This window comes from Triticum dicoccoides, chromosome 2B (assembly GCF_002162155.2).
Source record: "Triticum dicoccoides isolate Atlit2015 ecotype Zavitan chromosome 2B, WEW_v2.0, whole genome shotgun sequence".
Classification (NCBI taxonomy): domain Eukaryota; kingdom Viridiplantae; phylum Streptophyta; class Magnoliopsida; order Poales; family Poaceae; genus Triticum; species Triticum dicoccoides.
In genome coordinates this window covers 171,552,772-171,609,507 of record NC_041383.1, presented here as the reverse complement: position 1 = coordinate 171,609,507, position 56,736 = coordinate 171,552,772, and the positions used below count along the sequence as shown (strand labels likewise).

The 56,736-nt window shown below is 42.5% G+C and overlaps 1 protein-coding gene across 1 annotated transcript; it reads right to left on the bottom strand.

The window, feature by feature from the left end:
* Positions 1-18,463: 18,463 nt before the first annotated feature.
* On the bottom strand, positions 18,464-23,846 carry LOC119362853 (solute carrier family 25 member 44-like). The gene is made up of 6 exons (XM_037628122.1): positions 23,513-23,846; positions 20,882-21,263; positions 20,061-20,257; positions 19,831-19,972; positions 19,160-19,319; positions 18,464-19,077 (listed from the first exon to the last, which is right to left on the bottom strand). Exons 1-6 carry the CDS (start codon positions 23,599-23,601, stop codon positions 19,049-19,051), a joined length of 999 nt encoding a protein of 332 aa, XP_037484019.1. The 5' UTR covers positions 23,602-23,846; the 3' UTR covers positions 18,464-19,048.
* Positions 23,847-56,736: the final 32,890 nt, after the last annotated feature.

The following is a 56,736-nucleotide window of genomic DNA, read 5'->3' as shown; positions in this document are numbered from 1 at the left end:
CCATTCTTCAGTAGACGTTGGGTATGGGTGTATGTTTCTAGGTTATAATTAGTGTTATGACATTGCTAATTTTTGAACTACCGGCCATATCAATCTCATCGAATAATTTCTTCTTAGTACATAAAATTGACAAGCCATTTAACCTCTCTTGTGGCATTGTAGATCTCAGGTAGTTCTTCAAAAATTTCAACTTTGGAAAACTTATTTCAGTTGATGCCACAGTACAAGCATTGTAAATAAAATCCGATATGCAATAGAAATATTAGGATAATAATTTGCTTCTCCGGCAAACTAAAAAACTCCATACCAGTCATTGGTCCATTAGGCAAAGTCAAGTACATAACACTCAACTTGGAGATTATATCATTTAACTCAATATCAGATGAACCATCCGAAAAGAAAGAATTTGCAAATTTAGTGCAATTGTCTTTCAGTTCAAAACAGAATCATCTGAAGAGAAAGAACTTGCAAATTTAGCACAACTATCTTTTAATTTAGAACGGTCCAATAACTTCAACGATGTTAAGATCATTAAAAATCCAAATGTATGAATGATTTGAGTTCTTCATACCTGCTTTTCAATGAATTATTTGACATATCAAACCATTTCCCAACAATAATTATGTTCAAAATCCTTGTCAGATTCCAAGGTTGCTTCGTCAGAGTCAATTTCATCAAATTGCTTCTTCCTAGGAGCACGACGCTTTACTGGAAATGATGGCTCTACACCCATTTCACTTGAAATTTCTTTAGTAATGATCCTACAGGAAACCAACCCTTCAATTAATTCCTCGTACCTTCCACTTGAGTTAAGGCAGACTCAATGCACATAAATGGTGATTACATCACTCATGTCCTTGGGTTCGGTATTACTATCTTCACCTAACTCAAGCAAAGTTGATCTTAACTTAGGAGATTTAAATTTAATTGGTACGACACTTTTCATCTGACTCTCCCAACGAGCATTACTCTAATGATTTCACAATTAAATCTTCTACATGGCCAACCAAAACTTTCCATCTTTTGATAGAACTAGAAAATAATACATATATTTGTTATACAATTCTAAAAAGGAATCTTTACCTTCAGATTTAATCATATTACATATAGTGAGATTAAGAATATGGCAAGCACATGGCATATATACAAAGCTCTTGGATTTATCTTAAGCAACCGAATTTGCACCCCCATTGTATTTTCCTTTCATATTGGAGCCATTGTCATAATTTTGGTCCCTAATGTCATCAATATCAATATTAAGGCTAAAAGACTTGATAGAATCAACCAATACCTTGAAAAGTTCCAAACCAAATGTGACATCCATTAAGCAAAGAAACTACTCGATTTTTATTTCTCCATGAGACATACGGACACATCCAACCAACAAACACATAGAACTAAATGCAAATATGAGGATAGGCTTCTAAGTTGGATTGTTTCACTTCCATTGTTACTTTGTTAGGTTCTCTCTTTTGTATATTCCTCCCCCTAACCATGTACTTTGTTTTCATTTCCAATAAAATATTGTGGGGTTGTTGCCTCCCAATACATAGTAAAAAGACTATTTGTTCTTTATGACTCACATCCAGGGTGCAATCTAGGATAACAGAGAAATATTTCGCCACTTTGACAATCATGACGATAGAATTTGTAACCATAAGAGAAACCAACTCATTTTGAATTTTACGGCTAAGATAATGACAATGAATCTGAATACGTCTAACATAGCCTTGCATTACCAAGTCAAATTCTACAACCATCTACAAACAAGCTAAGAAATTACCATTGGAGTCATCATAAAGTTGCTCGCTTGATCCTTTAAAAGCCAAATTGCATTTATAAATAAATTTCACAATGCCAACTATTCTAATAATACTTCTCTTATGCATTCATTCTCCTTCGATGATGTAATTTTTTGTCAATTGTTTAATGCTTACCCAGTCTAGTTCTCGATTCATTCCAAGAGTTCATATTGGCAATATGCTTAACACTAACTTCATTTTCTTTTGGTTTCTCATTATTATGTCTCCAATCACTAAATCCATCATGCCCCAAGGAGCTCTTGCACTTGTCAGAATTGAAAAACTTACAAAAAACAGAACACTTTATTTGTGTGTTTTCAATAAACTACTATTTTCTATCAGGCACCTCTCCATTGCTCACTTTTCCAGAGTAATAGTTGTACCAGAAAATATCCTGAATTTCCATCCAAAGTATATTCAGTATTTTCTTCTTCCATTTTAGGCCCCTTCTCTAGTGTTTTATTCTTCCATTTTAGGTAAAGGTAGACGAATAGCAGGACATATTACTGGAGAAAGGCCTAAAATGGAAGAACAAAAATACTGAGTAGCCTTTGGATAGAAATTCAAGACACTTTGTATAGCCATTACTCTATAAAAATGAGCAATGGAGAGGTATGTGATAGAAAACGGTTAGTTTATTCAAAATGCTCAAATAAAGTATTTTGTTTTTTAAGCTTTTCAATTCTGACAAATGGAGTTCATTAATGCATGATGCATTTAGTGATTGAATACATATTAATGAGAGACTGAAAGAACATGAAGCTAGCGTCGAGCATATTACCACCATGAATTCTTGGAATGAACTGAGAACTAGGCCGAGCAAGCATGAAATAAATGACAAACAGTTACAGCAACAGAGAAGAATGAACACATAATGCAGGTTTTATTAAGAATAGTTGTCATTGTTAAATTTCTTTATAAGCATAATGTCGTGGAATTGTCACGGTAGATGTCTTTACTGTCAGGACTTAGTCGTGAGGCCAACACATCTATGTGGTAGCTTGAGAGGGGTTGATCGGGACGAGGGACGCAACACGCAAGACAAGGATTAAGACAGCTTCAGGCCCCGGGAAACATCATCCGGTAATAACCCTACATGTTGTTTGTGGCTAGGTCTCATTATGATCATGAGAGAGTCGTTGTAAGCCGGCTCTCCTCTTTCTGTCTAGCCCTAGATATTGTTTCTTGTTGCTTGTCCCTCTTTGGGGAGCCCTGCCCCTCCTTATATAAGTTAGAGGGGCGGGTTACATGTGGAGTCCAAATAGGATTAGGACTAGCCTATCTTCTACTACAAGCCGGATACAAGTCCGAGTCTTGATTCCTTGTAAGGGAGATATTCCTCACGCCTTTCCTCTTAAGCCGGCCTACCATAACGTAAGCCGGCCTTCTGGGCCTTGAGCCTCCTGGGCCCCCGGGTCTTGTCGCTCCTTTGATCCACTTGCCAGGTCACCCATAAGTCGCCAGGATCGGGCGGGTTACTTAGTGTGTCGTCCAGTCAGGGCGGGTCATTAGTGAGTCGCCAAGTCCGGCCGGGTTATACTTCCGGCCGGATTACACCGCGGGGTATATCCCCGACATTAGCCCCCAAGTTTAGCTTGGATTTATCCATGGTAAACTTATGCTGCAAAATAAACACAAGAACAAATTTGACAGGTTGTGCTCCGGGTTAAGAATTCTTGCAAACCGGCACCTGAACATCCTTAAGTCCTTGTCATTTCCTTCTTCTAGAAAATCCGGGTCAATAGACCAGCTTCACAATCAATTTGGTTGTATAAGAAATATTGTAAACAAATAATCCATTTGAGTCGGTTTCCAAAGCGCCGGCTTAAAAAATATAGGTCTTGAAATACTCCTCTGATTTTCAACCGGCTTAAAGATGTAGATCTTGCCGAGTTATAATTTCCAAATTCTCCGGGTTATAAAAGACTGATGATGCCGAGTCATGACTGTTGTTGACACCGGGTTATGTAATTGATCGTCCTGATTTGCTCAAAGTTAATAATTTGAAGATGCTCCTTCTTTATATGCATAATACCTGTAGCCCCCAAGTCTTAAGAGGAGAACACAGTGATAACTTAAGACTTGCTTCAATATAAGTGTTGCAACCTTTGAAGAAATCCGGGTTATTCATCTCAATCATTAGTCATAAACTGAATATTCCACATATGTAGCCCCCAAGTGTCGGGTTGTCATGCTTGCAGAAACCTGGGACTTGTAATTGCCTTATGCTCATAAAAACTTCAACCAGTGTAGCCCCCAAGGGCCGGCTCATTACAATGGGATGAGTCGGGTCTTCAATAAGTTGATCAAAAAATGACTTTTCATTAGCCCCCAAGTGCCATGGTGCATGCTGGCAGTGACATGGGACTTGTATATTCGATGTAATCTCGATTTAAACAATGTAGCCCCCAAGTGTCGGGTCATAAGCCTGCAGTGACTCGGGACTATTTCCTCCATTGTAAAATAAATCATGCCCATTGATAAAAATAATAGCCGTTGCGCTAAAGCGACTTTGAAAACCTCAATCATAACACTGGTTATTGATAATCACAATAGAAATCCAGCCATGTTGGCTATTCAAGATTTGAATAATATAATCCGGTATGAAAACCTCAATCATTCAATATCACCATGAAAATCCAGCCAGTTTTGGCTATTAAAGATTTGAATACCTCATCAGTTGACAAGTAAATCCAGAGTTTAAATACCCGGCGGCTCTTGGCCGATGACGATTTAATACACCTCCATTGTAAGCCGAAATTTTTATAACCCGACGGCTTATAGCCTTTGAGAAAAATCCAGAACGGATAATCATTTTCAAGCATCAACTTTGATAATGAGCTTGAAGTTAATCATTTATATGTCATATTTCTGCAAATCCTGCAAAGAGTTTAAACAACATATGCCCTGGCGACTTAACGTCAAAAGCCAGGTCGGGTAACTACCCAAATGTAGTCTTATCTTGCACACAATTAGATCACAAGATCCCTATGATCCTTTGAATGATACCGCCGGCTTATGTGACCCGGACAGTGAATTTGATAACTCAACTCTGTAAGAGCCGGCACATATGATATTTGTGACAACTCAAATACTTGCGATTGTATAAAAACTGATAAATTTTTTGAGGCTTCTGATTCGAATACGATCAGTAAACCGTTCCAAAGGGGTTAAGCTAAGATTCGAATACGATCATATAGCCCCCAGTGGCGTTGGCGTTGCCGATCAAAGTGGGTATCGACAGCTATGTTCTCTTTGGTTCGAATACGACCTATGTTTGAACAGGAAGCCCCCAAATGACCTTAAAAGTTGTTTAACGACGTTGATTCGAATACGATCCACGTCGATTCCTAAATGGGTTGAGCTATGATTCGGATACGATCAAGAAGCCCCCAAGTAGGTTCAACAGTTTGCTAATCAAAAGGGTATCGACAGCTATGTTCTCTTTGGTTCGAATACGACCTATGTTTGAACAGGAAACCCCCATATGACCTTAAAAGTTGTTTAACGACGCTGATTCGAATACGATCCACGTCGATTCCTAAAGAGGTTGAGCTATGATTCGGATACGATCAAGAAGCCCCCAAGTAGGTTCAGCAGTTTGCTAATCAAAAGGGTATCGACAGCTATGTTCTCTTTGGTTCGAATACGACCTATGTTTGAACAGGAAGCCCCCAAGTGACCATATAAATTTTGGCATTGCGCCGATCAAGAGGGTACTAATAGCTATGCCCGATGAGCAGGAAGCTCCCAAGTGACCATAATAAGATAAGCCGTAAGGCAGGATACCCATGTTTTGAACCGTGCATCATGGCAGCAAGTTCTCTTTGGTAACCATTAATTTGTCTAAGATCTCGAACTTGCGAGAGATTAATTCTTTTGAATCGGAAATTCTTAAACCGGATATTGAGATCCTCAAAGCTTTGTAAGGGACAAATTTACCTTGAGCCGGATGTTGAGCCGGTTTTGAGAGCTTCAAAGCTTTGCGGGAGAGAGATGTCTCTTGAGCTGTATTTTAAACAGGAATCTTCATTTTGAGCCAGAAATTTTTCTGACGACTTTTAAATATTTGCCAATAAAGCAGTAGCCTCCAGGGCCGGGTGATCTTCCCTTCAATGACCCGGAGCGCTTGAACTCATTGAAACCGGCTAATTTTGCCAAGCCATACCATTGTAGCCCCCGAGTCTCAAGATGACTCGAAGAGTTGGCTTGAGATTCTCCATATTTGGCCATAGCAGAAGGTGTATATCATTGGCGTTGATAACCCGATGTTAATCCACAGAAGGTTGAGGTGACTGCGGCGGGTTATAAATGATCCTGTATGAACTGTGTCAGCAACTCGGCCAATGGTTCCTTCCAACTAGTTGTTTGAAGTTACCCAAATCGCAGTGGCGCCGACTTGTGAGCCTGCCCATCGAGCCATCCAGTGCAGACGGCGGCTGATAATACATGATAATTTGCCTCCAATTTGTTGGAAGAAAACTGGGCTTCCCAAGTAGTGACTTGCTCATACTCAATAAACAACTCATGCAGACAGGTGCGGCCCGATGTGTTGATGTAGACCAAGCCACGAGAGATGGACGGTAAAGACGACCGCAACATCTGAGGCGGCACAGACAGATAAACCGACCGTGGCGTTGTAAGCCGATACGGACGGGCAAGTTGTCCTCCTTGTTGTAAGCCGGCGTGGTCGCGAGAGACGGCCACGGTGTTGTAAACCGGTGCGGGAGTCCGTTGAGTAACAACGACCACCTGTGCCCAAAGATGTTGGCATGCCTCCATCTCCGCAGTATAATATGTCATAAATAATTGCCCTGCATAAACAATATTGCAGACCAAGGCAAAGACAAATCTGTTCTTTGACAAAAACAACATGTGCTAATAAAACAAACTCGGATGGATATCACCTGATTTGTTTGAACGATGGATGACCCGTTTATCATGACAGGGGTAGCTCAGCCAAACCAGCGACTCAATATAGCTCCGACGGCTCAGGTAGACCGACGACTTAATATAACCCCGGCGGCTCAAAGCAGCAAGGGCGGCTCAACGCGCCTCCGGCGGTTGATATAGATTAAGTTGCCCGGGCGATGACTTGCTTACACCAGTTCCATCAGTAAGCGGGCGCAAACGCTGGTGCGTGATGGTGCTGACGTACACTTCATAGGTACAGCATGGCACTACATTTGCTGCACATAAAAATATACAGATCAAAGTAATTGTTTTTCATGAAAACAATATGTTTAATAAAACAAACTTGGATAGATATCACCAGATTGTTAAGGTCGCGGCTGCTTGCAGTGACGGCTCAAGGCCGGTCGGCGCAGAGCGGCTCTCTGCAAGGGTGAAACGGCGGCGGAGGCGCGAGACACCATGCAGCTTCACAGGGTGGCTCGGGGCAGCGACGAGGCTTGACGGTGACTTGGATAGCAAGGCCCCATCAGTAGCGGCGGGTGACTCTGCGGGGATGCACAAGGCGGAGGCGGAGGCGAATCACCGGCAGCGGGGTCGGCCGACTCGCAATGGGCTGCGGCTGATAAGACCGGCTCAACGCGAGTCACGAGGGCAGCAGCGGAGACCTGATCTTGCGGCCAAGTCTTCTTCCGGGTCGCATTCTCCCTCTTTTTTATGTTGAAAACGGGATTGACTTCTCTTCATGAGTTAATGGCACGCCGCTGGCTGATTTGACTTGTCCTAAGTGTGTGCACGGGGCGATGGTAGCAGCAAGAGGATCGCCCGACTCCCATGTAAAATATGGATTTTTGACTGTGGTTGATCATACGCCCTGTTTGCATCTGAGTAATTGTCGGTTTGGGCAGATTGCACGATGCCAAATATGGCCAGCAGGCAAACCTTCTCGGCGCTGCAACAACCACGTTTCCGTCTCAGTACATGTTTGATGCTTACTGTCATTTGACTCTTGATGTGATGGCTTGTCAACCACGTGAGAGCTTCCTTCAAGGTCTTGCTGGCATCATACTTTTTGGCCTTCACGGGATGCAGAAGCAGCGTAACACCTCAGCTGGGATATGAAAATTTGTGCACATAGCAGACTTTCAACTTGAGGCGAAGCCGAGGTAGCTCAACGGCTATGGCAGAGGAGCGCTGGTGGCTCGGCCACGGAGGTGAGCCGGTGACAGCGGCTCAGCAACAGAGGCGCGCCGGGAAGGCACAGCCGCGGCCGTAGAGGTGATGACGGGGCGGCGACTTGTGGCTCCAGGCGAATTACGGCAGAAAACCAGCTCAACTCAGGGCAGCGTGAAGCTATACAAAACAGAGGCGAGGTGGGACCGCAGTGAAGAGCGGCCGGAGGGCGTCGAAGCAACCGACAGCTCAGGCTGGACAAAATTACTGTTATGACCTATAAGGCTAACAAAATCCCGATTTGACCTCGTTTCAAAAGAAATTTCGATTCTGACCTTTTTGGGTGACGCCAACATCCCTGGCGTCTGGGTTGCGAAGCAGACGCCAGGGTCCCTGGCATCTGGCCCCTGGCCCGCTCTGCCCGCCTGCCCGTTGACCTGCTGATGTGGCAAAGGGGCCAGACGCCAAGGACCCTGGCGTCTGGCCCTGGTAACTGGATAACCCCACGGGCCCAGCCCACTCATCCCCAACCTCTCTCCCTGGCGGCCGAAGAATAGAGAGCTTTCTCTCTCTCGCCCCTCTTCTCCCTCACACCAAACCCCCCTTGATCTACTCCATCCTCCACCCAAATTTGTGGATCTGACCCCCCCCAAGCATCCTTGAGGTATTCTCCCCTATTCCCTCCAATTTGTTTTGGTTTTCCCCTCTCTTGTTGGATGCATTATTCAACACTAGGTGATGTTAGATGAGTAGATGGTTTCTTTGTTTTAGGAAATTGTTTGTAGTTGATAGATGATTTGGTAGGCAGTAGATGATGTGTAGTTGAACATGTAGGCAAAATCAATTCCGTTTTGTGTATATGTTGTCCATAGGTTTTTTTTTGAACTAAGAGGGGTGATGAATACATGATTTTTGTATGTAAAATAGACTTGTTTGATAATTTGGTTTGATAGATGATGTGTGTATGTGTAGATAATCCTATTGTTGGCATACTATATTTGCAAAAATTATGGTGAAATTTGGTACTCTAGATGATATGTATTTGCATATGTGACACCATATTATTTGACAAATTTATTTGATTGAGATGATGTTGGTATGTTTGAGAAGAATTATGTGTGCATGTGAAGAAGAAGAAAATGATGTGGTTATGTTTGAGAAGAATGGTTTGTTCATATGGCATAACTTGGAGAAGAAAATTGTATTGTTTTATATTGTTCATGTATTCATAGATGTTTGTGATTTGTTTTGTAGGATGGCGGATGATGATGGACCTTGGTATGCCGGATTAATCGATGAGTGGGATAAGGAGCATCGTGCTCGTGCCATTGAGAATGGAAATGTAAGAAGCAAGACTTGTCAAATTTCTTTATTTCTCATTTGTGTTCTTGTATTGATCAAAACATCACTTTATTTGCAGCATGTAGTTGCTATGCGCATGAGGGGTCATTCCGCTGATGGCTTTACTTACGACCCGCGGTACGAGCCTTATATTCGGAGATTGGGTCTTCTCCCATTCGTGTTGCAGTTTAAGCGACGCGCTCCGCCGGTGAACCACGCGGCGTTGACCGCACTTGTGGATCGTTGGAGGCCGGAGACTCACTCGTTCCACCTTCCATGTGGGGAGCTGACGATGACCCTAGAGGACATGGCTATGATAAGCGGCCTTCCTATCGACGGACAAGCTGTTACCGGTCGTGTCAGCATCGTTAATTGGCGAGAACGGACGGGCATTTTAATTGGTGTTCAGCCCGACGACCCTCAAGAAGGCAAGGCCGATACCGCGAGAGTGAGGCATTCTTGGCTAAAACTAGTCAGAGGAGACACCAATTCGTGCCCTCAGGGTGCCAATGACGTGGTTGTGCAACAGTACGCGCGGGCTATCTTTGGTATGTACTAACCAAGGTAGTCTTCTCAGATGCAACCGGGAACTCAGCCCTCTGGATGTTCTTGGAGCTACTCAATAACTGGGATACCCAGTATAGCTGGGGTTCGGCCGCACTAGCATATTTGTATCGTCAGGTAAGAGATATTTGCAACCATTTATCTTGCATTTGTCATGCGCCTCCATATCTAACATGTTTGTTTGATTGCAGCTTGACTTGGCGTGTCGGAGGAAGGGAGATACATCCTCATTGTCTGGGTTTGTTTGGAGCCTATCCGTGTGGATGTGGGAGCGGATCCCGGTTGGACGGCCCGATTTCAAGAACCCCCTCATAGCAAACCCACGGGGTAATCATGACAGGTTGCATGATGATGATCCATATCTGCGCCCTACGCTTGCTTACTATTGGGAACAAGTGACAGTCTACACAGGAAGCTCGCATGTGCGATACAAGTGCTATATGAACGAGCTGGACACCTTGACTGCTGAGCAGGTTTTGAGAAGTTCGATGAGATAAAATTTAGTCAATAATGAAACTTATGTAGCTAACAATGTATCTTTTTGTTTTGCAGGTATATTGGTTGCCTTATGTGGAAGATCGTGACTTTGATCTTAATGAGATGTGCACGCGTGATAGCCATCTTTGGCGGGCGAGGTGCCCAATGATATGCTTCTTCGTAGTCGAGTGGCACTTTGTAGACCGTGTGGCAAGACAATTTGGAAGAAGACAAGGTATTCCAATTGAGGAGAGCAAGGAGGAAATGCTATCTCTGCATCGGTAAGCAAGCATGCCTTGAGTATGTAGTAGATCATTGAATAAGTCAATGTTTGCTAATGCTTTGTCCCGTGCATCATTTGTAGGTTCGATCGAAGGAACAATCAGGATATATCGGATTGGGCAAACAAACACCGTGCGTGGATAGAAATTTGGAATCAAAGAGACACGTTAGTGCAATCAGAGAATAGACCTCACAGTCAGTCAGCATATCAGAAGTATCAAGTGTGGTATGTGGAGTTGGTGTCTGAAGACCCGGAGACTGCACAAGGTTATCAAACCTTCAACACGGCTGTGAGAGACACCAGAGGGGCTGACGTAGTACACAAAATCCTCTTCCTTCAACCCTTGCTTCAACATGAATTTAGTCTTCAACCAATCGAAAGTGAGGTCCACTTCACTAACTTGCACAATACATGGAGACAAGCCTTGCACATGAACAACAGGGCTAAGCACCCACTGAGTTTCCTTAGCCATCTACAACACACAAATCTCTTAGTAGCTAACCTATGATACATTAGACCACGAGGAAAACAAACTAGGGTTTTCACAAAAGTATGATAAATTAAACCAACCATAAAATGGGGGTGGAGTTGATTTACCTTCTAGTCTCGAAATCCTGAAGATCCAACGGTGAAACCGGACCGATTTATGAGAGATCTGAGGGGGGGTTAGGGTGCTGGATGAGGGAGTGACGTTGGCAGGGCTAGAGGTGAGAGTGGGTGGATATGAGTGTAATGAGAGGGGTAGAGGTGGAGATGAATGGATGAGAGGGCTAGAGGTGGGCCCAAAAAATCTTATCCACTCGAATCTTATCCATCAGACAGATAACTGCAAGAATGCTCTCTGGACACCAGACGCCATGGACCTTGGCGTCTGGATGGCCATCAGACACACCAGACAGCTTGTCTGGTCACCTGCGCGAGCAAAGCAAGCCAGACGCCAGGGTCCCTGGCGTCTGGGTGTGGGAGGCAGACGCTAGGGACCTTGGCGTCTGGGTGTCCATCAGACACACCAGACAGCTTGTCTGGTCACCTGCACGAGCAAAGCGAGCCAGACGCCAGGGTCCCTGGCGTCTGGGTGTGGTAGGCAGACGCCATGGACCTTGGCGTCTGGGTGTCCATCAGACACACCAGACAACTTGTCTGGTAATCTGCGCGAGCAAAGCGAGCCAGACGCCAGGGTCCTTGGCGTCTGGGTGTGGACCTGGTGTTTTTGCACACATGTCTGTCTTTTGTTAATGTTTTTTGCTTAGAAACTTGTAGCAAACACTGTTAAATATGAACAAAGCATGCCAAAAATATGAACAAAGCATACTAACTAGTCTTGAATGACGAACATAGTTTGCACATAATCTCAAATAGTCTCGAATGACATAAGTAGTTCATGACCACACAAGGTCTCGAATAGCAAGTTCATACATTAAACAAAGTCTAGACAGTTCATCATCGACCATTTGTCTACTGAGTAGTACGGGGCCACTTTCCCTTCTTGTCACGTGCCTCGTCCTCCTCTCGTGCATCGCGAGCCCTTGCAAGTTTTCTTGCCCTCTCTTCTTGACGAGCCTCCTTCTCTTTGCGTGCCCTCTCTTGCTCACGCTTCTTGCGCTCACTAGCCTCTTTCTCACGACGCTCCCGCTCCAATCCCCGTGCATAGGACTCCTCGAATAGGCGCTGCCTCCGTAACCAATCTCGACGTTGGTCCTCTTGGACATCTTTTGGTACCTCGTGATCTATCCAAGTGAAGTACTTGCAAAGTGGAGGAGGAGACTACATATAAACCATGTTTTTGTTAGACATATGAGTGACAACTTATTGATGTTTTTTGTATGTACACCTAACATACCGGTGGTATGTCATATGCGTTAGTTGGCCTTCGACGATCATGTGCATAGTTGGGACACACGAAAAACCTTCTACCTTCTGTCCATGACTTGTTGCGGTCAGTGGACACCTTCAGCTTGCAAACATCAGCACACCAACATGTTGGTGTGGGCACATCCTTCTCCTTCTCCTTGTCCAAACTGGCCTCCATCCACGTCTTCGGCATGTCCTCTTGGTCCGCGCACGCCGGCCTCGTCCTGGAACCGGAAGAAGCCATGCCTACAAAAAGAACAATTGTTAGCACAAGACATAAAGAGAGTAAATGCGTAAATACAGTAAATGAATAAATGCTAGAAATTGTATGAACAAATAATATACCATTATTATTAGATCAACCATCTGGATTAAGCAAATAACCGAAGGTCGATCCATTATCAACCATTCCTCTATGACCACCACCACCTCTAGCACTTGTGCTTCCTCTCCGACCACCACCACCTCTAGCACTTGTGCCTTCTCGACCACCACCTCTAGCATTTGTGCAAGCTCGACCACCACCTCTAGCACTTGTGCTAGCTCGACCACCACCACTAGCACTTGTGCTTGCTCGACCACCACGGTGTAACGCAACTTCATGTCGGAGTGCTCAACATAAAATGGCCTATGGTTTCGAATGGCATAGTCAGCCAACCAAAACTTCAGCATAGGCAAGCTCAGAAACTTCACTCCTTTCTTCAAATAAGCATTCTCGTCCTCACTCTCCACCCTTGGTTCTCCTGGATCCGGGCATGGTGTTGGCTCAATCGCCGTCATTCTCATTCCACCGTCAACAACAGCTTTATGGGCAAGGCTGAGATCTTTAAACAAGTGAGTTCTTTTTTGTAAGCCCGTCAGCTCAAAATGGATTTGGTTCTCCTCCTTTGTGAATCCATCCTCATCCAACTGTTCAACTGGACCCTCGTCATCCGAGTCATACGCATATTGACGCCTAAAAGGCAAGTCACGATCCATGTCCTTTTGCGCTATGTACGCATCCAAGTCACCAACATCATTACCATGAAACCCTTCCTCTTGCTCTTCGTCGTCATCATAAGCATCTTCATCCTCTTGAATTACTCCGTCACTAGCAATAACCTCAACTTCATTTGCTTGGCTAGTTGGTGGTTGGCTAGAAGCATTGGGGGCATACAACTCAACCTCATTTGCTTTGATAGATGGTACACGGGGACGTGGTGGGGGATAAACATTGGGGGCATCAACCACAATCCTATGCTCAACAAGTGGCACCATTGTCCTCTCGCTCATGTCATCCATTGGGGAAGAGACATGCCGGTTCAAATCAAAGGTAAACCTAGGAGATTCAACCTTGGTGGCAAACAATTCAAGTGACTTGTCTTCCGATTGGGATACTTTTTCCTTGTATACATCCCAATGCAAATCCGAGGTGATAGGCATACTTTTCAAGCGAGATTTGGCTCCAACTCCAACATCATACCTTCCTATTAACTTAACATCAACATTGGTGTACATCCACTTCAAGACTTGTCTCACTTTTGCAACAACATCCTCATAGCTAGGGCTTGTATCAAAAACCAATGGTTCCTCACCCGTGTCAGCATTGTTACTCAAGAATGCCTCCTTGTCAATGTAATGAACATTAACAAGTCTCTCCATCTAAAAATAACATGAATGCATTTAAGACTTCAATGAGAATTGGTGTTTATCCAAATACATCTTATTATATCCAAATCATATCAACACTAAATTATTGGTGATGTCCACAAAAGTATCACTAATTAACACACAAAAGTATCCAAATCATATCAACACTAAATTATTGGTTAACCCTAATCACTAACTAACCCTAACCCTCAATCTTTCTATTCAACTAACATATATTCCTACTACACACCATGCATAGCACTATATTATCAAAGTTAACCAAGCCATTCACACTAACATAAGGGGGAGAAAACATGAACTAGGGTTCCACCAACATGTATAAAATGCAACCAAAATAACAAGATTTAACAAAAAATAATTGGATGATTTGGGGGAGATTAACAAGAGCAACAAAGTGATGGAAAGATCCACCTAAGGGATGTACCTTTTGGAGAGGATTTGAGGGGGAGCTTGAGGGGTAGGAGAGAGTGTGAGAGCTCCAAGTGTTCTTCAAGCTCGGGTTGTGGATTGGGGAAAGTGTGTGGGGTGGGTCCCACACACTCTCCCGTGGGTTATCCAGTTACCAGGGCCAGACGACAGGGTCCTTGGCGTCTGGCCCCTTTGCCACGTCAACAGGTCAACGGGCAGGCGGGCAGTGCGGGCCAGGGGCCAGACGCCAGGGCCCCTGGCGTCTGTTGCGCAACCCAGACGCCAGGGATGTTGGCGTCACCCAAAAAGGTCAGAAACGAAAAAAAATTTGAAACGAGGTCAAATCGGGATTTTGTTAGCCTTTTAGGTCATAACAGTGATTTTGTCCGCTCAGGCTACAGCCAGAGGAGGAAAGCGTCAAGGCGGATGTTGCGAGCGTGGACAGTGGAGGAGTCCGGGTTATGGCCGGCTCCGTTTCCGGGTCGTGGCCTTGAGGCCAACGTTTACCAACTCACCCGTGCCGTCTCAGATTGGTCAAGGAGTAGACGCGGGACTGTTTAATGAAAAAAGATCAGCCCCACAGTTTGTCAGATAATTTAATTGTTGCCGATCTCCATGGTAACAACCACAACGATTGATGCAGAGGAAACTTCCCTGTCCGTCTTTGGTGCACTTGACAGATTACCTAATGCTGCCACCACAAACAAAAACAATACGCATATCGCGGACGTGGCGGACCTCCATGGCTGTCGCGGTGGCCGTAAAAAACACAACCCTAAATTTCTTTCATCTCATACCTGCCGCTGCAAAACACTTCATCCAATTTGGCCGATGAACTCATAGTTTATATGAATTTTTCCACGCCGGCTCTTGTTGAGCTAGTTAATTGCGAACTTCTCGAACCCTAGAAAGGATCCCTCCAAGAACTCAACACCACCGTGCGTCTAGCCCCACGGTGGGCGCCAACTGTTGTGGAATTGTCACGGCAGATGTCTTTAGTGTCAGGACTTAGTCGCGAGGCCAACACATCTATGTGGTAGCTTGAGAGGGGTTGATCGGGACGAGAGACGCAACACGCAAGACAAGGATTTAGACAGCTTCGGGCCCCGGGAAGCATCATCCGGTAATAACCCTACATGCTGTTTGTGGCTAGGTCTCATTATGATCATGAGAGAGTCGTTGTAAGCTGGCTCTCCTCTTTCGGTCTAGCCCTAGATATTGTTTCTTGTTGCTTGTCCCTCTTTGGGGAGCCCTGCCCCTCCTTATATAAGTTAGAGGGGCGGGTTACATGTGGAGTCCAAATAGGATTAGGACTAGCCTATCTTCTACTACAAGCCGGATACAAGTCCGGGTCTTGATTCCTTGTAAGGGAGATATTCCTCACGCCTTTCTCTTAAGCCGGCCTACCATAACGTAAGCCGGCCTTCTGGGTCTTGAGCCTCCTGGGCCCCCGGGTCTTGTCGCTCCTCTGATCCACTTGCCAGGTCACCCATAAGTCGCTAGGATTGGGCGGGTTACTTAGTGTGTCATCCAGTCAGGGCGGGTCATTAGTGAGTCGCCAAGTCCGGCCGGGTTATACTTCCGGCCGGGTTACACCGCGGGGTATATCCCCGACACATAATTTGGCTTTTGAAGGATCATCAAGAGAGCAACTTTATTATGACTAAGTAATTTCTTAGCTTGTGTGCAGATGGTTGCAGAATTTGACTTGGTAATGCAAGACTATCTTAGATGTATTCAAAACTAAGAGATTCATTACCATTATTTTAGCCATAAAATTCAAAATGAGTTGATTTCTCGCATGGTTGTTGACATTACAAATTGTATCATCAAGATTGTCAAAGTGGCCAAATGTTTCTCTGTTACCCTAGATTGTACCCCGGATGTGAGTCACCAAAAACAAATGAGTATGTTGGTTTGATATGTTGATAGTCACCAAAAACATATGAGTATGTTGGTTTGATATGTTCATTGGTCTGATGGAAAAATAGAAATAGAGAAATACTTGTTCTTTTTTATAGTGGATGACATTTTTGGTTTGGTATTTTTCAAGGTTTTTGTTAACCCTATCAAGTCTTTCGGCCTAAATATTGATGACATTACGAGCCAAGGCTATGCCAATGGTTCCAATATGAAAGGAAAATAGAGGGGAGTGCAAATTCGGTTATTTGAGATAAATCCATGAGCTCTGTATATGCAAAGTGCTTGCCTTGCCAAAGTCTTAATCTCACTCTGCAATGTGGCTAAATCTTATGGTAAATTTCTTTATTAGAATCGTATAACGAATATGTACTATTATTTTTTGTTTCTACCAAAAGACGGAATGTTTTGGTTAGGCATGTGGAAGATCTAATGGTGAAATCTTTAAGTGATGCTTGTAGGGAGAGTCGGATCAAAAGTGTTAAAGCAATTAGATTTGAAGCTCCTAAGATAATATCAACTCAGCTTGAGTTATGCGAAGATAGTGGTACCAAACCCAAGGATAATGGTGATGCAAAATTTTTGAAGTGATTGGTAGCTATGAGTTTATACTGGATATGGTCATTTTGGCATGACATTCTATGTTGTAGATACAATGAGCACGAAGTTGTAATCATCATCCTAAATCCCCTTGACACAAAGAAGGTATGAGAATGACTTTGACACTTACAAAAATGAAGCGCTTGCTTCTAGTGTGATCATTGCTAAAGGAATTGCAGCTAAAATAAATGCAGAACCATAATTTTCAGTAAAACACCATGCTCCTAGGAAAAGTAATTTGATTAAATTGACTGTGGTGAAGCAATCTTAGAACCAAGATTGGATATTGAAGTTGGTTATGTTTGATAAGGCAACCAGCTCATTGAAAAGCTTATTTGAAGAACTACAATCATTCATAAACATATTTGATTTTTAATGAGTTCAACGACTTCAGTTCTGAACAATAAGACAATTGCAATAGATTTGCAAGTGAGTTCTCTTCAAATGGTCTATCTAGTGTTGAGTTAAACGATATAATTTCTGAGTTAAGTGTTACGTTGACTTTGCCTGGACCAATGTATACTATGGAGATTCTTGAGTTTGTCAAAGAAGCAGATGTTATCCTAATATTTCTACTGCATATTATAGATTTTATTGTCACATGAGAGGTTAAATGGCTTGGCAACTTTATGCATTGAGAAGAAATTATTGAACAAGATCAATACTGATACTATCATTCGTTATTTTGCATTCAGAATTTTAGAAGAAAATTCTAATGTAAAATGTATACATTCTTGTGCATCCCTATTTTGGATGCATTTTTTTGGGTACAGACTTTTATCTACATATGTTGATTATTATATAGACGTTTATACATCTCCGGCCATGCGTGCAGGCAAACACACACACACTAGTGATGTCAGTTTTGTGACTTCTAACCCGGAGAACAAGCTTCTGACCAAGAAGCTCAAGAAAGATGATGCGTTCGTGTTCTCAAAAGGACTCGTCCACCTCCAACTTATCCCTTGCCCTAACAAGCCAACCAACTTATCCCTAACAAGCGACCATGGCGATTGCCGCAGTCAGCAGCCAAAACCCTGGTACAATCACCACCGTCAATGCAGTGTTTGAATCAAAGCTAAGATGTCCTAGCTAAGTTTTTTCAGGTGAAAAAGAATACAGTGAAGTGGCTCCAAGCTCAGTTTTGGATGGACAACAATAACTAAATCAATTAACCATATAGTCTTGATATATACTGACAAGTCTTATGCACTATGAGATCTTGTGCTTGTTGTGCAATGATAAACTAACAATATGTGTTCGACAGTTCAAATGATGCACTTCTGTTCTTTGCCTGATTATTGTATCAACTACATTGGAATATGTGTCACTTTCTTTCGCCAAAAAAAGAAGCTAAACCACAAAGTTTTTCACCCAAATTATAATCAACCCTAAGAATGAATGAACTAATGATTATGCTTTGGTATCTGGTCAAGGCCATAAATAGCGAATCAAAAATAATGGACAAGAATAACAAAAAATATACGAAGTAACAATGGTATTAGTCATGTAGGACAAATATTAAAGAAAGTATCTACCTCTCACTGTAGAATGTCGACACTCGACAAGGTATACATTGCAGCCTACCACCTCACTGATGATGCTAAATTGATTTGGACATGCCACATCTCATCCCAAGAAGTGAGCTACAAAAGTAATGCGAAATTGAAAATTCAAGTGGGGTAACTATGCCAATTAGATGGGAAGACACAAAACTATGTTTCCGGAATTTTTGCTGAACAACTACAAGGTGCTCAGTACCCAGATCCAGCCTCTGGCTCTCATCCTGAAACGAGCTCCCTTCAGCACTTACAGGGAAATTTTTGCTCAACAACTACAAGGCGCTCCAGTGCCCAGATCGATCCTCTGGCTCTCATCTGAAACGAGCACCCTTGCACTTGGAGGTATTTACAGGGTAGTTCCGTACAGAAACATGTCAGACTTTATAAGGGGACTTGCATCAAGAATTTCCAACCAGTGTTACATGCCAATCCCTGTACCAAAAGGAATTCACTAGATGGCCAAAACGGAAATGATGACCAGATAGGCGGAGCAGAAGCCAAAAGGTTCATTGCTCAGGTTTCACAGAAAGTCTTTCTGCAGGTTTAAGAGGAAAATTAGTTAATCAACCAGGCAGACAAAAGAGTGCAGGGATGATAATTTCAAGAACTGGGCTTACTTATTAGCTCATATGTGACAATCATTGATGTACCCCAAAGAGACATGTTAAGAAAGCGTGGTCCAAACCCTCGGTATAAACCTCTCCAACCTTCTTCTCGCAGTAGCAGCCTGGTAGTCTTCATGACGGATGGCCTTCCACTCCCGTAGTTGTCCATTACCTGAAATAACACATGTTAGCACCTGCCAAGTCACCAATGGAATTCTGACTAAAATCTGTCGTGACTTCGACCATGTGGATGACATTAATAAGCTGTGATAACATGTCCCAAGCAGTTCATACCATAACGGTAACAGCTTACAATTTTTATCCTCTAGTACTACCTAACTGTACCAACCAAAATGAGGACTGTTCAAGAAGTGAGCCCCCAGGTGCTCAGGTTCAAGTCCTTACGGACGTGAGTTTGGGTTATTATCATTATTTTTTAAAACGCTGTAGGGGTAACCCTTTACCACCTTCATTTAAAAAAAATGGGACTGTACACTGATCTGTTTATCCTAACATGGTATAAAAAGGCCACACCAAGAAGAAGTCGTGATAAAGGTGAACTCATTTCCCGATTGGAAATGATGCCCACCAAAGAAGCTGACAACAATCAATGTTCAACCATCCATTGGCCCTTCCAAACAGGAAAAAAAATGCATATCAAGAGAAAGGAAATAATAAATTACCTGAAGCCGGGTCTTGATGGTATCTATTGGTGTAGTGATAATCGATGAGCAAGCTCCAGCAATTGTTCCAGCTGTTGCTTGCACAGCAACAAGTTCTGTATGGGAGGGTTTCTTCTGCGTACCATTTCCATAGCCCAAGCTCCTAAATAGGGGTTGCAGGAATATAAATAAGATGTGGGAGTACAAACGTTCACAAAGGAAAAGGAAAATATTATGTAAAGCTAGCACACCTCCAGATAGCATGTTGAGCCCCACCATATGAACTCCACCAAAGGGCAGAAGCTGGTGATTGAGTTAAAAGGGTAATTCCAAAACCTCGGTAAAGGCCCCGGAGGCCTTCACTCCTGACAACCTTATTTATCACATCAAATGGGCCTCTATATGTTTGCATCCCTGGCAATCCCTGAACCATGAGTCTCTGACAAACCTGCGAGCACAAATACAAAAAGGTAACATGTAAATTAGACAATAAGAAAAGTGCAATGTACCACTCAGCAGAATGCTACTCCCTCCGTTCCAAATTATAAAATGGCCTAACTTCTCCCTGAATCGGATGTATATAGACACGTTTTAGTGTGTTTGTTCACTCATTTCAGTCCGTATGTAGTCCATATTGAAATATCCAAAACATCTTATAATTCAGAACGGAGGTAGTACTTACATGCTTCTTAAGAAGAATAAAAAAATTAGTGAACATAATTTAAATGGCAGGTTCTTTTTCAAACCATAATTTAAATGGCAGGTTGTTTTTCATACCATAATCCCTTAACTGTTAATATTTTTAGGTTAATGCCATAGCTAGATATGAACCAGTTTTCACTGTGGATATCTTCACTACAAAGTTTCACCAGCTAGAAGGCAGTGTTTCCATGGAATGAATAATCATGTTCACAGATACATGGATGAGATCAGCATTATCATGTTTCCATTTTTCGAACCAAAGGCAAAAATATAGCACAAAAACAACTTTGTTACTCGTTATGGCATTAACCTCAAAATATTAACTGTTAAGAGGTCAGAGACATGGAAAACAAATAGAAAGGATGCTCACCACATCTAGGGGTACAGAATATGAACTTGAAAAGGTACTTGACACTAAGCCTGCTACACCATTAGCAACAGCAATCCTTGATGCCTCGGACATATCGAAATGCTCAGAGTATTTAAATGCCATTTCTTTGGAGATCTCTAGTGAAGTTAGAGCCAAGATTCGTCCAGGCAGAGCTCCAACTGCACTGGTGCCAAATCCTCTGAAAACACCAGGGATGCCATCACTCCTCAATATCTTTCTAAAAACGACAAAGCCAGACATATGTGAAAGTCCTCCTTCGGCAACCTGCATTCTAGTCTTCACAACAGCTGTTGGGTGCAGAACACCTTGCTGGGCCGTAAATAGGATTGCTCCAATGACATGAAACTTTGTCTTGTCCAACCTGCAGTGTTATACAAAAGGTCAGCTATTTTGATCACAAGAATACGTACTCGCAAGTTGGTGATGTACCTAACCCCACATGTATAATTACACGGAATTACCAGTTACAGTTATAATCCTTTCAAGATAACATCCCATGTTATCAGAATCACGATTCTGTGGTGTGATTCTACAATCTACGATTTTATGACTACTAGTTATGGTCGTATGATTTGCTACCTTACCACAGAGGACCTATCCAGTTCCTTATGACATCTGATTCTGAAAGGCTTATAAAGAAGAATCGATACAATAAGCACAACCACTGCTCTTCTCAGAACAATGGTATAAAATAAAGTGGTAGAAGAGGAATATAGCAGCTTGAGAAGAAGGTTAGGTTTATGTGGGTAAATCCTAGTTTGCAGCACACTATACCAAATGCCCAAACAGGAAGTTTCTGTTCCCCAACCCCTGCAATGCCTGATATATGGGATAGTAATAACTGTGCACATTTCAAAACCAAGCCGAAACCATGTCAGGAAAAGCCAAACCGAGCCTGAATTTCTGGTTAATACGGTTTTTGGTTTACAGTACGGTACATAATCTAAAAACAAACGGAGCTTGGTTTTTTGGTATAGAACTGAAATTACCAATTAGATGCTCAGCCCAACCCACCACACCACTTCAGTCTTTACCAGCACAGCCCACAACTACGGAACACCAACCACCACATGGCCTCACGTAGAAGTTAGCCTCATGTCCACACCACACGCACCATACAGGACCCTAGCGAGCGACTACAGGCCGGAGCAGCCATGCACAACAGCCGGCGGCACGCAAGCCACCCACACAGCCTCGTTGAGCCGCTCCTCCGACGCCACACCTCTGAGTCTCCGACGGGTGACCTGGGTGCTCGCCATGGTTTTTGAGTCGCGACTCATGCAAGTCGCTCTGGGGCAGCGACTCGGAAGAAGTCGAGCCTGCTTTGAGACTAGTCACGACTCAGAGTCGCGAGTCGACACTAAGCTGAGTCGACCATATTTTTGCGACTCATAGACTAGTCGAGCGACTCGAAATCAATGGTGCTCGCTGCCTCTCCTCCCCAGCTCCGGCACTCTGGACCCCTTGCTGCCTCCCTTTCCACCGGCACCATGCTAGGGGAGGGGGAGCAGGGGCCCTGGCCCAGGCCAACATGCAATTTTTCCCATTACATCAGTGCTTACTTGCTGCTAATATGCGAGGATGATTTGGTTGGCTTTGGCCCTCCCCAACACGATTTAACATCACTTGCCCCACCCCCACCCCCACCCCCCAAAATAATTTTTCCTGGGTATGCCACTGGATGTAGGTGCTTTTTCCGTGCTGATCCCTGCCACTTTCACTGATGTGATAAGAATGCAGTGCTTAGGGACTAGAGGCACCAAAGCAGGACTTCTATTCTTTTTGATGCGCTGATCCCTGCCGCTTTCACTGAAAATTAGCATGGCTAGAGTAACAATTATACTTGTGTTCTGCTGTGATTATTCGGCTGTGTAGTTGTAATGCAGATTTCCTAATTAATGGATAAGTACTAAAGATTGTCTTCATGACTTCACATTGTTCAAAGTTGAAACATAACTAAAAAGTTGTTGCCTCATTTTCAAATTCGCGTCAACTTTGGTTGATTTGGTATATACCGAAACCATACCAAGATAATTTGGTATATACCGAAACCAAACCATATATTGATTTCATACCATATTTACTGAAGTATCAATAGCGTATATACCAAAAGTCGTGCTTGAAAGCTACTTTATGCATACAGACAGAAAAAGTGTAAGCGCTAAATTAGATGCATTCTGAACTTATACTACATTACAGGTTGAACAAGCAGCCCATTTCTATTTGTTAAACGTGCTATTTCCTTTCAGAAATTGGTGGAAGCCGCAGCCAAGTTGGCGTTCCCTACAACTAAGTTTCAGCGTGGGGACAGGTCCAAATTTCTGTTGTGGTTCAAGCTGGCTGCGCTCACCGCATAACTGCTCCCACAACCCAGAACAAAAGCGAATCGACTTCCTTTCAACCACTACGACCAGAACGAATCCTCGATTTCCCAGACTAAACCCAAATCTCGCACCGCATCAAGAAAAATTAACCATAAACAAAGGCAAGGCGCTGCGCATAGACTGCCAAAGATATTACATTTTCCGAAGGAACTGGGGCTAAACTAGCTAGCATACGAGTGAACAGAATCATGAATGAATACAAGAAGAACTAAGAAAGGGCGGCTACCTCTCCCAGTTGATGCTCGCCTCCGAGAGCGCGAGCCCGGTCGTGGAAGCCGCGGAAGTGTCCGCCGCCGCCGCCGCCGCCGCCGCCATCGGCCACCACACGCGCGGAAGAGGAGCTGACTGGAGGAGAGAAGGCAAAGGAAAGGGGATCCGCAGCAGGCACGGGAGAAGGGAGGGGCTCGGTGGTCCTGCGCGGTAGGTCGACCGTGGTGCGCTCTGCTGCTTGCTCTTCCGGTCGGATTTTATGGCGGATATTCGCACGGGGGAAAGAAGGCGGGGGAGGGAGAACGGGATGGCGGCGCAAAAATTTTATTCGAGGGAAAATAGGGTTCGGGGACGAGTCATCTGGGCAGCTGGGGGTTGGAAGTTTCCAGCGTCTGGTCGGCACACCACGTGTAGCGCGGAGGTGAATCCTCGAGGCAAGTCAAGGATCTGGTGCTCTGGTCTCACCCGATCTTCATGGAAGCTTGGAGTAAACCATTCATTGAGGTCACTGATCCGATGATCGTTGAAGGAATGACTCACTCACGACGAGGGTGTTATTTTTGCGCAACTCGGTGGCTTCTCACATGTGGTGATGAAAGTGGGCTCTCTAGGTCGTTAAACTCTGGTCTTCACGCAACAAATCTCTTTTTGTTTCTCGAATACGCAACGTGCGAGCGTGTGTATCCTTTATTGGAGAAGCGCAACGACTCTTTTAGATGCACTTGAAATAAATTTGCCAAGTTTTGTTGCATTTTTTGTTAGACATGTCCTAAGGGATGTTGATAGTTTGGCGGACCCCTGTGACAAGTATGTGTGTTTCTTGTTGGTTTTTGAATGTTGCCTCGAGGAATGCCCAAGTTTTATTGTTTTTTTAACGGAAAGACCTTTATGACTAGCTTTATTAAAATTTAAATAATGCTTACATCATTCGCTAAAACCTTTAATAGAAAAACAGGCGGTGTTTCCACCCAGAGAGTAGGGTTGTTAGCACTACCATAATGAGCTAGCTCATGTGCAATTAGACTCTCTATTACAATGTTCTATAACAACCTTCCCGAACTTTCTCATCAACTCTCGACAATCTTGAATGATAGGGGCCTCCACCATTGAGTATCCTTCATTATTTTGCAATGCTTCCACCACTATCAGATTGTCCATATGTACTAGGAGATTGTTGCATCCAGTACCTTGTGCTAATTTAAGCCCTTCCAACAGCGCCGCCACTTCCGCTGAAACCACATTCAGAACGTGGTCAAGTCGAGCCGTAGCAGCTCTGATAAAGCCTCCTCGATTGTCGCGTAGCACAGCACCACAAGCTCATGTGCTCCTGTGAAATCATCATCTGAAAAGGACGCATTAACATTCAAAATTTGTTGTCCGACTAGACCAGGAACCCATCTATTTCATGCGTGGAACTTGGGTCATCTTCCTTTTTGCTCGTACAAAGTTTAGTGCTAAGGCGTATATTGCTGGAGAAGTACGTTTAGGAGTTTGAACTTGTTCACCACGGACCAGTTGTCTGCGTTGCCACCAGATATACCAACATGGCGTTGCAAACAGCTCTGGTACTTTAATGGTGTCCAAATATAGTCGCTGGGCAGATTGGTCACATAGTAGGAAATCAATCACAACTGATCCAGCTCAATCCACTAGCGAAGCATCGGCCACTTCCTTTGCTAATCCAAGAGCCTTCCATATTAGCCTTGCACAGGGACATCTAAAAAGGGCATGCATAATATTTTTTGCACCCACTGAGCAAATGGGGCACTGGGAATTACTGCCAATGTGGCGATTTGCAAGAATGCATAGACATGGAATAGCGTTGTGCAAACACCGTCGTAGAATTTTTTTAATCTTCCCAGGTAGCTTGAGACTTCATAGTTTTTTTCCAAACCGGGTGTGTAGATAATCCGCCATACTGAATAACACCGGGATCAGATACATAATACTCTTCCCACTGTTTGTAATATGTCGATCGAACCATAAAGACGTCGTTCTTCGTTAAGTGCCATGCTATATAATCTTCTGTCTCCTAATGATGAATAGGTATTTGGAGAATGCGGTCAACATCTATAGGCCAGAAGTGTTGAATAATTAGGCATTTTCCCATTTAGTTTAATCCAGAAAAATAGTGGATAAAACATGAATAGCAATATAGTGGTGAAACTAGAAACTAGCAACAATTCGTTGAGACTAGTCATGCAATCAGAATTATGAGTAAAATGCATCATATCCATGTCAATCGCTACTAGCAATATACCAAATGCTAGCCCTAACAGTGAGGATAAGATGGCATATGTCGCAGTAGCAGGAGGTGCAGATGTCCCGATCGTCATGTCGCTGAAGAGGTCGTTGACGTCGGGAAGAAGTCCTCGTTGGGGAACTCGTCGTCGGTGATGCCGCCGTTCACAACCACGATGAACAAGAATCCAGCAGTCGCGCAAGGATGCTTCCCAGACACCTTATCACCCCTCTCCCGTACCAGATCACAAGAGGCGGGGTTTCGGAGGCCTGCTATCTCACTCTCCGGTGCACGTCGGGAAGCGAGATGGGAAATAAGTAGGCGGTGCAATGCTCTGGAACAATGCGAGGAGTTGTATCTCGTTGGGAAGAGGAGCGACCTCTTCTAGGAGTAACAATATGAAACTGAAATGGACGCACTAATTCTCATTAAGGAGAGGAGAAACAAACGCACTAAAATCCTATTAAGTGGCCAGTTTCATCTCCCATTAGTAGGCAAATCGTTTCAAGTTCTTGCATGGCAAAATATGCTAGCACGCACGGTATGAAGAAACCAATGTCCTAATGAAGAAACGAAACCAAAACCAAAATATTGATGTCATTAATGAGGAGATGAATGTCACCATTCACCACCAATCGGTTTCATTTTCCACTAGCGCAAATCTTTTAGCTTCTTTCTTGTCATGCATGAACGTGCCACATGGGCCTATGGGATTTTCCTAGAAATTATTGGACATAACAGATGGTCTAAATCCCAATAATTCTAACAATCCCCACCAGATCCCAGAGGCACATCACGTTTGCATATGGTTCCAAAACATTGTTTATATACTGGTATTTCGATGGAGATTGTTAAGTTGAACTTCCAGCTAGAAATCCATGCTACACTCATTCACAATTTGAACAGTGGACTACACCTTGAACTGCAAGTTTTGTGCAAACAAGTTTCACATCAAATACTTGACCGATACTAGACCGCTGAAAAACTTTCCCGCGGGTAGGAGCATATACGTCATACTCCGGGGCCTCTTCATGAGTTTATTAGAGAGCACCCAACTCTCACAGACTGCGACATTTAATAGTATAACTCATATAGGTGTGTTATTTCTAGATGTTTTGTAGGACAACATCTTTGCCTACCCAAGCCATTGAGAACACATTAAGATAAATATCAGCCTACCATACAGATTAGGAGAGAATTGCATCATAATGGAGTAGATCTTTATAAAATAAATACTCCTCTTGGTTATCCAAAAGCTTGTCTCGCCAATTCTAATTCACGGGATCTCCGCTCACAAAGAATGGGTTACCACCATGAACAACTTATATAGTGGGTCTCAATACCATCTCCTTCAATGCATGATGTCTACTACGCAACTTTATTCTTGTAGACTCGTGTTGGGCCTCCAAGCGCGGAGTTTTCTAGGACAGTAGAAATTTTCCCTCAAGTGGATGACCTAAGGTTTATCAATCCGTGGGAGGCATAGGATGAAGATGGTCTTGTTGGGGAATGTAGTATTTCAAAAAAAAAATCCTACGGTCACGCAAGATCTATCTATGTGATGTATAGAAACGAGAGGGAGAGTGTTTCCACGTACCCTGGTAGACCGAAAGCGGAAGCGTTTAGTAACGCGGTTGATGTAGTCGAACGTCTTCGCGATCCAACCGATCCAAGTACCGAACGTACGACACCTCCGCGTTCAGCACACGTTCAGCTTGATGACGTCCCTCGTGCTCTTGATCCAGCTGAGGACGAGGGTGAGTTCCGTCAGCACGACGGAGTGGTGACGGTGATGATGATATTACCGACGCAGGGCTTCGCCTAAGCACTACGATGGTATGATCGAGGTGTGTAACTGTGGAAGGGGGCACTGCACACGGTTAGGAGAAATGTGTGTGCTCTAGGGTGCCCCCCTGCCCCCGTATATAAAGGAGGGAGGAGGATGAGGTCGTCCCTAGAGGGGGCGTGCCAAAGGGGGGAGTCCTACTTGGACTCCCGGTCCAAGTAGGATTCGCCCCCCCCCCCCCCTCCTTTCCTATTCCAACTAGGGGAAGGAGGGAAGGGGGAAGAGGGGAGAAGGAAGGAGGGGGGTGCCGCCCCCTCCTAGTCCAATTCGGGCCAGCCCATGGGAGGGCGCACGGCCACCCCTTGAGGCCCTTCTTCCTTTCCCCTAAAGCCCATTAAGGTCCATTACTCTCCTCAGGGGTTCTGGTAACCTCTCAGTACTCCAGAAAATGCCTGAACTCATCTGAAACCTTTCCGGTGTCTAAACATAGCCTTCCAATATATCAATATTTATGTCTTGACCATTTCAAGACTCCTCGTCACGTCTGTGATCTCATCCGGGACTTCGAACAAACTTCAGTCATCAAAACACATAACTCATAATACAAATCGCCATCGAACCTTAAGCGTGCGGATCCTACAGGTTCGAGAACTATGTAGACATGATCGAGACACATCTTTGATCAATAACCAATAGCGGAACCTGGATGCTCATATTGGCTCCTGCATATTCTACGAAGATCTTTATCGATCAAACCGCATCACAACATAGGTTGTTCCCTTTGTCATCGGTATGTTACTTGCCCGAGATTCGATCGTCGGTATCATCATACCTATTTCAATCTAGTTACCAGCAAGTCTCTTTACTCGTTCTGTAATGCTTCATCCCGCAACAAAATTATTAGTCACATTGCTTGCAAGGCTTATAGTGATGAGCATTACCGAGAGGGCCCAGAGATACCTCTCTGAAACACGGAGTGACAAATCCTAATATCGATTTATGCCAATGCAACAAACACCTTCGGAGACACCTGTAGAGCATCTCTATAATCACCCATTTAAGTTGTGATGTTTGATAGCACACAAGGTGTTCCTCCGATATTCGGGAGTTGCATAATCTCATAGTCTGGGGAACATGTATAAGTTATGAAGAAAGCAGTAGCAATGAAACTGTAATGATCATAATGCTAAGCTAACGGATGGGTCATGTCCATCACATCATTCCCCTAATGATGTGATCCCGTTCATCAAATGACAACACATGTCTATGGTTAGGAAACATAACCATCTTTGATTAACGAGCTACTCAAGTAGAGGCATACTAGGGACATTTTGTTTTGTCTATATATTCACACATGTACTAAGTTACCGGTTAATACAATTCTAGCATGAATAATAAACATTTGTCATGATATAAGGAAATCTCAATAACAACTTTATTATTGCCTCTAGGGCATATTTCCTTCAGGTCTCTCTCAAACAACCCTGCAACCAAATACAAGAAATCTTTTGTGTCCCCAACACACCCAATACAATCGAAAATTGTATAGGTGCACTAGTTCACGAAGAGATGGTGATAAAAGTGTAATATGGATGGTAGAGATATATTTTTATAATCTGAATAAATAAAACAACAAGTAGCAATTGATAAAACGGAGTACAAATGGTATTACAATGCTTGAAAACAAGGCCTAGGGTTCGTACTTACGCTAGTGCAATCTCTCAACAGTGCTAATATAATTGGATCATATAACCATCCCTCATGTGCGATGAAGAATCACTCCAAAGTTCTTATCTAGCGGAGAACAAAAGAAGAAATTGTTTGTAGGGTACATAACCACCCCAAAGCTATTCTTTTCAATCGATCTATCCAAGATTTTGTACTAAAATAACACCAAAGCAAATTCAGATTCATAATACTCAATCCAACACAAAGAACCTCAAGGAGTGCCCAAAGATTTATACCAGAGAAACAAAGACAAGAACGTGCATCAACCCCTATGCATAGATTACCCCGATGTCACCTTGGAAATCCGCGAGTTGAGTGCCAAAACATATATCAAGTGAATCAAAATAATACCCCATTGTAACCACGGGTATTCATATGCAAGACACATATCAAGTGCTCTCAAATCCATAAAAGTATTCAATTCAATAACAACGAAATCTCAAAGGGAAAACTCAATTCATCACAACAAGATAGAGAGGGGAAAACACCATATGATCCAACTATATTAACAAAGCCCGCGATACATCAAGATCGTGACATCTCAAGAACATGAGAGAGAGAGAGAGATTAAACACATGGCTACTCGTACAAACCCTCAGCCTCGAGGGTGGACTACTCCCTCCTCATCATGGTGGCCACCGAGATGATGAAGATGGCCACCGGTGATGATTTCCCCCTCCGGCACAGTGCCGGAGAAGGGCTCTAGATTGGATTCCTGGTTCTAGAACTGACGGCGACTGGAACAAAATTTCGTCGACTCCCCTGGGGTTTTTGGAATATTTGGGCATTTATAGAGCGAAGAGGCAGTGCGGGAGGCCACCGTGGTGGGCACAACCCACCTGGGTGCGCCTGGGCCCCCAGGCGTGCCCTAGTGGGTTGTGCCCCCCTCGGGGCAATCCCCAGGTGCTTCTCTGACCCACTGGATGTCTTCTGGTCCAAAAAAATCTCCAAAAAGTTTTGTTGTATTTGGACTCCGTTTGATATTGATTTTCTGTGATGTAAAAAACATGCAAAAAACAGCAACTGGCACTGGGCACTATGTCAATAGGTTAGTCCCAAAAAAATGATATAAAGTTGCTATAAAATGATTGTAAGACATCTAAGAATGATAATATAATAGCATGGAACAATAAAAAATTATAGATAAGTTGGAGACTTATCAGCATCCCCAAGCTTAATTCCTGCTCGTCCTCGAGTAGGTAAATGATAAAACAGAATTTTTGATGTGGAATGCTGCCTAACATGTTCATCACATATTCTTTTCTTTGTAGCATGGACATTTGGACTTTTATATGGTTCAAAGCAATAGTCTAGTTTTGACATGAAGACTTTAATACTCAAGCATATCAACAAGCAACCATGTCTTTCAAAATATCAACGCTGAAGCAAGTTATCCCTAGCCCATTATGCTCAATCATTGATCCATTCATGAAACACACTTGAATACTAGCTATACCCAATGCTCAAGTACGATCATAGTGCCCCTTAGATGGTGCTTTATAAGAGAAGATGGATACTCAAGTAAAAAATAAAAATTGCATAAAGTAAAAGAAAGGCCCTTCGCGGAGGGAAGTAGGGATTTGTAGAGGTGCCAGAGCTGAAAGCAAATATTGAGAGATAAAAACATTTTGGGAGGCATACTTTTCCCACCAACGAAAACGATTTAGAGTTTCAACACTTTCCATGCTAAATATATCCTAGGCGGTTCCCAAACAGAAAATGAAGTTTATTCTTTTTTCCACCATACTTTCACTTTCCATGGCTAACCGTATCCACGGATGTCCTCCATACCAACACTTTCCAAGGAATTTATTATTTGATAACATAAAGTAAATTCATTTTTTATTTCCGGATTGGGCACCCCTAATACCTTTGTTGTACTCTTGTGCAATGACAAGTGAATAAACACTCATCGTGAGAATAACACATCTAGCATGGAAAATATCGGCCACCCCTCACCGCCTCGCGAGCGGTACGAGCACACAAAATATAAATTTATTTTGAAAATTAGAGATGGCACATACAAATTTGCTTAGAATGGCACGAAAATACTGCATATAGGTAGTGATCATACTTAGTGCAAATGAATTCTAGCAAAAAGATTGAGAAGCATCCAACCAAGAAATGAAAAATCTCATAAGCGAGCATTAAGCATAACTAACACCGAATAATGCACCACAAGTAGGATGTAATTTCATTGCCTAACTATTGACTTTCGTGCTTGCATAAGGAATCACAAACCTTAACACTAATATTCTTACTAAGCATAATTACTCATCAACATGACTCACATATCATATCGTCATATCTCAAAACCATTACAAAGAACCAAGTTTATTTTGTCCAATGATCTTCATGAAAGTTTTTATTATATCCTCCTTAGATATCTATCACTTTGGGACTAATTTCATATGTTGCTTTTTATAAGCTCAAACTAATATAAGTGAAGAACATGAGCATACAAATTTTCTTCTCTCAAAATAATATAAGTGAAGCATGAGAGAAAATGACAAACTACTCCAAGAAGATATAAGTGAAGTTCAAGCAAGTAGTTAAGTAAATAGATAGCTATGTGAGGACTCTTCTCTTATTTAAAACTTTCAGATCTAAGTATTTTATTAAAACAGCAAGCACAACAAATAAAATGGCATTCCAACAATAGCACACATCATGTGAAGAAGCAAAAATTTAGGATCAACCCGATACTAACCGATAATTGTTGATGAAGAAAGGTGGGATGCCTACCGGGGCATCCCCAAGCTTAGATGCTTGAGACTTCTTGAAATATTATCTTGGGATGCCTTTGGCATCCCCAAGCTTGAGCTTTTGTGCCTTCTTAATTCTTTTTATATCACGGTTTCCCTAAATCTGAAAAACTTCATCCACACAAAACTCAACAAGAACTCGTGAGATAAGTTAGTATAAATCAATGCAAAAACTTTATCATTATTTACAGTAGCAAATCACTAAAATTATTGTTCAACATTGCATGCTAAATGCCTTTGCATATTTAATAGTCCTATCCTCAAATAGAATCATTAAACAAGCAAACATATACAAACAATCCAACCATAACATCAATCTGCCAAAACAGTACAGTCTGTAAAGACTGCAATAGGATCCATACTTATTCAACTTAAAAAATTCTGAAAATTTAACACACTTCAGAACATTTATCAGATCTTATTGTGCAAAAAATTCAAAATTTATCACATTCTTACTTTTCTCGGGGATTTTTGTAACAACGACAAACTTTGTGTTTTGAAACGGCAACTCATATACTTGCAAAATAAGCATGGTAAAGGCTATCCTTGCCACTTTTATTGAAAATAAAGATGCAAGACATTATTATAATTAACAGTAAGAAAATCCTAACAAAGTAAAATGATGCTCCAAGTAAAACTCATATCATGTGACGAATGAAAACATAGCTCCAAGTGAGGTTACCGATAATGTTGAAGACGAAAGAGGGAATGCTTTTCGGGGCATCCCCAAGCTTATCTTGGGGTGCCTTGGGAATACCCAAGCTTAGGGTCTTCTCAGTCCTTATTCTCCTCATATCGACATCTCACCCAAAACTTGAAACTTCAATCACACAAAACTTAACGAAACTTTGTGAGATAGGTTAGTGTGATAAAGAGCAAACCATTCACTTTGGTACTATCAAAGACAAGATTCATAATTGTTCTCACACAATGCCTACTGTACCATATCATTTCCACAATTTATATTGAGCAATATAAGCCATAGAAACTAGGAAACAAGCAAACTATGCATTGAAAACACAATCTATCAAAAAACAGAACAGTCTGAAGTAATCTGTACTCCAACCATACTTCTTCTACTCCAAAAATTCTGAAAAATTAGTACAACGTAGGGAAATTGTCTATCTATCACCTGTGAAAAAATCAGATCAAAAGCACGTTCCAGTGAATTTTAGAAATTTCTGGAATGGGCACAAAAGTTTCTATTTTTGCACAGATTCAAGTCAACTATTATCCACACTATCCCAAAGGCTTTACTTTGCACTTTATTGAAACAAAAGCAATAAAACATGATTACTAAAGTAGCATAATAATGTGAACACATAAAAATAGTAGATAAAAGTGTTGGGTTGTCTCCCAACAAGCGCTTTTCTTTAATGCCTTTTTAGCTAGGCATGATGATTTCAATGATGCTCACATAAAAGATAAGAGTGGAAACATAACAAGAGCATCATAAAACACACGGAAAGCACATTTAAGCCTAACCCACTTTCTATGCATAGGGATTTTGTGAGAGAATAATTTATGGGAGCAAGAATCAACTAGCATAGGAAGGCAAAGCAAACATAACTTCAAGATTTTCAACACATAGAGAGGAAATGTGATATTATTGCAATTCCTACAAGCATATGTTCCTCCCTCATAATAATTTTCAGTAGCATCATGAATGAATTCGACAATATAACTATCATGTAAAACATTCTTTTAATGGCACAAAAGCATAGAAAATTTATTACTCTCCACATAAGCAAATTTCTTCTCATCAACAGTAGTGGGAGCAAACTCGACAATATAACTATCATGACAGTGAAAATTAAAATCATGATGACAAGTTCCATGGTTATCATTATTCTTTATAGCATACATGTCATCACCATAATCATCATAGATAGAAACTTTGTTATCATAGTCAATGAAGCCTCATCCAAAATGGTGGATTCATCACTAAATAAAGTCATGACCTCTCCAAATCCACTTTCATCATTATAATCATCATAAATAGGAGGCATGCAATCATTATAACAAATTTGCACATCAAATCTTGGGGGACTAAAAATATCATCTTCATCAAACATAGCATCCCCAAGCTTATGGATTTGCATATCATTAGCATCATGGATATTCAAAGAATTCATACAAGCAACATTGCAATCATGCTCATCATGTATACCAAACATTCTATTGAGTTCTTCTTCTATCAATTGAGCACAAATTTCCTTTCCATCACTTCCATGAAATACATTATAAAGATGAATAATATGATGCAACTTCGATTCCATTTTTTGTAGTTTTCTTTTTATAAACCAAACAAGTGATAAAACAAGAAACTAAAAGATTCAATTGCAAGATATAAAGATATACCTTCATGCACTCACCTCCCCAGCAACAGCGCCAGAAAGAGTTTGATGTCTACTATGCAAGTTTATTCTTGTAGACTCGTGTTGGGCCTCCAAACGAAGAGTTTTGTAGGACAGTAGCAATTTTCCCTCAAGTGGATGACCTAAGGTTTATTAATTCGTGGGAGGCGTAGGATGAAGATGGTCTCTCTCAAACAACCTTGCAACCAAATACAAGAAATCTCTTGTGTCCCCAACACACCCAATACAATGGAAAATTGTATATGTGCACTAGTTCGGTGAAGAGATGGTGATAAAAGTATAATATGGATGGTAGAGATATATTTTTATATTCTTAACAAATAAAAACAGCAAGGTAGCAATTGATAAAACAAAGTGATGTCTGCTTGAACTACGTCGGTATTTCCCCAAAGAGGAAGGGATGATGCAACACAGCGACGGTAGGTATTTCCCTCAGTGATGATACCAAGGTTATCGAACAGTAGGAGAACCACGCAACACAACGTAAATAGCCCCTACACACAAATAACAAATACTCGCAACCCGACGTGTTAAAGGGGTTGTCAATCCCTTTCGGGCAACGGCGCCAGAAATTGGCACGGAGATGGGATAAAGTTGAAGGAAATATGCCCTAGAGGCAATAATAAAGTTATTATTTATTTCCTTAATTCATGATAAATGTTTATTATTCATGCTAGAATTGTATTAACCGGAAACTTAGTACATGTGTGAATACATAGACAAAACATATAGCCCCTAGTATGCCTCTACTTGACTAGCTCGTTAATAAAAGATGGTTATGTTTCCTAACCCTAGACATGTGTTTTCATTTGATGAACGGGATCACATCATTAGGAGAATGATGTGATGGACATGACCCATACGTTAGCTTAGCATTATGATCATGTCAGTTTCATTGCTACCACTTTCTTCATGACTTATACAAGTTCCTCAGACTATGAGATTATGCAACTCCCGAATACTGGAGGAACACTTTGTGTGCTACCAAACGTCACAACGTAAATGGGTGATTATAAAGGTGCTCTACAGGTGTCTCCGAAGGTGTTTGTTGGGTTGGCTTAGATCGACATTGAGATTTGTCACTACATGTTTCGGAGAGGTATTCTGGGCCCTCTCGGTAATACTCATCACTATAAGCCTTGCAAGCATTGTGACTAATGAGTTAGTTGTGGGATGAAGTATTATGGAACAAGTAAAGAGACTTGCCGGTAACAAGATTGAACTAGGTATTGAGATACCGACATCGAATCTCGGGCAAGTAACATACCGATGACAAAGGGAACAACGTATGTTGTTATGCGGTTTGACTGATAAAGATCTTCGTAGAATATGTAGGAACCAATATGAGCATCCAGGTTTCGCTATTGGTTATTGATCGGAGACATGTCTTGGTCATGTCTACATAGTTCTCGAACTCGTAGGGTCCGCACGCTTAACGTTCGATGATGATTGGTATTATGAGTTTATGTGATATGATGTACCGAAGATTGTTCGGAGTCCCGGATATGATCACGGACATGATGAGGAGTCTTGAAATGGTCGAGACATAAAGATTGATATATTGGACGACTATATTCAGACACCAGAAGTGTTCCGGAGAAGTTTCGGATAAAACCGGAGTGGCGGAGGGTTACCGGAACCCCCCGGGGGAACTAGTGGGCCTAGATGGGCCTTAGTGGGAGAAGAGGAAGGGCGAGGAGGGCTGCCCCCCCTTGAGTCCTAATAGGACAAGGGAAGGGGGGCGGCGTCCCCCCTTTCCTTCCCCTCCCCCTCTTCCTTCCTCCTTCCCCTCTCTTACCTTGTTGGAAACCTACTAGGAATAGGATTCCTAGTAGGAATCCTACTTGGGGCGCGCCCCATGAGGGTCGGTCGGCCTCCCCCCTTGCTCCTTTATATACGGGGGCAGGGGGCACCCTAGAACACACGAATTGACAATTGTTTTAGCTATGTGCGGTGCCCCCTCCACAGTTACACACCTTGATCATATCGTCATAGTGCTTAGGCGAAGCCCTGTGCCGGTAACTTCATCATCATCGTCACCACACTGTCGTGCTGACGAACTCTCCCTTGACCTCATCTGGATCTAGAGTTCGTGGGACGTCACCGAGCTGAACATGTGCAGATCGCAGAGGTGTCGTACCTTCGGTGCTAGGATCGGTCGGACTGTGAAGACGTATGACTACATCAACCACGTTGTCATAACGCTTCCGCTTTCGGTCTACAAGGGTACGTAGACAACACTCTCCCCTCTTGTTTCTATGCATCACATAGAGATAGATCTTGTGTAATCGTAGGAAAATTTTGAAATTATTGCGTTCCCCAACAGTGGCATCCGAGCCAGGTCTATGCGTAGATGTTATATGCACGAGTAGAACACAAAGAGTTGTGGGCGATAATAGTCATACTGCTTACCAGCATGTCATACTTTGATTCGGCGATATTGTTGGATGAAGCGGCTTAGACCGACATTATGCGTACGCTTACGTGAGACTAGTTCTACGGACGTGCTTTGCACACAGGTGGCTGGTGAGTGTCTGTTTCTCCAACTTTAGTTGAATCGAGTGTGGCTACGCCCGGTCCTTGTTGAAGGTTAAAACAACACACTTGATGAAAAATCGTTGTGGTTTTGATGCGTAGGTAAGAATGGTTCTTGCTGGAAGCCCGTAGCAGCCACGTAAAACTTGCAACAACAAAGTAAAGGATGTCTAACTTGTTTTTGCAGGGCTTGCTGTGATGTGATATGGTCAAGGCATGATGTGATATAATTTGTTGTATGAGATGATCATGTTTTGTAACAAAGTTATCGGCAACTGGCAGGAGCCATATGGTTGTCGCTTTATTGTATGCAACGCAATTGCCATGTAATTATTTTATTTTATCACTAAGCGGTAGCGATAGTCGTAGTAACAATAGTTGGCGAGACGACAACAATGCTACGATGGAGATCAAGGTGTCGCGCCGGTGACGTTGGAGATCATGACGATGCTTCGGTGATGGAGATCATGAGCACATGATGATGGTGGCCATATCATGTCACCTATTTTGATTGCATGTGATGTTTATCCTTTATGCATCTTATTTTGCTTAGAACGTCGGTAGCATTATAAGATGATCCCTTACTAAATTTCAAGGTACAAGTGTTCTCCCTGAGTATGCACCGTTGCTACAGTTCGTCGTGCCGAGACACCATGTGATGATCGGGTGTGATAAGCTCTATGTTCACATACAACGGGTGCAAGCCAGTTTTGCACATGCAGAATACTCGGGTTAAACTTGACAAGCCTAGCATATGCAGATATGGCCTCAGAACACTGAGACCAAAAGGTCGAACGTGAATCCTATAGTAGATATGATCAACATAGTGATGTTCACCATTGAAAACTACTCCATCTCATGCAATGATCATACATGGTTTAGTTGATTTGGATCACGTGATCATTTAGATGACTAGAGGGATGTTTATGTAAGTGGGAGTTCTTAAGTAATATGATTAATTGAACTTTAATTTATCATGAACTTAGTCCTGATAGTTTTTGCATGTCTATGTTGCTGTAGATCAATGGCCCGTGCTACCGTTCCTTTGAATTTTAATGCATTCCTAGAGAAAGCTAAGTTGAAAGATGATGGTAGCAACAACACAGACTGGGTTAATAACTTGAGGATTATCATCATTGCTGCACAGAAGAATTACGTTATGGAAGCACCGTTGGGTGCCGGGCCTGCTGCAGATGCTACTGATGACATCTAAGAATGTCTGGCAGAGCAAAGCTGATGAGTACTCGATAGTTCAATGTGCCATGCTTTACGGCTTAGAATCAGGACTTCAAAGACGTTTTGAACGTCATGGAGCATATAAGATGTTCCAAGAGTTGAAGTTAATATTTCAAGCAAATGTCCGAGTTGAGAGATATGAAGTCTCCAACAAGTTCTACAGCTGCAAAATGGAGGAGAATAGTTCTGTGAGTGAACACATACTCAGAATGTCTGGGTACCATAATCACTTCACTCAACTGGGAGTTGATCTTCCAGTTGATTGTGTAATTGACAGAGTTCTTCAATCACTGCCACCAAGCTATAAACTCTTCGTGATGAACTATAATATGCAAGGGATGAACAAGACCATTCCCGAGCTCTTCGCGATGCTAAAGGCCGTGGATGTAGAAATCAAAAAGGAGCATCAAGTGTTGATGGTCAATAAGACCACTAGTTTCAAGAAAAAGGGCAAAGGGAAGAAGGGGAACTTCAAGAAGAATGGCAAAAAGGTTGCTTCTCAAGAGAAGAAACCTAAGTCTGGACCTAAGCCTGAAACTGAGTGCTTCTACTACAAAGGGACTGGTCACTAGAAGCGGAACTGCCCCAAGTATTTGGCGTATAAGAAGGATGGCAAAGTGAAAGGTATATTTGATATACATGTTATTGATGTGGACTTAACCAATGCTCGCAGTAGCGCCTGGGTATTTGATACTGGTTTTGTTGCTCATATTTTCAACTCGAAAAAGGGGCTACGGATTAAGAAAAGATTGGTTAAGGACGAGGTGACGATGCATGTGGGAAATGGTTCCAAAGTCGATGTGATCGCGGTTGGCACGCTACCTCCCCCCTTGCTCCTTTATATACGGGGGTGGGAGGGCACCCTAGCACACACAAGTTGACAATTGTTTTAGCCGTGTGCGGTGCCCCCCTCCACAGTTACACACCTCAGTCATATCGTCGTAGTGCTTAGGCGAAGCCCTGCACCGGTAACTTCATCATCACCGTCACCATGCCGTCATGCTAACGAAACTCTCCCTCGAGCTCAGCTGGATCTAGAGTTCGTGGGACATCACCGAGCTGAACGTGTGCAGATCGCAGAGGTGTCGTACCTTTGGTGCTAGGATCGGTCGGATCGTGAAGACGTACGACTACATCAACCGCATTTTCATAATGCTTCTGCTTTCGGTCTATAAGGGTACGTAGACAACACTCTTCCCTCTCGTTGCTATGCATCACCTAGAGATAGGTCTTGCATGATCGTAGGAATTTTTTTGACACTACCGCGTTCCCCAACAAAAGTTGTAATAGATAGGATAAATAGATCACAAATAAAATGAAGTGCAACAAGGTATTTTTGTATTTTTTGTTTAATAGAACTGAAAATAAAAGCAAAGTAAAATAGATCGCAAAGCAAATATATTAAAGAAGAGACCCAGGGGCCGTAGGTTTCACTAGTGGCTTCTCTCGAGAAAAATAGCAAATGGTGGGAAAACAATTACTGTTGGGCAATTGATAGAACTTCAAATAATCATGATGATATCCAGGCAATGATCATTATATAGGCATCATGTCCAAGATTAGTAGACCGACTCCTGCCTGCATCTACTACTATTACTCCACACATCGACCGCTATCCAACATGCATCTAGTGTATTAAGTTCATGGAAAAACTGAGTAACACAACAAGAACTATGACATGATGTAGACAAGATTTATTTATGTAGAAATAGACTCCATCTTGTTATCCTTAATAGCAATGATACATACATGTCGTTTCCCCTTCTGTCATTGGGATCAAGCACCGTAAGATCAAACCCATCACAAAGCACCTCTTCCCATTACAAGATAAATAGATCAAGTTGGCCAAACAAAACCCAAATATCAGAGAAGAAATACGAGGCTATAATCAATCATGCATATAAGAGATCAAAAGAAGACTCAAATAACTTTCATGGATAAAAACATAGATCTGATCATAAACTCAAAGTTCATCGGATCCCAACAAACACACCGCAAAAAGACTTACATCATATGGATCTACAAGAGACCATTGTATTGAGTATCAATAGAGAGAGAGAGAGAGAGAGGAAGCCATCTAGCTACTAACTACGGACCCATAGGTCTACAAAGAACTACTCATGCATCATCGAAGAGGCACCAATGAACATGACGAACCCCTCCGTGATTGTGTCTAGATTGGATCTGGTGTTTCTGGAACTTGCGGCGGCTGGAATTAATTTTCGTAGACTCACCTAGGGTTCCTAAAATATTGGGGTATTTATAGAGCAAAGAGGCGGTGTGGGCGGCCACCAAGGTGGGCACAACCCACCTGGGCACGCCTGGCCCCCCAGGCGCGCCCTGGTGGGTTGTGCTCCCCTCTAAGCACCCCTCTGGTACTTCTTTGCCCCAACAAGTGTCTTCTGGTCCATAAAAAATTCACAAAAAGTTTCGCTGCGTTTGGACCCCGTTTGGTATTGATTTGCTCCGACGTAAAAACAAGCAGAAAACAACAACTGCCACTGGGAACTATGTCAATATGTTAGTACCAAAAATGATATAAAATGACCATAAAATGATTGTAAAACATCCAAGAATGATAATATAACAACATGGAACAATCAAAAACTATAGATACGTTGGAGACGTATCATGGAGCACAAACGGTATTGCAATGCTTGAAAACAAGGCCTAGGGTCCGTGCTTTTGCTAGTGTAATCTCTCAACAACGATAATATAATTGGATCATATAACCATCCCTCATGTGCGCTGAAGAATCACTCCAAAGTTCTTATCTAGTGGAGAAGATAAGAAGAAATTGTTTTTAGGGTACGAAACCACCTCAAAGCTATTCTTTCCGATTGATCTATCCAAGAGTTCATATTAAAATAACACCAAAGAAAATTCAGATTCATAATACTCAATCCAACACAAAGAACCTCAAGGAGTGCCCCAAGATTTCTACCAAGAAACAAAGACAAGAACGTGCATCAACCCCTATGCACAGATTACCCGAATGTCACCTTGGAAATCCGCGAGTTGAGTGCCAAAACATATATCAAGTGAATCAAAATAATACCCCATTGTCACCACGGCTATTCATATGCAAGACATATATCAAGTGCTCTCAAATCCATAAAAGTATTCAATCCGATAACAACGAAATCTCAAAGGGAAACTCAATTCATCACAACAAGATAGAGAGGGGAAAACACCATATGATCCAACTATATTAACAAAGCCCGCAATACATCAAGATCGTGACATCTCAAGAACACGAGATAGAGAGATTAAACACATGGCTACTCGTACAAACCCTCAGCCCCTAGGGTGGACTACTCCCTCCTCATCATGGTGGCCGTCGGGATGATGAAGATGTCCACTGGTGATGATTTCCCCCTCCAGCGGAGTGCCGGAGAAGGGCTCTAGATTGGATCTCATGGTATCAGAACTAGTAGTGGCTGGAACAAAACTTCGTCGACTCCCTTAGGGTTTTTGGAATATTTGGGCATTTATAGAGTGAAGAGGCGGTGCGGGAGGCCACCAAGGTGGGCACAAGCCACCTGGGCGCGCTTGGGCCCCCAGGCGCGCCCTGGTGGGTTGTGCCCCCCTAGGGCACCCCCAGGTGCTTCTCTGGCCCACTGGATGTCTTCTGGTCCAAAAAAAATCTCCAAAAAGTTTTGCTGTATTTGGACTCCGTTTGATATTGATTTTCTATGATGTAAAAAACATGCAAAAAACTGCAACTGGCACTGGGCAATATGTTAATAGGTTAGTCCCAAAAATGATATAAAGTTGCTATAAAATGATTGTAAAACATCTAAGAATGATAATATAACAGCATGGAGCAATAAAAAATTATAGATACATTGGAGATGTATCAATGCATTGTCTATTATATTTCATGATAAACCCTTTGTGAAGGGATCTGCCAGATTCTTTGATGTGTTTATATAGTCCAATGCTATAACTCTGGTGTTTCTCATGAACCTGACAGATTTCAGTCTCCTTCTCACATGTCTTGATGAATTCTTATTATCCTTAGAACTGTTTATCTTGACGATCACAATTTGATTATCACAGTTCATTATAATAGCTGGTGTCGGTTTTTTAACCACCGACAAGTCCATCAAAAGTTCTTGAAGCCATTCTAATTCAATTGTTGTCGTGTCTAATTATGTGAGTTCTGCTTCTGTTGTTGAACTTGTTAAGATGGACTGCTTGCAAGACTTCCAGGAAACAGCACCACCACCAAGTGTAAACACATAACCACTTATCGCTTTAAGCTCATCAGCATCAAATATCCAATTTGCATCACTATAACCTTAAAGTACTCTTGGATATCCGGCATAGTGAAGTCCATAACCCATAGTACCTTTCAGATAGCGCATTATTCTCTCAAGTGCATGCCAATGAACATCTCCCGGGTTTGAAACAAACCGGCTTAGTTTACTCACAACAAACGATATATCAGGCCTCATAGCACTAGCTAAATACATAAGCGAGCCAATGATTTGAGAATATCTCAATTGATCCTTTGTTTCTACTTTGCTCTTCTGAATCAAAACACTTGGATCATAAGGTGTTGGAGAAGGTTTGCAGTCTGAATATCCAACGTGATCTAGAACCTTCTCCACATAGTGAGACTGCAATAGAGTGATCCCACCATCACCACCTCTTAAAAGCTTGATGTTCAAGATAACATCAGCTACTCCAAGGTATTTCATCTCAAAGTTTTGATTCCGAAAATCTTTAACTTCCTCAATGACCTTGAGAATTGTTCCAAATATGAGTATGTCGTCAACATATAAACATAATATAACTCCTTCCCCCCCCCCCATGCACTACAAAAAAATACACTTCCGTGATGATACGTGTTTGTCACAGTAGGTCGCGTTTTTTGTCATGCATGTACATCCATGACGATTTTATGACAGAATCAAGATAGTCATACCTGTGCTGTCATAGAAGTGTTCCATGACATTACCAAAATTATCATCACGAAAGTGTCCACTTCCATGACGATAAATCACGCGTCATAGAAGTGCTTTCGTCAAGGGTGACCAGCACGTGGCATCCACCGTAACGAGACACTATTAAGCGCCATTACGCTATCGGGTCCGATTTTGGATCTAATAACCCGCTAACAGCCACAACCAATGCTGATTTTCCACGTGTAAAATTCTCATTGGCCGATGGAACCATGCGTTGGCACAGGTGTCACTCATCCAACGGTCGAGATGGGCCTATGATATGTTGACACATGGACGGGCCCAAAAGTGGCCCATAAAGTTTAAACCGGCCGTCCCAACTGAAGACCATAAGATTTAGCGGACCATAATGGGCCGGCCCAGCTAAAGGCCCACGAGATTTAGCGGACCATAATGGGCCCGCCCAGCTAAAGGCCCACAAGATTTTGCTGACCATAATGGGTCAGCCCAGCTAAAGGCCCAACATTCTCTGTTAAGCCCCATACGGCTAGTGTCAAATCAGCCCGTCAATGGCCTGTCCTAAACTTGTCATCATCGCGGCCCATGGTCACTTCTGGCCCGTTAACAGCCCGCTAAGTATTTGGCCGAATTACGGCCCGGTGTATTTCCGGCCTGTTAAAGGTCCTGCTTCATTTGGGCCCATTTACAGGCCATTGAAACTTTTGGCCCATAAACAACCGTGAAGGATTTGGGTCATATTCGTCCATGTCTGACATTCGACCTATTAGAGGCCCACTATAGATTTGGGCCACTTTCGTCCTGTTGTGATTTTCGGCCTGTTAACGTCGGACGAAAACCATGGGCCATACGTGGCCCAACATCACATCGGGCCCATTAACGGCCCATATAAAAATGATGATAATCTAGCCCGACTGAAGTTTTGGCCTGTTAAAGGCCCGTGAATTAGGTCGGTGCATTTACGGCCCGTCCAAATTTCGGCCTGTCAAAGATTCACATCGTAAATGGGCCACCATTTGGGACTGCTAAGACCAGTGGGTTATTTGGCACAATCAGGGCCCAATCTCACTTTCAGTCTATTAAAGGCCCATGTTTTTTATGGTCTCAAGATATTTACACCTGTAAATGGCCTATTGTTACTGAGGGCCCAAATTATGTTTAGGCCTGTTAAAGGCCCACTATGGGCACAGGCCTACCAGAAAAATATGAAAGCTTATGTTGATTTAGGCCCAAATATTTTCAGTGGGCTACATGCAAATTTTGGCCCATAATCATTTTTAGCCCAATTGGAATGGGCCAGATATTTTCAGTGGGCTACATGCAAATTTTGACGAATGTTGGCATGTTGGGATCCTACGAAGCTTTCGGCCGAATACATTACTAAGATAAACCTACACTATACAAAAATAGCGTCGTAATTACTGCCGCCTTTGGCAGCATCATATTGTATCACAACAAAATAAATTCGAACCATACAACAAAAGGCCTATTGGCATAAATTTTACACTCCTTGCAGATAAAAGCACCATCAGATGTATAGAAGCACAGATCATTTGACATGAGTGCTAATGTTTCAGGCTGTAGAATCTGATGGACCAGCATGATCTTCACCTTGTTTCCGCCATTGCTCTTGAACAACGAAGCGAATGTCTGATAGTCTGGTTTCAAAACCATTCATATCTTGACGACATTTGTCAACCACTATTCTTGTTTCCCAAATGACGTCCATTAGGGATTGGACTTGTGTCTGGAGGACAGATATATTACTCTGTCTAGCAGGAAGATTTTGTTCAGTAGGCGATTTGGACGATGTTACCTTGACAACCAACCCATAATTACACAGGAAGGTGCTTTTTGCACTGTTAGTGGAGAGATACTGACGCACTGCAGCAAGAGGTGACATTGTGCCTGTGGTAGCCTCGTCACCTTCAGGTGGTTGTGGTTGTTCAATCATTTGTTCCATAGCTTCCTGAAAGTTTGAACTTGTAGATTAGCGTACCAGATAAGTTACTAATGAGACAAAAACAAACAAAGTAGGTTACACATTTATACATAACTTATTTTGGTGAACTACTATAATACATTAGCATGTATTGTAGTGCCAACTACATAATAAAATCACTTTCAGAACATATTTCCATGTAGCATGCCTACTGTATTGTCTATTTCCTCACATTCGTTGACATCTAAGGATGAAGAGACATGGTTTAAAGTAGGATGAACATAGTATGACATCATTCATATCATGGGCAAACAGATATAAAACAAACAGGCTATTTTATCATTGTGTGCGCACGTGAACATAACAACTAGATTACAGATCAAGACCAAAAGAATATCCTTCATCTCTTTTAAACCATGTAAGGTGAAATGATATGTTAAAACAATTGTGTATAAAAGTGAACAGAGTAACTGACATTGGCTGCAAACCAAGTAGTTAAATGAACACATCACAGTACCAACCAGTTCAAAGGCAGGAGGAGTATGGACTTACAACAGCGGCTTGAACTGGTGTGCTCATGCCCTTCATCTTGCTGGTGTAGCAATCCTTCAAGATTTGCACTGCATTCGGTTCAGGTTCTTTTTTGTCCACACGGGCTTTCCTCTGTATTTGGAACAAGTCAATATAGATACGATAATATGGCATAGAAAAAAGAAGGAAGTAGCAGCTATTTACAAGAGCCTCGCAGTGTGCAATATAGCTACGAGATCCTGTTGTCTGTTGGAATTTCACTTTAGAATAGTTGGTTTTGTTTTTCAAACAGTTAGCCTAGAAGAAGATACACTTGTAAGGCACATACATAAATACAAGTTCAATATGTGGACTGATCAAATACATATAGCCTACCTGATACTTTGGATCAGACAAGTGTTTAACGAGGGTTGTCCAGTCTTCATCTATAATATATTCCGCTGGAGATGTTTGGGCAATTTCATTGTTAGCCTTGCCTTCAAAGTGAGATTTTCTAAGGTGATACTGATACCGTGCAGAGCAGGCTGAAAACACATGAGTGCATGCTTGTTTAGTTGCATCATCTTTGGGATCCAACTTAAACCTCATCTGTTGAAAAAAGAATGTGAGTCTTATTAGGAGGAAGCTAGAAAGTATGGGACAGAGCAAGACAATATTACTAATTGTGATGAATAACATTACTTACGGATAAATGGTCAAGGAAGGTGTTAAACTGGGTATTGTCTTTCTCATTCCTGTATTGGATCCACGTTGGGAGGATACGTGCATGACACCTAATGGCAACAACTGCCTCTGATACTAACTTGCCTGACTCTGTACATCACGTGGCCTTTTTAAACCTGCCTCAAAGTGGATCTCCATTCTTCCTCCTTTAGATTTTGTTAATCTGTCAAGCATTATCCCTGATGTCTGTTTCCGCTTGCGACGTGCGCTAGTTCAACAACGAATATGGAAAGTGTTAGTGTACATCAAAACTATGAGAGTACATATAAAGGAGCATGCAACTGCAACTTGACTCGGTCTGGTACCGTCTTGGTGCTGATGCTCATAAGGTTCATCTGATCTTGCCAAGTCCTGTTGTGTCAGCAGTGCTTCGAAAGTAGTGTTAGGTGTGAAGGCAGCTTGGGAACTGGCCAGTTCCGGAGCAAACGAATGAGTAACTCAATGAGATGCCGGTACAGTTGAAGCGGATGTTGCAGCTGGTGGAGTAGGTGATACTATGTTTGTAGATTTAGCCGATGGACTTGGACCTTCTACTGCACTATAAGTACTAGCAGAATCTCGACAGGAGATCCTTTTCTGTTTCACCCGACAAGTAACACCACTCCCTACTATATTATTTTCCTTGCTCTTTTTTTACTTTGCCATGTCAAGCCGTACCCACAACACAAAAGAATAAAATCGCTCTTCAGAACTCATTGATGCATGATACAGACAACCAATACTTTGATGTAAGACAACCGTATGAGGATGGAATATGTAAGAAAAATAGGACAACATGACATATTCACAGCTACGATGTGTAAACTAAGCAGAAGGATTTTCAAGAAAATAGAAGTAATGCAAGCTAGACACCATATGAAAGATGCAACCAATATTACTCTGCCAAGTTAAAAGTGTCTTGTCATAAGTGGCAATTCGAAAAATTAGAAGCAGTACAACATAGAAATCAATGCAAGATGCAACCACTATCAAACTACCATGTTAAAAGCGTCCAATCATGAGTGACTGATGCGGGATACACAACAACAGTACTTTGATGTAAGAACATGGTATGATAGATAGATGCAGTGTATTCTAGACACAGAAAGCCATGTCATATGCACATGTATAACGTATAAACTCAGCAGGTGCAATTTAATCAAAATAGAAGAAATACAGGCTAGACAACATATGCAACATGAAACCAATTATCACACTGTCAACTTAGAGCAAGCACCTGCGATAGTGGAGTACGGGAGATGAACTCATCATGTAGACCTGGGACTTCAACTTCATTAGCAGTAGCAGTGGCAAATCTAGAGAGTCTCTATTTGCGTCGATGCGGAGGACCACCAACATCCCCTAACTTACTCTTTTCCTTCCTATTTTCTGATATTGCCTTATGAAGTCAAAACCACAAAAAGATGAATAAAATTAGCTCTGCATAACTGGTTGATGCATGATACAGATGAACACTACTTTGATGTAAGGCAAGCGCAGGATAGGAGGATGGAATATATACAAAAAGAGACAGCATTTCATATTCACACGTACAATAGGAGGATGGAATATGTATGAAAAAACAGTAAGCGGAAGGCATTTCAACAAAATTAGAAGAAATGAAAGCTAGGCACCATATGAACATGCAACCAATATCACTCTATCAGGTAAAAAGTGTCTCGTTGTAAGTGCCATTTCAAGAAATTAGAAGCAGTACAAGCTAGAAGACAATGCAAGATGCAACCTACATCACAGTCCCAAGTTAAATGTGTCTTATGGGTAAGTGATCGTTGCAGGTATAAGTTGTAACCTACGCAGATGCAATTCAACATAATCAGAAGCAATACAAACTAGACATCATACGGAAAATGCAACCACATATAACAGTTCCAAGTTAGAGCAAGCACCCATGATGGTGGAGTAGGGGAGATGTGCTCATCATGTAAACATATGTTCTAAAAACAGGAACACGTGTCATATTCACAGGCATTTTGTGTAAAGTAAGCAGATGCAATTCAACAAAGTTAGAAGCAATACAAGCTAGACATCATACACAACATGCAACCACATATAATAGTGCCAAGTTAGAGCAAGCACCTATGATGGTGGAGTAGGGGAGATGTGCTCATCATCTACACAACTATGTTCACTGTCCAGCCTTGTGTTGTCTTGCAAATCTTGTTGGGAGGATGGCGGAGTAGAATCTGTAGAGACCCCGTGTTTGAGTTGCTCCAAAGGACCACCATCATCCACTGCCGGACTAATTTCCTTCAGCTATAATGATTTTGCATTGTGAAGTCAAATCGATAAGGAAAAGGAATAAAATTCACTCTTCAGAACTCATTCATGCATGATACTGATGAACACTACTCGGATGAAAGGCAAACACATGATGCGAGGATGGAATATGTATAAAAAACAGGATGGCGTGACATATTCACACCTATGATGTGGTAACTAAGCAGAAGGCATTTCAACAAATTAGAAGCACTGCAAGCTAGACACCATATTATAGATGCAACCAATATCACTCTGCCAAGTTCAAACTGTATGGCGTTTCAACAAATTAGAAGCAGTACATGCTAGAAATCATATGCAAGACACAACCAATATCACAATGGCGACTTAAAGGTGCCTTATCATAAGTGACTGATGCGGGATATGCAAGAACAGTAGTCTGATGTAAGAACATCGTGTGATCAGATATAGTATGTTCTAGAAACAGGAACACATGTCATATTCACATGCATTATGTGTAAAGTAAGAAGATGCAATTCAACAAAGTTAGAAGCAATACAAGCTAGACATCATACGCAACATGCAACCACATATAATAGTGCCAAGTTAGAGCAAGCACCTGTGATGGTGGAGTAGGGGAGATGTGCTCATCATCTACACAACTACGTTGACTATCTAGCCTTGCGTTGTCTTGCGAGTCTTGTTGGGAGGATGGCGGAGTAGAATATGTAGAGAACCTCCATTTCAGTTGCTCGGAAGGACCACCATCATCCAATGCCTTGCCAATTTCCTTCAGCTTTATTGATTTTGCATTGTGAGGTCAAACCGACAAGAAAAAGGAATATAATTCGCTCTTCAGAACTCATTCATGCATGATACTGACGAACACTACTCTGATGAAAGGCAAAGTCATGATACGAGGATGGAATATGTACGAAAAAATGGACGGCTTGACATATTCACACCTATGATGTGGTAACTAAGCAGAAGGCACTTCAACAAATTAGAAGCACTGCAAACTAGACACCATATGGAAGGTGCAATCAATATCACTCTGCCAAGTTAAAACTGTCTCGTCATAGGTGGCGTTCATCAAACTAGAAGCAATACATGCTAGAAATCATATTCAAGACGCAAACCAATATCACACTGCTAACTTAAAGGTGTCCCATCATAAGTGACTGATGCAGGATACACAAGAAGAGTAGTTTCATGTAAGAACATGGTGTGATAGACAGATATAGTATGTACCAAAAATAGGAAAGCGTGTCATATTCACATGTATCATGTGTAAGCTAAGCAGATGCAGTTTACACTAATTAGGAGCAATACAAGGTAGACACCATATGCAACATGCAACCAGATATCACACTGTCAAGTTAGAGCAAGCACCTTGGATGGTGGAGTAGGGGAGCGGAGACTTGGACCTTGTAATGCACTATTAGTACAAGGAGAATCAGTACATATGCTCCGTTTACGTTGCTGCAGAGGACCACCATCTTCGCCTTCCTTACTCTTTTCCTTCCTCTTTCTTGATTTTGCCTTGTCAAGTCAAACCCACAAGAAAAAGGAATAAAATTTGCTCTTCAGAACTCATTGATGCATGATACTAAAGAACACTACTTTCATGTAAGGCAGCCGCATGATAGGAGGATGGAATATGTATGAAAATAGGACGGCGTGACATATTGACATGTATGATGTATAAAGTGTAAACTAAGCACAAGGTCCTTGAACTTGTTAGAATCAATGCAAGCTAGAAACCATATGAAAGATGAAACCAATATCACTCTGCCAAATTAAAAGGGTGCCCTCACAAACATATTTGACCAAATTAGAAGCAATACATGGCAACAGGCTAGAAATAATATGCAATATGCAATGAATAAAGGTGACTCATCATAAGTGATTGATGCAGGATACAGAAGAGAGGTAGTTTCATGTAAGAACAAGGTTAACACATAGATGTAGTGTGTACCAAAAATAGGAAGGCATGTCATATTCACAAGTATAATGTGTAAACTAAGAAGATGCAATTTACCCTAATTAGAAGCATTAGAAGCTAGACATATGCAATATGCAACCACATATCAAACTACGAAGTTAGAGCAAGCACCTGTGATGGTGGTGTAGGGGAAGTGCGGTCTTTAAGTACAAAGGTACGTTCAATATCTTCATTTAGGCTTGCTGTTTCTTGAGAATCATGTGGAGAGGATGAAATTGCATTCTTTATAAGAGTAGCGCGTCTCATATTAACCCACGGGCGTGACTGTCTCATCATAGCGATAGATGCAGGATACACAAGAATAGTAGTTTGATGTAAGAACATGGTGTGATAGGCAGATGTAGTATGTACCAAAAACAGGAAGGCGTGTCATATTCACATGTATAATGTGTAAGCTAGGGAGATGCAATTTAACAAATTAGGAGCAATACAAGCTAGGCACCATATGAAACATGCAACCAGATATCACACTGCCATGTTAGAGCAAGCACCTTGGGTTGTGGAGTATGGGAGATGAGATTTGGAACTAGCACTGCAGTACGAGTAGCAGGCAAATTTACAGAGATCATCTGTTTTGGTTGCTCCAGAGGACCACCATCATTCCGTGCCTTCGTCCTTTCAGATTTTGCCTTGTCAAGTAAACACACAAGAAAAAGGAATGAAATCCGCACTTCCAAATTCGTTGATGCATGATACTGACGAACACAACTTTTATGTATGGCAACCACATTGTAGGAGGATGGAATATGTATGAAAAACGCTAAGCAGAAGGCATTTCAACAAATTGGAAGCAATGCAATCTAGACATTATATGAAAGATCCAACCAAAATCACTCTACCAAGTTAGATGTGTCTCATTATAAGTGGCACTTCAACAAATTAGAGGCAATACATGTATGAAATGATATGCAAGATGCAACCAATATTACACTGTCAACTTAAAGGTGTATCGTCAGAAGTGATTGGTGAGGGATACACAAGAAAAGTAGTTTGATGTAAGAACATGGTTAATAGAAAGACGTAGTACCAAAAACAGGAAGGCATGTCATATTCACAGGTATAATGTGTTAACTAAGCAGATGTAATTTACCCTAATTAGAAGCATTACAAGGTAGACACCATATGCAACATGCAACCACATATCACACTGCCAAGTAAGAGCAAGCACCTGCGATGGTGGTGTGGGGATATTGCAGTCATCAACTAAAGAGATACGATGACTATCTTCATTTAGCCTTGCTGTTTCTTGAGAATCATGTGGGGAGGATGACACTACACTCTTTAAACGAGTAGGACGTCTCACAGTAACCCACTGGGGTGACTGTCTCATCATAAGTGATTGACGAGGGATACAAAAGAGCATTAGTTTGATGTACGAACATGGTTAATAGACATATGTAGTATGTATCAAAAACAGGAAGGCATGTCATTATCAAAGGTATAATGTGTAAAGTAAGCAGATGCAATTTAACCAAATTGGAAGCAATACAAGCTAGACACCATATGCAACATGCAACCACATTTGATAGCACGAAGTTAAATCAAGCACCTGGGATGGTTGTGTGTGTGGCAATTGAGATCATCAACTGCAGAGCTACGTTTACTGTCTCCAACTGCTGACACTACACCCTTTAGAGTGCTGAAACGCTTAGTGCTTATCTTCAAATTACACTGGAGTGACTTCTGTCTTTTCTTTTCTGCATTCATCAACACTACGCCAGAGTCTGAAATACCCATGCATAAAAAAACAATAGTGTGAGTATGGGTGAAGTGTGTGCTCAATTAGTATAGTGTAAAGGTAGCAGATAGCAGGTTGGTGAGAAATAAATGATGGGAGACATATGATAGCTCTACAAATACATGGCACACTAAATTACTACAGGATTCTATGAAAATAACGGTCGACTGAAAACAAATAGGTCAGTCTATTTTTTCTGCATCGTCCGATGTACAAAGAACGGGCAAATCACCTTCATTTACCTTCAGCCAGTCAGTGTTTACGATCTTCCTTGAAAGGCCAGCGACCACCAGCCCAGTCCCCTGCCTGCGCCCTCTCCTCGACTTCACCGCACCGTCGTGCTTGGCACAGCCTCCGGCCATCCATTCAAGCCCCGCCGAGCACTAGATCAAGCGCAAGCAGCTCCTGCACCCCACACCCCTATGATGGACACTGATGCACCGCTTCCCCGGCGAACAGGGGGACTAGGTGCTCCGCCTGCCTAAGCGGGTGCTGCTTCTTTTAATTGCGGTTTGACTGACCCTGAATTGAAATCCAGGCGGGCTACTAACCTCTAGCAAAGGTGAAATAGTAAAGGGAGGAAACCTTGTGCATTTAGTATCATGAAGAAGATGCAGTAATAAGCGCTCAACTAGTTTCTTTCGTGGGATGAATACGGTGTGAGCAGAGACGTAAGATTTGCACGAATAAGGGAAGAGGAGTACCTCTTTCTGCTGGCAGTGTTGTGTCCTCCTTTTGTTTTTTCAATGATCTTCTTGTGGTTTGCTGGAAACGAGGAGTTGTGGAGGACGGTGGAGCCTTGGACGAACCCATGGCCAAGTTGTTGAGTGTGGTGCGGTGGCCGTCTGTCAGCGGCGGGGAACCAGATTCGAGGCAACGAACGACGGCGTAGCAGGAACATCTCTGGTGCGGTGGGCGGTTGCGACAGTGGAGCGGCAACAGTGAGGCGCAGGACGGCATGGTCAGAGTGGTTCTGGTACAGCGCACGTCAGCGCCGGCGTCATGGAGGCAGCTCTGCCTCGGCTTCAACTGCTAAGTCCTTGAGGGAGATGCGGTTGCGGTTGCATTGGACGATGACATCGGGGTACCGGCTCCAGCGTGATGGAGGAGGGCGGCGGTGGATTGGGCACTATGGGGTGGAGGATGGAGGAGGCTGGGGTTTTGTGGCTGGTGGAGAGTGCGTTTTGGCACCCACGGAGTATGAATGGGGAAACGAAGGGAGGCGGGGAACTAAGGGGGAACAATGTTTCGGTTTGAGATGCGCTTGTTTGAAATTTGGGGAAAGTTACAAACTTTGCCCCCATCTAAAATTTCGGACACATTGCGGGTTGGGGGTAGGACAGTAATATCAGGTGTCCCAAATGTGGGCGGGATAGATTTCGGCCGAGCGCATGGGTGTTTAGGTGCCCACGGCGTATGAATTCTTGTTGAAGGCGGTTGAGACTGGCGTCTTGGTGAAGTTACAAACCTACCCCGGTTTAGACCTTTGGACATCGGGCTGATAGGCTACATGGGCCAGAATCAGGATAGTAATTTCCTACCACCAAACATTAGTCTCTCACGGTTTCGGGTGACCAGAGGCCTATTTGGCGTTTTGTTCTCCACCCTAGAGGCCTAGTTGTGGAGCAGAAGCATTAACGTTTTCAGTTCTCTTGAATTGAACTTTCAGGATTTGTCAAACTTCACAAATCTTTACTCTTGAAAATCCTAAAGCTACGATTATTTTGGAATGGAGGGGGTACATTTGAATATACATTGTACACGAGTATATATTAAAAAAATATGCAACTTACCTCAGTCCAGGCATGTTTCTAGATATAATCTCCTTGGTTGCAAAAAAAAGTTAGACATGCGTATGAATATATATAGCATGTTCAAACGCACAACAAAGATTGATGCCCCCTTTTACATCTGATTTACAAATGCCATTATCTCGGGTTCAAATAGATGAATGCACTTCCTATGAATTCGAATCTTCGAAACCCCCTTTATGTTGAATTCGACATGTATTCTATTTTGTAGCTAGCAATTTGGAATGTATCCATGCAAGTGACAACTGTATAAAGTGCTTCACACTAACAACATGGAGTGCACTAATTAATGTTTATATATGAATTGCAAAAGCATCCATTGCCTGTATTTCAAACCACTCTCACTCTATGGATCGATAATATGAAATAAATACATGCACATGATAGAATTCAATAGAGTATGGGTGCCTGATAGACCGATTTTCGTCCATACGCAATTTCCAAAATTCATGATCTCATCCAAAAATAATAATGCCATTTATATTTTAATTTAATGCGTAGAACCACCTTTCACACGTAGATGCACTATGCTTCGGCCCGTTCTCACAAACGCGCTATATATCTCTCTATCTAACGCATAAGTGCACACACTTTATATGCATCAGCATTTCTCTTTCACACATGCTCACAATCTCTCTCGGGGTGTCGGGGTGTCTCACGCACATGCTCTCTCTGTATCTCTCTCTCTCTCTCTCTCTCTCTCTCTCTCTCTCTCTTTCTCACTACTATGTACCACTCTTTTCACTAATCTCAGTTGGAAAGCACTATTTCTCTCACATGCATATATAGACACGCACGGTCTATACTAGCCCTCTATATGCACATATATGTGCCTATGTGTCTCCCGCACACACATTATCTTTAGGCCTCTCTCGCACACATTGCCCCCCCCCCCAGACACACCTCTCTCTTAGTAGTTGGTAGATATGATTCCATCATACCATTCGGTAGGATATCCCTAACTGTTAGGCTGGATGGTAATACGAGGAAAAGTTTTACCCTAGTTCGGACCCTTGCAGCTGAGGAAAAAGCCTACTCCTGGTACTGTATATTAGTGATAGGGGTGTGTACAAAGTACACGTGAATACCAGGCATTGTGTGTGTGTGTATACTATCAATGAACTAGCCCCCAAGCTTCTATAACATACTGGGGGCCTAGGGTTACAAATCATATATAGTCGGCTTATCACCAGTGGGGATAGAGTCCTCCGCGAGTCTGGTAGCTTCATGTTGTATGCCGAGTCCTCCACATGGGTCTTCGTATAATGCGTCTCGGTCAAACCTATATGTGGCGCAGGATGGAACCGACCCATGAGTCCTCATGTTGACCCACCATAACTAGAAATGATGTGGCCACCACACCACACACGCAATCAGCCACTAAGAAAATAAGAATATACAATAGTACAATGTTATACATGAAAGTTAATTGCATGGTGCATCCAAAAATATTTGTTCTGCATTGTGAATGTTTATATATTCTCCTAAAATATTAGTCACAGGAAAGAGAAACGGAGGGCATATCTCTCCTTGTCTCCACCGGACACCCCCTCTTTCTACACCACTTTCACGTACACACACAAACTATCTCTCGGCCCTCTAAAAGTATGCATGCCCATGACACATTCACGCGTGACGGTCAATGTATTTCAAGCTAAAGCACTATACGGTCACTGGACTTCAGAATATGCTCATTACGGTCACCGTATACATTCTTGTGGTGATCATACGGTATCTAGCTCACGATATGTCTTCATATTTTCTTGATGACACTGACGGACTTTGCATTTGATGCGTGCTCCGTATTCTGTTGACGACACTTATGGTCATTGTATTTGAAGCGAAAACACGATATGGTCACTGGACTTCAGAATAAGCTCATCACGGTCATCACATACATTTTGTCGTGCTAAGCAACATGTGGTTGGATGGTTAGGAGGACAGTGGTTTCTCGAGCCCACCAGGGTTAAAGTCCCGGTGCTCGCATTTATCCTGTGTTAATTTCAGTATTTTCTGGCGATGTGCGTTCAGTGGGAGGAGACGTTCCACTCGACTACGAGGCACCTATGGTGACTTCATAAAATCTCAAGATCATATGCTGGCTCACTCTCTCGAAGGTGCTCATAGGGGTAGGGTCTGCATGTGTGCGCTTATAGCGGTGAGTGCTTGCGCGTATATATGAGCCCTTGCGTCTGTACTGTGTTAAAAAAATACATGTCATGATTATACGGTCACTGGCCACCCGTACAACTTCGTGTTTTGTTGATGACACAATCAATTGACCAGTCAAATGTTCCACGTGGCGCAACTAGTGTTGCACCATCGGGGCGCGTAACCATGGGGCCCACCTATCAGCTCGTATATGAAAGAAAGAAATGGTAGTTTGAGACTGTACTGTGTTAATAAAATACTACATTTTAGGGTGATCATACGGTCACTGGCTCACCATACAGCTCCGTAATTTGTTGATGACACGATCAATTGACCAGTCAAACAGTCCACATTTAGCAGCACACATTACCATAGGGCCCACCTGTCAGCGCGTATATGCAGGACAGAAATGGTAATAAATTAGTGGTCTGTGGGTATTCGAAGTCGTGAGACCTCTGGTTGGCAGTCGCCGGCGATGGGGGGCGTTGATTGGGCAGTGGGGTGGGGATCGCCGGAGAAAAAGC

Coding starts and splice junctions, on each gene's coding strand:
- LOC119362853 (XM_037628122.1), bottom strand. CDS start 23,601: ATGGCGGCGGCGGCGGCGGCGGCGGCGGACACTTCCGCGGCTTCCACG. Junction 21,264..23,512: donor GCGAGCATCAACTGGGAGAG/GTAGCCGCCCTT, acceptor ATAACACTGCAG/GTTGGACAAGACAAAGTTTC. Junction 20,258..20,881: donor ATTCTGTACCCCTAGATGTG/GTGAGCATCCTT, acceptor TTGTGCTCGCAG/GTTTGTCAGAGACTCATGGT.